The following is a 72,089-nucleotide window of genomic DNA, read 5'->3' on the forward strand; positions in this document are numbered from 1 at the left end:
TTGGATTATCTAGGTTACCTAGCGGGCACTTTGACAGTCTAGGTTACCTAGCGGGCACGTGGACTATCTAGGTTAACTAACGGGCACTAGGATTATCTAGGTTAACTAGCGGGCACTTGGACTATCTAGGTTACCTAGCAGGTACTTGGATTATGAAGGATCCCTAGCGGGCACATGGACTATCTAGGTTAACTAGCGGGCACTTGGACTATGTAGGTTAATTAGCGGACACTTGCACGATGTAGGTTAACTAGCGGGCACATGGATTATGTAGGTTTACTAGCGGGCACTTGGACTATGTAGGTTACCGAATGGGCATTTGGACTATGTAGGTAACCTAGCGGGCACTTGGATAGTCTAGGTTACCTAGCGGGCACTTGGACTTCTAGGTTAACGAACGGGCACTTGTACTATGTATGTTGCATAGCGGGCAATTGGACTATCTAGGTTAGGTAACGGGCACTTGGACTATCTAGGTTTCTTAGCGGGCACTTCGACGATCTAGGTTAACTAGAGGGCACTTGGATTATCTAGGTTAACTAGCATGCACTTGGAATATCTAGGTTTCTTAGCGGGTACTTGGACTATGTAGGGTAACTAGCGGACCCTTGGACTATGTAGATTAATAGCGGCACGTGGACTATCTAGGTTAAGTAGCGGGCGCTTGGACTATGTAGGTACCCTAGCGGGCATTTGGACTATATAGTTTACCTAGCGGGCACTTGGACTATGTAGGTTACCTAGCGGTCACTTGGACTATCTAGGTTACCAAGCGGGCCCTTGGACTATGTAGGTTTCCTAGCTGGCACTTGGACTATGAATGTTCCCTAGCGGGCAATTGGATAATCTAAGTTTCCTAGCGGGCAATTGGACTATCTAGGTTAACGAACGGGCACTTGGACTATGTAGGTAACCTAACGGGCACTTGGACTGTCTAGGTTACCTAGCAGGCACTTTGACTATCTAGGTTAACTAGCAGACCTTGGACTATGTAGGTTAACTAGCGGGCTCTTGGACTATCTAGGTTTCCTAGATGGCACTTGGACAATGTAGATACCCTAGTGCGCACTTGGACTATCCAGGTTACCTAGCGGGCACTTGGACTATGTACGTCCCCTAGTGGGCACTTGGACTATAAAGGTTAACTAACGGGAACTAGGACTATCTAGGTTAACTAGCGGGCACGTGGACTATGTAGTTTCCCTAGCGGGCATTTGGACTATTTAGGTTACCAAGCGGGCACTTGGACTATGTAGGTTACCTAGTGAGCACTTGGACTATCTACGTTACCTAGCAGGCACTTTGACTATCTAGGTTAACTAACGGGCACTTGGACTGTGTAGGTTCCCTAGCGGGCACTTGGATTATGTAGGTTCCCTATCGGGCACTTGGACTATGTAGGTTAACTAGCGGGCACTTGGACTGTCTAGGTTACCTAGCGGGCATTTGGATTATCTAGGTTAACGAACGGGCACTTGGATTATGTAGGTTACCTAGCCGCCACTTGGACTATCTATGTTAGCTAACAGGCACTTGGACTATCTAGGCTACCTAGCAGGCACTTGTACTATCTAGGACACCTAGCTGGCACTTGGACTATGTAGGTTACCTAGCGGTCACTTGGACTATCTAGGTTACCAAGCGGGCCCTTGGACTATGTAGGTTTCCTAGCTGGCACTTGGACTATGAATGTTCCCTAGCGGGCAATTTGATTATCTAGGTTACCTAGCGGGCACTTGGACTATCTAGGTTAACGAACGGGCACTTGGACTATGTAGGTAACCTAACGGGCACTTGGACTGTCTAGGTTACCTAGCAGGCACTTTGACTATCTAGGTTAACTAGCAGACCTTGCACTATGTAGGTTAACTAGCGGGCTCTTGGACTACTTTGGTTACCTAGCGGGCACTTGGACTATCTAGGTTAACTAGCGGGCCCTTGTACTATGTAGGTTGCTAAGTGGGCACTTGGACTATCTAGGTTAGGTAACGGGCACTTGGACTATCTAGGTTACCTAGCGGGAAATTGGACAATGTAAGTTACCTAGCGGGCACTTGGACTATCTAGGTTACCTAACGGGCACTTTGACTATCTAGGTTACATAGCGGGCACTTGGACTATGTAGGTTAACTAGCGAGCACTTGGACTCTAGGTTACCTAGCGGGCACTTGGACTATCTGTGTTACCTAGCGGGCCCTTGGACTATGTAGGTTTCTAGCGGGCACTTGGACTATCTAGGTTAACGAACGGGCACTTGGACTATGCAGGTAACCTAGCGGGCACTTGGACTGTCTAGGTTACATAGCGGGTACTTGGACTTCTAGGTTAATGGACGGGCACTTGGACTATGTATGTTGCCTAGCGGACACTTGGACTATCTAAGTTAGGTAACGGGCACTTGGACTATCTAGGTTTCCTTATCGGGAACTTGGACAATGTTTGTTACCTAACGGGCACATTGACTAACTAGGTTACCTAGCGGGCACTTGGACTATCTAGGTTAACTAGCGGGAACTTAGACTATCTAAGTTACCTAGCGGGCACTTGGACTATCTAGGTTACCTAGCGGTCCCGTGGACTATGTAGGTTACCTAGCAGACACTTGTACTATCTAGGTTAACGAAAGGGCACTTGGACTATGTAGGTAACCTAGCGGGCACTTGGACTGTCTATGTTACCTAGCAGGCACTTTGACTATCTAGGTTAACTAGCAGACCTTGGACTATGTAGGTTACCTAGCGGGCCCTTGGACCATGTAGGTTAACTAGCGGGCACTTGGACTATCTAGGTTTCCTAGCAGGCGCTTGGACTATGTACATCCTTTAGCGCACACTTGGACTATCTAGGTTACCTAGCGGGCACTTGAACTATGTACGTCCTCTAGTGGGCACGTGGACTATCTAGGTTAACTAACGGGCACTTGGACTATCTAGGTTACCTAGCAGGCACTTGGATTATGAAGGATCCCTAGCGGGCACTTGGACTATCTAGGTTAACTAGCGGGCACTTGGACTATATAGGTTAATTAGCGGACACTTGCACGATCTAGATTAACTAGCGGGCCCATGGATTATGTAGGTTTACTAGCGGGCACTTGGACTATGTAGCTTAACTACCGGGCACTTGCACTATCTAGGTTACCGAATGGGCATTTGGACAATGTACGTAACCTAGCGGGCACTTGGATAGTCTAGGTTACCTAGCGGGCACTTGGATTTCTAGGTTAACGAACGGGCACTTGTACTATGTATGTTGCATAGCGGGCAATTGGACTATCTAGGTTAGGTAACGGGCACTTGGACTATCTAGGTTTCTTAGCGGGCACTTCGACGATCTAGGTTAACTAGAGGGCACTTGGATTATCTAGGTTAACTAGCATGCACTTGGAATATCTAGGTTTCTTAGCGGGTACTTGGACTATGTAGGGTAACTAGCGGACCCTTGGACTATGTAGATTAATAGCGGCACTTGGACTGTCTAGGTTAAGTAGCGGGCGCTTGGACTATGTAGGTTCCCTAGCGGGCATTTGGACTATATAGTTTACCTCGCGGGCACTTGGACTATGTAGGTTAACTAGCGGTCACTTGGACTATCTAGGTTACCAAGCGGGCCCTTGGACTATGTAGGTTTCCTAGCTGGCACTTGGACTATGAATGTTCCCTAGCGGGCAATTGGATTATCTAGGTTACCTAGCGGGCACTTGGACTATCTAGGTAATCGAACGGGCACTTGGACTATGTAGGTAACCTAACGGGCACTTGGACTGTCTAGGTTACCTAGCAGGCACTTTGACTATCTAGGTTAACTAGCAGACCTTGGACTATGTAGGTTAACTAGCGGGCTCTTGGACTATCTAGGTTTCCTAGATGGCACTTGGACTATGTAGATACCCTAGTGCGCACTTGGACTATCCAGGTTACCTAGCGGGCACTTGGACTATGTACGTCCCCTAGTGGGCACTTGGACTATAAAGGTTAACTAACGGGAACTAGGACTATCTAGGTTAACTAGCGGGCACTTGGACTATCTAGGTTACCTAGCGGGCACTTGGATTATGAAGGATCCCTAGCGGGCACTTGGACTATCTAGGTTACCTAGCGGGCACTTGGACTATGTAGGTTAACTAGCGGACACTTGCACGATGTAGGTTAACTAGCGGGCCCTTGCACTATGTAGGTTAACTAACGGGCCCATGGATTATGTAGGTTTACTAGCAGGCACTTGGACTATCTAGGTTAACTAGCGGGCACGTGGACTATGTAGTTTCCCTAGCGGGCATTTGGACTATTTAGGTTACCAAGCGGGCACTTGGACTATGTAGGTTACCTAGCGAGCACTTGGACTATCTAGGTTACCTAGCAGGCACTTTGACTATCTAGGTTAACTAAGGGGCACTTGGACTGTGTAGGTTGCCTAGCGGGCACTTGGACTATCTAGGTTACCTAGCAGGCACTTTGACTATCTAGGTTAACTAAGGGGCACTTGGACTGTGTAGGTTGCCTAGCGGGCACTTGGACTATGTAGGCTCCCTAGCGGGCACTTGGATTATGTAGGTTCCCTATCGGGCACTTGGACTATGTAGGTTAACTAGCCGCCACTTGGACTATGTATGTTAGCTAACAGGCACTTGGACTATCTAGGTTCCCTAGCGGGCACTTGTACTATCTAGGATACCTAGTTGGCACTTGGACTATGTAGGTCAACTAGCGGGCCCTTGGACTACCTAGGTTAGGTAACGGGCACTTAGATAATGTAGGTTAACTAGCGGGCACTTGGAATATGTAGGTTAACTAGCGGACACTTGCACTATGTAGGTTAACTAGTGGGCCCATGGACTATGTAGGTTTACTAGCGGACCCTTGGACTATCTAGGTTCGCTAAAGGGCACTTGGACTATCTAGGTGACCGAACGGGCACTTGGATTATCTAGGTTACCTAGCGGGCCCTTGGACTATGTAGGCTAACTAGGGGGCCCTTGGACGATCTAGGTTACCTGGCGGGTACTTGAACTATCTAGGTTAACTAGAGGACACTTGCACTATCTAGGTTACCTAGCGGGCACTTGGACTATGTATGTTCCCAAGTGGGCACTTGGTCTATCTATGTTAACCAGCGGGCACTTGGAATATGTAGGTTAACTAGAGGACACTTGCACAATGTAGGTTACCTAGCAGGCACTTGGACTATCCAGGTTAACTAGCGGGCACGTGGACTATGTAGGTTAACTAGAGGACACTTGGACTATCTAGGTTAACCAGCAGGCCCTTGGACTATCTAGGTTACCTAGCGGGCACTTTGACTATATAGGTTACCTAGCGGGCACTTGGACTATGTAGGTTAACTATCGGGCACTTGGACTATGTAGGTTAACTAGCGTGCACTTGGACTATGTAGGTTCCTTAGCGGGCACTTGGACTATGTAGGTGAACTAGCGTGCCCTTGGACTATCTAGGTTACGTAGCGGGCACTTGGTATGTAGGTTAACTAGCGGGCACTTGGACTATCTAGGTTAACTAGCGGGCTCTTGGACTATATAGTTTACCTAGCGGGCACTTGGACTATGTAGGTTACCTAGTGGGCACTTAGACTATCTAGGTTAACGAAAGGGCACTTGGACTTCTAGTTTAACGAATGGGCACTTGGTCTATGTAGGTTGCCTACCGGGCACTTGGACTATGTAGGTTAGGTAATGGGCACTTGGACTATCTAGGTTACCTAGCGGAAACTTGGACAATGTAAGTTACCTAGCGGGCACTTGGACTATCTAGGTTACCTAACGGGCACTTTGACTATCTAGGTTACATAGCGGGCACTTGGACTATGTAGGTTAACTAGCGAGCACTTGGACTCTAGGTTACCTAGCGGGCACTTGGATTATCTAGGTTACCTAGCGGGCACTTTGACAGTCTAGGTTACCTAGCGGGCACGTGGACTATCTAGGTTAACTAACGGGCACTAGGATTATCTAGGTTAACTAGCGGGCACATGGACTATCTAGGTTACCTAGCAGGCACTTGGATTATGAAGGATCCCTAGCGGGCACATGGACTATCTAGGTTAACTAGCGGGCACTTGGACTATGTAGGTTAATTAGCGGACACTTGCACGATGTAGGTTAACTAGCGGGCCCATGGATTATGTAGGTTTACTAGCGGGCACTTGGACTATGTAGGTTACCGAATGGGCATTTGGACTATGTAGGTAACCTAGCGGGCACTTGGATAGTCTAGGTTACCTAGCGGGCACTTGGACTTCTAGGTTAACGAACGGGCACTTGTACTATGTATGTTGCATAGCGGGCAATTGGACTATCTAGGTTAGGTAACGGGCACTTGGACTATCTAGGTTTCTTAGCGGGCACTTCGACGATCTAGGTTAACTAGAGGGCACTTGGATCATCTAGGTTAACTAGCATGCACTTGGAATATCTAGGTTTCTTAGCGGGTACTTGGACTATGTAGGGTAACTAGCGGACCCTTGGACTATGTAGATTAATAGCGGCACGTGGACTATCTAGGTTAAGTAGCGGGCGCTTGGACTATGTAGGTACCCTAGCGGGCATTTGGACTATATAGTTTACCTAGCGGGCACTTGGACTATGTAGGTTACCTAGCGGTCACTTGGACTATCTAGGTTACCAAGCGGGCCCTTGGACTATGTAGGTTTCCTAGCTGGCACTTGGACTATGAATGTTCCCTAGCGGGCAATTGGATAATCTAAGTTTCCTAGCGGGCAATTGGACTATCTAGGTTAACGAACGGGCACTTGGACTATGTAGGTAACCTAACGGGCACTTGGACTGTCTAGGTTACCTAGCAGGCACTTTGACTATCTAGGTTAACTAGCAGACCTTGGACTATGTAGGTTAACTAGCGGGCTCTTGGACTATCTAGGTTTCCTAGATGGCACTTGGACAATGTAGATACCCTAGTGCGCACTTGGACTATCCAGGTTACCTAGCGGGCACTTGGACTATGTACGTCCCCTAGTGGGCACTTGGACTATAAAGGTTAACTAACGGGAACTAGGACTATCTAGGTTAACTAGCGGGCACTTGGACTATCTAGGTTACCTAGCGGGCACTTGCACGATGTAGGTTAACTAGCGGGCCCTAGCACAATGTAGGTTAACTAACGGGCCCATGGATTATGTAGGTTTACTAGCAGGCACTTGGAATATCTAGGTTAACTAGCGGGCACGTGGACTATGTAGTTTCCCTAGCGGGCATTTGGACTATTTAGGTTACCAAGCGGGCACTTGGACTATGTAGGTTACCTAGTGAGCACTTGGACTATCTACGTTACCTAGCAGGCACTTTGACTATCTAGGTTAACTAACGGGCACTTGGACTGTGTAGGTTCCCTAGCGGGCACTTGGATTATGTAGGTTCCCTATCGGGCACTTGGACTATGTAGGTTAACTAGCGGGCACTTGGACTGTCTAGGTTACCTAGCGGGCATTTGGATTATCTAGGTTAACGAACGGGCACTTGGATTATGTAGGTTACCTAGCCGCCACTTGGACTATCTATGTTAGCTAACAGGCACTTGGACTATCTAGGCTACCTAGCAGGCACTTGTACTATCTAGGACACCTAGCTGGCACTTGGACTATGTAGGTTACCTAGCGGTCACTTGGACTATCTAGGTTACCAAGCGGGCCCTTGGACTATGTAGGTTTCCTAGCTGGCACTTGGACTATGAATGTTCCCTAGCGGGCAATTGGATTATCTAGGTTACCTAGCGGGCACTTGGACTATCTAGGTTAACGAACGGGCACTTGGACTATGTAGGTAACCTAACGGGCACTTGGACTGTCTAGGTTACCTAGCAGGCACTTTGACTATCTAGGTTAACTAGCAGACCTTGGACTATGTAGGTTAACTAGCGGGCTCTTGGACTATCTAGGTTTCCTAGATGGCACTTGGACTATGTAGATACCCTAGTGCGCACTTGGACTATCCAGGTTACCTAGCGGGCACTTGGACTATGTACGTCCCCTAGTGGGCACTTGGACTATAAAGGTTAACTAACGGGAACTAGGACTATCTAGGTTAACTAGCGGGCACTTGGACTATCTAGGTTACCTAGCGGGCACTTGGATTATGAAGGATCCCTAGCGGGCACTTGGACTATCTAGGTTTTCTAGCGGGCACTTGGACTATGTAGGTTAACTAGCGGACACTTGCACGATGTAGGTTAACTAGCGGGCCCTTGCACTATGTAGGTTAACTAACGGGCCCATGGATTATGTAGGTTTACTAGCAGGCACTTGGACTATCTAGGTTAACTAGCGGGCACGTGGACTATGTAGTTTCCCTAGCGGGCATTTGGACTATTTAGGTTACCAAGCGGGCACTTGGACTATGTAGGTTACCTAGCGAGCACTTGGACTATCTAGGTTACCTAGCAGGCACTTTGACTATCTAGGTTAACTACGGGGCACTTGGACTGTGTAGGTTGCCTAGCAGGCACTTGGACTATCTAGGTTACCTAGCAGGCACTTTGACTATCTAGGTTAACTAAGGGGCACTTGGACTGTGTAGGTTGCCTAGCGGGCACTTGGACTATGTAGGCTCCCTAGCGGGCACTTGGATTATGTAGGTTCCCTATCGGGCACTTGGACTATGTAGGTTAACTAGCCGCCACTTGGACTATGTATGTTAGCTAACAGGCACTTGGACTATCTAGGTTCCCTAGCGGGCACTTGTACTATCTAGGATACCTAGTTGGCACTTGGACCATGTAGGTCAACTAGCGGGCCCTTGGACTACCTAGGTTAGGTAACGGGCACTTAGATAATGTAGGTTAACTAGCGGGCACTTGGAATATGTAGGTTAACTAGCGGACACTTGCACTATGTAGGTTAACTAGTGGGCCCATGGACTATGTAGGTTTACTAGCGGACCCTTGGACTATCTAGGTTCGCTAAAGGGCACTTGGACTATCTAGGTGACCGAACGGGCACTTGGATTATCTAGGTTACCTAGCGGGCCCTTGGACTATGTAGGCTAACTAGGGGGCCCTTGGACGATCTAGGTTACCTAGCGGGCCCTTGGACTATGTAGGCTAACTAGGGGGCCCTTGGACGATCTAGGTTACCTAGCGGGTACTTGAACTATCTAGGTTAACTAGCGGACACTTGCACTATCTAGGTTTCCTAGCGGGCACTTGGACTATGTACGTTCCCTAGAGGGCACTTGGTCTATCTATGTTAACTAGCGGGCACTTGGAATATGTAGGTTAACTAGAGGACACTTGCACAATGTAGGTTACCTAGCAGGCACTTGGACTATCTAGGTTAACTAGCGGGCACTTGGACTATGTAGGTTAACTAGAGGACACTTGAACTATCTATGTTAACTAGCAGGCCCTTGGACTATCTAGGTTACCTAGCGGGCACTAGGACTATATAGGTTACCTAGCGGGCACTTGGACTATGTAGGTTAACTAGCGTGCACTTGGACTATGTAGGTTCCTTAGCGGGCACTTGGACTACGTAGGTGAACTAGCGTGCCTTTGGACTATCTAGGTTACGTAGCGGGCACTTGGTATGTAGGTTAACTAGCGGGCACTTGGACTATCTAGGTTAACTAGCGGGCCTTGGACTATCTAGGTTACCTAGCGGGCACTTGGACTATATAGGTTACCTAGCGGGCACTTGGACTATGTAGGTTACCTAGTGGGCACTTGAACTATCTAGGTTAACGAACGGGCACTTGGACTTCTAGGTTAACGAATGGGCACTTGGTCTATGTAGGTTGCCTACCGGGCACTTGGACTATGTAGGTTAGGTAATGGGTACTTGGACTATCTAGGTTACCTAGCGGGAACTTGGACAATGTAAGTTACCTAGCGTGCACTTGGACTATCTAGGTTACCTAACGGGCACTTTGACTATCTAGGTTACATAGCGGGCACTTGGACTATGTAGGTTAACTAGCGAGCACTTGGACTCTAGGTTACCTAGCGGGCACTTGGATTATCTTGGTTACCTAGCGGGCACTTCGACAGTCTAGGTTACCTAGCGGGCACGTGGACTATCTAGGTTAACTAACGGGCACTAGGATTATCTAGGTTAACTAGCGGACACTTGGGCTATCTAGGTTACCTAGCGGGCACTTGGACTATATAGGTTAATTAGCGGACACTTGCACGATCTAGGTTAACTAGCGGGCCCATGGATTATGTAGGTTTACTAGCGGGCACTTGGACTATGTAGGTTAACTACCGTGCACTTGCACTACATTGGTTACCGAATGGGCATTTGGACTATGTAGGTAACCTAGCGGGCACTTGGATAGTCTAGGTTACCTAGCGCGCACTTGGACTTCTAGGTTAACGAACGGGCACTTGTACTATGTATGTTGCATAGCGGGCAATTGGACTATCTAGGTTAGGTAACGGGCACTTGGACTATCTAGGTTTCTTAGCGGGCACTTCGACGATCTAGGTTAACTAGAGGGCACTTGGATTATCTAGGTTAACTAGCATGCACTTGGAATATCTAGGTTTCTTAGTGGGTACTTGGACTATGTAGGGTAACTAGCGGACCCTTGGACTATGTAGATTAATAGCGGTACTTGGACTATCTAGGTTAAGTAGCGGGCACTTGGACTATGTAGGTTCCCTAGCGGGCATTTGGACTATCTAGGTTACCAAGTGGGCCCTTGGACTATGTAGGTTTCCTAGCTGGCACTTGGACTATGAATGTTCCCTAGCGGGCAATTGGATAATCTAGGTTACCTAGCGGGCAATTGGACTATCTAGGTTAACGAACAGGCACTTGGACTATGTAGGTAACCTAACGGGCACTTGGACTGTCTAGGTTACCTAGCAGGCACTTTGACTATCTAGGTTAACTAGCAGACCTTGGACTATGTAGGTTAACTAGCGGGCTCTTGGACTATCTAGGTTTCCTAGATGGCACTTGGACTATGTAGATACCCTAGTGCGCACTTGGACTATCCAGGTTACCTAGCGGGCACTTGGACTATGTACGTCCCCTAGTGGGCACTTGGACTATAAAGGTTAACTAACGGGAACTAGCACTATCTAGGTTAACTAGCGGGCACTTGGACTATCTAGGTTACCTAGCGGGCACTTGCACGATGTAGGTTAACTAGCGGGCCCTTGCACTATGTAGGTTAACTAACGGGCCCATGGATTATGTAGGTTTACTAGCAGGCACTTGGACTATCTAGTTTAACTAGCGGGCACGTGGACTATGTAGTTTCCCTAGCGGGCATTTGGACTATTTAGGTTACCAAGCGGGCACTTGGACTATGTAGGTTACCTAGTGAGCACTTGGACTATCTAGGTTACCTAGCAGGCACTTTGACTATCTAGGTTAACTAACGGGCACTTGGACTGTGTAGGTTCCCTAGCGGGCACTTGGATTATTTAGGTTCCCTATCGGGCACTTGGACTATGTAGGTTAACTAGCGGGCACTTGGACTGTCTAGGTTACCTAGCGGGCATTTGGATTATCTAGGTTAACGAACGGGCACTTGGATTATGTAGGTTACCTAGCCGCCACTTGGACTATCTATGTTAGCTAACAGGCACTTGGACTATCTAGGCTACCTAGCAGGCACTTGTACTATCTAGGACACCTAGCTGGCACTTGGACTATGTAGGTTACCTAGCGGTCACTTGGACTATCTAGGTTACCAAGCGGGCCCTTGGACTATGTAGGTTTCCTAGCTGGCACTTGGACTATGAATGTTCCCTAGCGGGCAATTGGATTATCTAGGTTACCTAGCGGGCACTTGGACTATCTAGGTTAACGAACGGGCACTTGGACTATGTAGGTAACCTAACGGGCACTTGGACTGTCTAGGTTACCTAGCAGGCACTTTGACTATCTAGGACACCTAGCTGGCACTTGGACTATGTAGGTTCCCTAGCGGGCAATTGGATTATCTAGGTTACCTAGCGGGCACTTGGACTATCTAGGTTAACGAACGGGCACTTGGACTATGTAGGTAACCTAACGGGCACTTGGACTGTCTAGGTTACCTAGCAGGCACTTTGACTATCTAGGTTAACTAGCAGACCTTGGACTATGTAGGTTAACTAGCGGGCTCTTGGACTACTTTGGTTACCTAGCGGGCACTTGGACTATCTAGGTTAACTAGCGGGCACTTGGACTATCTAGGTCAACTAGCGGGCCCTTGTACTATGTAGGTTGCTAAGTGGGCACTTGGACTATCTAGGTTAGGTAACGGGCACTTGGACTATCTAGGTTACCTAGCGGGAAATTGGACAATGTAAGTTACCTAGTCGGCACTTGGACTATCTAGGTTACCTAACGGGCACTTTGACTATCTAGGTTACATAGCGGGCACTTGGACTATGTAGGTTAACTAGCGAGCACTTGGACTCTAGGTTACCTAGCGGGCACTTGGACTATCTGTGTTACCTAGCGGGCCTTTGGACTATGTGGGTTTCTAGCGGGCACTTGGACTATCTAGGTTAACGAAGGGCACTTGGACTATGCAGGTAACCTAGCGGGCACTTGGACTGTCCAGGTTACATAGCGGGCACTTGGACTTCTAGGTTAACGGACGGGCACTTGGACTATGTATGTTGCCTAGCGGACACTTGGACTATCTAAGTTAGGTAACGGGCACTTGGACTATCTAGGTTTCCTTATCGGGAACTTGGACAATGTTTGTTACCTAACGGGCACATTGACTAACTAGGTTACCTAGCGGGCACTTGGACTATCTAGGTTAACTAGCGGGAACTTAGACTATCTAAGTTACCTAGCGGGCACTTGGACTATCTAGGTTATCTAGCGGTCCCGTGGACTATGTAGGTTACCTAGCGGACACTTGTACTATCTAGGTTAACGAAAGGGCACTTGGACTATGTAGGTAACCTAGCGGGCACTTGGACTGTCTATGTTACCTAGCAGGCACTTTGACTATCTAGGTTAACTAGCAGACCTTGGACTATGTAGGTTACCTAGCGGGCCCTTGGACCATGTAGGTTAACTAGCGGGCACTTGGACTATCTAGGTTTCCTAGCAGGCGCTTGGACTATGTACATCCTTTAGCGCACACTTGGACTATCTAGGTTACCTAGCGGGCACTTGAACTATGTACGTCCTCTAGTGGGCACGTGGACTATCTAGGTTAACTAACGGGCACTTGGACTATCTAGGTTACCTAGCAGGCTCTTGGATTATGAAGGATCCCTAGCGGGCACTTGGACTATCTAGGTTAACTAGCGGGCACTTGGACTATATAGGTTAATTAGCGGACACTTGCACGATCTAGATTAACTAGCGGGCCCATGGATTATGTAGGTTTACTAGCGGGCACTTGGACTATGTAGCTTAACTACCGGGCACTTGCACTATCTAGGTTACCGAATGGGCATTTGGACAATGTAGGTAACCTAGCGGGCACTTTGATAGTCTAGGCTACCTAGCGGGCACTTGGACTTCTAGGTTAACGAACGGGCACTTGTACTATGTATGTTGCATAGTGGGCAATTGGACTATCTAGGTTAGGTAACGGGCACTTGGACTATCTAGGTTTCTTAGCGGGCACTTCGACGATCTAGGTTAACTAGAGGGCACTTGGATTATCTAGGTTAACTAGCATGCACTTGGAATATCTAGGTTTCTTAGCGGGTACTTGGACTATGTAGGGTAACTAGCGGACCCTTGAACTATGTAGATTAATAGCGGCACTTGGACTGTCTAGGTTAAGTAGCGGGCGCTTGGACTATGTAGGTTCCCTAGCGGGCATTTGGACTATATAGTTTACCTAGCGGGCACTTGGACTATGTAGGTTAACTAGCGGTCACTTGGACTATCTAGGTTACCAAGCGGGCCCTTGGACTATGTAGGTTTCCTAGCTGGCACTTGGACTATGAATGTTCCCTAGCGGGCAATTGGATTATCTAGGTTACCTAGCGGGCACTTGGACTATCTAGGTTAACGAACGGGCACTTGGACTATGTAGGTAACCTAACGGGCACTTGGACTGTCTAGGTTACCTAGCAGGCACTTTGACTATCTAGGTTAACTAGCAGACCTTGGACTATGTAGGTTAACTAGCGGGCTCTTGGACTATCTAGGTTTCCTAGATGGCACTTGGACTATGTAGATACCCTAGTGCGCACTTGGACTATCCAGGTTACCTAGCGGGCACTTGGACTATGTACGTCCCCTAGTGGGCACTTGGACTATAAAGGTTAACTAACGGGAACTAGGACTATCTAGGTTAACTAGCGGGCACTTGGACTATCTAGGTTACCTAGCGGGCACTTGGACTATGTAGGTTAACTAGCGGACACTTGCACGATGTAGGTTAACTAGCGGGCCCTTGCACTATGTAGGTTAACTAACGGGCCCATGGATTATGTAGGTTTACTAGCAGGCACTTGGACTATCTAGGTTAACTAGCGGGCACGTGGACTATGTAGTTTCCCTAGCGGGCATTTGGACTATTTAGGTTACCAAGCGGGCACTTGGACTATGTAGGTTACCTAGCGAGCACTTGGACTATCTAGGTTACCTAGCAGGCACTTTGACTATCTAGGTTAACTAAGGGGCACTTGGACTGTGTAGGTTGCCTAGCGGGCACTTGGACTATCTAGGTTACCTAGCAGGCACTTTGACTATCTAGGTTAACTAAGGGGCACTTGGACTGTGTAGGTTGCCTAGCGGGCACTTGGACTATGTAGGCTCCCTAGCGGGCACTTGGATTATGTAGGTTCCCTATCGGGCACTTGGACTATGTAGGTTAACTAGCCGCCACTTGGACTATGTATGTTAGCTAACAGGCATTTGGACTATCTAGGTTCCCTAGCGGGCACTTGTATTATCTAGGATACCTAGTTGGCACTTGGACTATGTAGGTCAACTAGCGGGCCCTTGGAATACCTAGGTTAGCTAACGGGCACTTAGATAATGTAGGTTAACTAGCGGGCACTTGGAATATGTAGGTTAACTAGCGGACACTTGCACTATGTAGGTTAACTAGTGGGCCCATGGACTATGTAGGTTTACTAGCGGACCCTTGGACTATCTAGGTTCGCTAAAGGGCACTTGGACTATCTAGGTGACCGAACGGGCACTTGGATTATCTAGGTTACCTAGCGGGCCCATGGACTATGTAGGCTAACTAGGGGGCCCTTGGACGATCTAGGTTACCTAGCGGGTACTTGAACTATCTAGGTTAACTAGCGGACACTTGCACTATCTAGGTTACCTAGCGGGCACTTGGACTATGTACGTTCCCTAGCGGGCACTTGGTCTATCTATGTTAACTAGCGGGCACTTGGAATATGTAGGTTAACTAGAGGACACTTGCACAATGTAGGTTACCTAGCAGGCCTTTGGACTATCTAGGTTAACTAAGGGGCACTTGGACTGTGTAGGTTGCCTAGCGGGCACTTGGACTATGTAGGCTCCCTAGCGGGCACTTGGATTATGTAGGTTCCCTATCGGGCACTTGGACTATGTAGGTTAACTAGCGGGCACTTGGACTGTCTAGGTTACCTAGCGGGCATTTGGATTATCTAGGTTAAAGAACGGGCACTTGGACTATGTAGGTTACCTAGCCGCCACTTGGACTATCTATGTTAGCTAACAGACACTTGGACTATCTAGGTTCCCTAGCGGGCACTTGTACTATCTAGGATTCCTAGCTGGCACTTGGACTATGTAGGTCAACTAGCGGGCCCTTGGACTACCTAGTTTAGCTAACGGGCACTTAGATTATGTAGGTTAACTAGCGGGCACTTGGAATATGTAGGTTAACTAGCGGACACTTGCACTATGTAGGTTAACTAGTGGGCCCATGGACTATGTAGGTTTACAAGCGGACCCTTGGACTATCTAGGTTCCCTAAAGGGCACTTGGACTATCTAGGTGACCGAACGGGCACTTGGATTATCTAGGTTACCTAGCGGGCCCTTGGACTATGTAGGCTAACAAGGGGGCCCTTGGACGATCTAGGTTACCTAGCGGGTACTTGAACTATCTAGGTTAACTAGAGGACACTTGCACTATCTAGGATACCTAGCGGGCACTTGGACTATGTACGTTCCCAAGCGGGCACTTGGTCTATCTATGTTAACTAGCGGGCACTTGGACTATGTAGGTTAACTAGAGGACACTTGGACTATCTAGGTTAACCAGCAGGCCCTTGGACTATCTAGGTTACCTAGCGGGCACTTGGACTATATAGGTTACCTAGCGGGCACTTGGACTATGTAGGTTAACTAGCGGGCACTTGGACTATGTAGGTTAACTAGCGTGCACTTGGACTATGTAGGTTCCTTAGCGGGCACTTGGACTATGTAGGTGAACTAGCGTGCCCTTGGACTATCTAGGTTACGTAGCGGGCACTTGGTATGTAGGTTAACTAGCGGGCACTTGGACTATCTAGGTTAACTAGAGGGCTCTTGGACTATATAGTTTACCTTGCGGGCATTTGGACTATGTAGGTTACCTAGTGGGCACTTAGACTATCTAGGTTAACGAAAGGGCACTTGGATTTCTAGGTTAACGAATGGGCACTTGGTCTATGTAGGTTGCCTACCGGGCACTTGGACTATGTAGGTTAGGTAATGGGCACTTGGACTATCTAGGTTACCTAGCGGAAACTTGGACAATGTAAGTTACCTAGCGGGCACTTGGACTATCTAGGTTACCTAACGGGCACTTTGACTATCTAGGTTACATAGCGGGCACTTGGACTATGTAGGTTAACTAGCGAGCACTTGGACTCTAGGTTACCTAGCGGGCACTTGGATTATCTAGGTTACCTAGCGGGCACTTCGACAGTCTAGGTTACCCAGCGGGCACGTGGACTATCTAGGTTAACTAACGGGCACTAGGATTATCTAGGTTAACTAGCGAGCACTTGGACTATCTAGGTTACCTAGCAGGCACTTGGATTATGAAGGATCCCTAGCGGGCACATGGACTATCTAGGTTAACTCGCGGGCACATGGACTATGTAGGTTAATTAGCGGACACTTGCATGATCTAGGTTAACTAGCGGGCCCATGGATTATGTAGGTTTACTAGCGGGCACTTGGACTATGTAGCTTAACTACCGGGCACTTGCACTATCTAGGTTACCGAATGGGCATTTGGACTATGTAGGTAACCTAGCGGGCACTTGGATAGTCTAGGTTACCTAGCGGGCACTTGGACTTCTAGGTTAACGAACGGGCACTTGTACTATGTATGTTGCATAGCGGGCAATTGGACTATCTAGGTTAGGTAACGGGCACTTGGACTATCTAGGTTTCTTAGCGGGCACTTCGACGATCTAGGTTAACTAGAGGGCACTTGGATTATCTAGGTTAACTAGCATGCACTTGGAATATCTAGGTTTCTTAGCGGGTACTTGGACTATGTAGGGTAACTAGCGGACCCTTGGATTATGTAGATTAATAGCGGCACGTGGTCTATCTAGGTTAAGTAGCGGGCGCTTGGACTATGTAGGTACCCTAGCGGGCATTTGGACTATATAGTTTACCTAGCGGGCACTTGGACTATGTAGGTTACCTAGCGGTCACTTGGACTATCTAGGTTACCAAGCGGGCCCTTGGACTATGTAGGTTTCCTAGCTGGCACTTGGACTATGAATGTTCCCTAGCGGGCAATTGGATAATCTACGTTACCTAGCGGGCAATTGGACTATCTAGGTTAACGAACGGGCACTTGGACTATGTAGGTAACCTAACGGGCACTTGGACTGTCTAGGTTACCTAGCAGGCACTTTGACTATCTAGGTTAACTAGCAGACCTTGGACTATGTAGGTTAACTAGCGGGCTCTTGGACTATCTAGGTTTCCTAGATGGCACTTGGACTATGTAGATACCCTAGTGCGCACTTGGACTATCCAGGTTACCTAGCGGGCACTTGGACTATGTACGTCCCCTAGTGGACACTTGGACTATAAAGGTTAACTAACGGGAACTAGGACTATCTAGGTTAACTAGCGGGCACTTGGATTATCTAGGTTACCTAGCGGGCACTTGGATTATGAAGGATCCCTAGCGGGCACTTGGACTATCTAGGTTACCTAGCGGGCACTTGGACTATGTAGGTTAACTAGCGGACACTTGCACGATCTAGGTTAACTAGCGGGCCCTTGCACTATGTAGGTTAACTAACGGGCCCATGGATTATGTAGGTTTACTAGCAGGCACTTGGACTATCTAGGTTAACTAGCGGGCACGTGGACTATGTAGTTTCCCTAGCGGGCATTTGGACTATTTAGGTTACCAAGCGGGCACTTGGACTATGTAGGTTACCTAGCGAGCACTTGGACTATCTAGGTTACCTAGCAGGCACTTTGACTATCTAGGTTAACTAACGGGCACTTGGACTGTGTAGGTTGCCTAGCGGGCACTTGGACTATGTAGGTTCCCTAGCGGGCACTTGGATTATGTAGGTTCACTATCGGGCACTTGGACTATGTAGGTTATCTAGCGGGCACTTGGACTGTCTAGGTTACCTAGCGGGCATTTGGATTATCTAGGTTAACGAACGGGCACTTGGACTATGTAGGTTACCTAGCCGCCACTTGGACTATCTATGTTAGCTAACAGGCACTTGGACTATCTAGGCTACCTAGCAGGCACTTGTACTATCTAGGACACCTAGCTGGCACTTGGACTATGTAGGTTACCTAGCGGTCACTTGGACTATCTAGGTTACCAAGCGGGCCCTTGGACTATGTAGGTTTCCTAGCTGGCACTTGGACTATGAATGTTCCCTAGCGGGCAATTGGATTATCTAGGTTACCTAGCGGGCACTTGGACTATCTAGGTTAACGAACGGGCACTTGGACTGTCTAGGTTACCTAGCAGGCACTTTGACGATCTAGGTTAACTAGCAGACCTTGGACTATGTAGGTTAACTAGCGGGCTCTTGGACTACTTTGGTTACCTAGCGGGCACTTGGACTATCTAGGTTAACTAGCGGGCACTTGGACTATCTAGGTCAACTAGCGGGCCCTTGTACTATGTAGGTTGCTAAGTGGGCACTTGGACTATCTAGGTTAGGTAACGGGCACTTGGACTATCTAGGATACCTAGCGGGAAATTGGACAATGTAAGTTACCTAGCGGGCACTTGGACTATCTAGGTTACATAGCGGGCACTTGGACTATGTAGGTTAACTAGTGAGCACTTGGACTCTAGGTTTCCTAGCAGGCACTTGGACTATCTGTGTTACCTAGCGGGCCCTTGGACTATGTAGGTTTCTAGCGGGCACTTGGACTATCTAGGTTAACGAACGGGCACTTGGACTATGTATGTTGCCTAGCGGGCACTTGGACTATCTAAGTTAGGTAACGGGCACTTGGACTATCTAGGTTTCCTTATCGGGAACTTGGACAATGTTTGTTACCTAACGGGCACATTGACTAACTAGGTTACCTAGCGGGCACTTGGACTATCTAGGTTAACTAGCGGGAACTTAGACTATCTAAGTTACCTAGCGGGCACTTGGACTATCTAGGTTACATAGCGGTCCCGTGGACTATGTAGGTTACCTAGCGGACACTTGTACTATCTAGGTTAACGAAAGGGCACTTGGACTATGTAGGTAACCTAGCGGGCACTTGGACTGTCTATGTTACCTAGCGGGCACTTTGACTATCTAGGTTAACTAGCAGACCTTGGACTATGTAGGTTAACTAGCGGGCCCTTGGACCATGTAGGTTAACCAGCGGGCACTTGGACTATCTAGGTTTCCTAGCAGGCGCTTGCACTATGTACATACTTTAGCCCACACTTGTACTATCTAGGTTACCTAGCGGGCACTTGAACTATGTACGTCCTCTAGTGGGCACGTGGACTATCTAGGTTAACTAACGGGCACTTGGACTATCTAGGTTACCTAGCAGGCACTTGGATTATGAAGGATCCCTAGCGGGCACTTGGACTATCTAGGTTAACTAGCGGACACTTGGACTGTGTAGGTTAATTAGCGGACACTTGCACGATCTAGGTTAACTAGCGGGCCCATGGATTATGTAGGTTTACTAGCGGGCACTTGGACGATGTAGGTTAACTACCGGGCACTTGCACTATCTAGGTTACCGAATGGGCATTTGGACTATGTAGGTAACCTAGCGGGCACTTGGATAGTCTAGGTTACCTAGCGGGCACTTGGACTTCTAGGTTAACGAACGGGCTCTTGTACTATGTATGTTGCATAGCGGGCAATTGGACTATCTAGGTTAGGTAACGGGCACTTGGACTATCTAGGTTTCTTAGCGGGCACTTCGACGATCTAGGTTAACTAGAGGGCACTTGAATAATCTAGGTTAACTAGCATGCACTTGGAATATCTGGTTTCTTAGCGGGTACTTGGAATATGTAGGGTAACTAGCAGACCCTTGGACTATGTAGATTAATAGCGGCACTTGGACTATCTAGGTTAAGTAGCGGGCGCTTGGACTATGTAGGTTCCCTAGCGGGCATTTGGACTATATAGTTTACCTAGCGGGCACTTGGAATATGTAGGTTACCTAGCGGTCACTTGGACTATCTAGGTTACCAAGCGGGCCCTTGGACTATGTAGGTTTCCTAGCTGGCACTTGGACTATGAATGTTCCCTAGCGGGCAATTGGATTATCTAGGTTACTTAGCGGGCACTTGGACTATAGAGGTTAACAAACGGGCACTTGGACTATGTAGGTAACCTAACGGGCACTTGGACTGTCTAGGTTACCTAGCAGGCACTTTGACTATCTAGGTTAACTAGCAGACCTTGGACTATGTAGGTTAACTAGCGGGCTCTTGGACTATCTAGGTTTCCTAGATGGCACTTGGACTATGTAGATACCCTAGTGCGCACTTGGACTATCCAGGTTACCTAGCGGGCACTTGGACTATGTACGTCCCCTAGTGGGCACTTGGACTATAAAGGTTAACTAACGGGAACTAGGACTATCTAGGTTAACTAGCGGGCACTTGGACTATATAGGTTACCTAGAGGGCACTTGGATTATAAAGGATCCCTAGCGGGCACTTGGACTATCTAGGTTACCTAGCGGGCACTTGGACTATTTAGGTTAACTAGCGGACACTTGCACGATCTAGGTTAACTAGCGGGCCCTTGCACTATGTAGGTTAACTAACGGGCCCATGGATTATGTAGGTTTACTAGCAGGCACTTGGACTATCTAAGTTAACTAGCGGGCACGTGGACTATGTAGTTTCCCTAGCGGGCATTTGGACTATTTAGGTTACCAAGCGGGCACTTGGACTATGTAGGTTACCTAGCGAGCACTTGGACTATCTAGGTTACCTAGCAGGCACTTTGACTATCTAGGTTAACTAAGGGGCACTTGGACTATCTAGGTGACCGAACAGGCACTTGGATTATCTAGGTTACCTAGCGGGCCCTTGGACTATGTAGGCTAACTAGGGGGCCCTTGGACGATCTAGGTTACCTAGCGGGTACTTGAACTATCTAGGTTAACTAGAGGACACTTGCACTATCTAGGTTACCTAGCGGGCACTTGGACTATGTACGTTCCCAAGCGGGCACTTGGTCTATCTATGTTAACTAGCGGGCACTTGGAATATGTAGGTTAACTAGAGGACACTTGCACAATGTAGGTTACCTAGCAGGCATTTGGACTATCTAGGTTAACTAGCGGGCACGTGGACTATGTAGGTTAACTAGAGGACACTTGGACTATCTAGGTTAACCAGTAGGCCCTTGGACTATCTAGGTTACCTAGCGGGCACTTGGACTATATAGGTTACCTAGCGGGCACTTGGACTATGTAGGTTAACTAGCGGGCACTTGGACTATGTAGGTTAACTAGCGTGCACTTGGACTATGTAGGATCCTTAGCGGGCACTTGGACTATGTAGGTGAACTAGCGTGACCTTGGACTATCTAGGTTACGTAGCGGGCACTTGGTATGTAGGTTAACTAGCGGGCACTTGGACTATCTAGGTTAACTCTCGGGCTCTTGGACTATATAGTTTACCTAGCGGGCATTTGGACTATGTAGGTTACCTAGTGGGCACTTAGACTATCTAGGTTAACGAAAGGGCACTTGGAATTCTAGGTTAACGAATGGGCACTTGGTCTATGTAGGTTGCCTACCGGGCACTTGGACTATGTAGGTTAGGTAATGGGCACTTGGACTATCTAGGTTACCTAGCGGAAACTTGGACAATGTAAGTTACCTAGCGGGCACTTGGACTATCTAGGTTACCTAACGGGCACTTTGACTATCTAGGTTACATAGCGGGCACTTGGACTATGTAGGTTAACTAGCGAGCACTTGGACTCTAGGTTACCTAGCGGGCACTTGGATTATCTAGGTTACCTAGCGGGCACTTCGACAGTCTAGGTTACCTTGCGGGCACGTGGACTATCTAGGTTAACTAACGGGCACTAGGATTATCTAGGTTAACTAGCGGGAACTTGGACTATCTAGGTTACCTAGCAGGCACTTGGATTATGAAGGATCCCTAGCGGGCACATGGACTATCTAGGTTAACTAGCGGGCACTTGGACTATGTAGGTTAATTAGCGGACACTTGCACGATGTAGGTTAACTAGCGGGCCCATGGATTATGTAGGTTTACTAGCGGGCACTTGGACTATGTAGGTTAACTACCGGGCACTTGCATTATCTAGGTTACCGAATGGGCATTTGGACTATGTAGGTAACCTAGCGGGCACTTGGATAGTCTAGGTTACCTAGCGGGCACTTGGACTTCTAGGTTAACGAACGGGCACTTGTACTATGTATGTTGCATAGCGGGCAATTGGACTATCTAGGTTAGGTAACGGGCACTTGGACTATCTAGGTTACCAAGCGGGCCCTTGGACTATGTAGGTTTCCTAGCTGGCACTTGGACTATGAATGTTCCCTAGCGGGCAATTGGATAATCTAGGTTACCTAGCGGGCAATTGGACTATCTAGGTTAACGAACGGGCACTTGGACTATGTAGGTCACCTAACGGGCACTTGGACTGTCTAGGTTACCTAGCAGGCACTTTGACTATCTAGGTTAACTAGCAGACCTTGGACTATGTAGGTTAACTAGCGGGCTCTTGGACTATCTAGGTTACCTAGCGGGCACTTGCACGATGTAGGTTAACTAGCGGGCCCTTGCACTATGTAGGTTAACTAACGGGCCCATGGATTATGTAGGTTTACTAGCAGGCACTTGGACTATCTAGGTTAACTAGCGGGCACGTGGACTATGTAGTTTCCCTAGCGGGCATTTGGACTATTTAGGTTACCAAGCGGGCACTTGGACTATGTAGGTTACCTAGTGAGCACTTGGACTATCTAGGTTACCTAGCAGGCACTTTGATTATCTAGGTTAACTAACGGGCACTTGGACTGTGTAGGTTCCCTAGCGGGCACTTGGATTATGTAGGTTCCCTATCGGGCACTTGGACTATGTATGTTAACTAGCGGGCACTTGGACTGTCTAGGTTACCTAGCGGGCATTTGGATTATCTAGGTTAACGAACGGGCACTTTGATTATGTAGGTTACCTAGCCGCCACTTGGACTATCTATGTTAGCTAACAGGCACTTGGACTATCTAGGCTACCTAGCAGGCACTTGTACTATCTAGGACACCTAGCTGGCACTTGGACTATGTAGGTTACCTAGCGGTCACTTGGACTATCTAGGTTACCAAGCGGGCCCTTGGACTATGTAGGTTTCCTAGCTGGCACTTGGACTATGAATGTTCCCTAGTGGGCAATTGGATTATCTAGGTTACCTAGCGGGCACTTGGACTATCTAGGTTAACGAACGGGCACTTGGACTATGTAGGTAACCTAACGGGCACTTGGACTGTCTAGGTTACCTAGCAGGCACTTTGACTATCTAGGTTAACTAGCAGACCTTGGACTATGTAGGTTAACTAGCGGGCTCTTGGACTACTTTGGTTACCTAGCGGGCACTTGGACTATCTAGGTTAACGAACGGGCACTTGGACTATGTAGGTAACCTAACGGGCACTTGGACTGTCTAGGTTACCTAACGGGCACTTTGACTATCTAGGTTACATAGCGGGCACTTGGACTATGTAGGTTAACTAGCGAGCACTTGGACTCTAGGTTACCTAGCGGGCACTTGGACTATCTGTGTTACCTAGCGGGCCCTTGGACTATGTAGGTTTCTAGCGGGCACTTGGACTATCTAGGTTAACGAACGGGCACTTGGACTATGCAGGTAACCTAGCGGGCACTTGGACTGTCTAGGTTACATAGCGGGCACTTGGACTTCTAGGTTAACGGACGGGCACTTGGACTATGTATGTTGCCTAGCGGACACTTGGACTATCTAAGTTAGGTAACGGGCACTTGGACTATCTAGGTTTCCTTATCGGGAACTTGGACAATGTTTGTTACCTAACGGGCACATTGACTAACTAGGTTACCTAGCGGGCACTTGGACTATCTAGGTTAACTAGCGGGAACTTAGACTATCTAAGTTACCTAGCGGGCACTTGGACTATCTAGGTTACCTAGCGGTCCCGTGGACTATGTAGGTTACCTAGCGGACACTTGTACTATCTAGGTTAACGAAAGGGCACTTGGACTATGTAGGTAACCTAGCGGGCACTTGGACTGTCTATGTTACCTAGCAGGCACTTTGACTATCTAGGTTAACTAGCAGACCTTGGACTATGTAGGTTACCTAGCGGGCCGTTGGACCATGTAGGTTAACTAGCGGGCACTTGGACTATCTAGGTTTCCTAGCAGGCGCTTGGACTATGTACATACTTTAGCGCACACTTGGACTATCTAGGTTACCTAGCGGGCACTTGAACTATGTACGTCCTCTAGTGGGCACGTGGACTATCTAGGTTAACTAACGGGCACTTGGACTATCTAGGTTACCTAGCAGGCACTTGGATTATGAAGGATCCCTAGCAGGCACTTGGACTATCTAGGTTAACTAGCGGGCACTTGGACTATATAGGTTAATTAGCGGACACTTGCACGATCTAGATTAACTAGCGGGCCCATGGATTATGTAGGTTTACTAGCGGGCACTTGGACTATGTAGCTTAACTAGCGGGCACTTGGATAGTCTAGGTTACCTAGCGGGCACTTGGACTTCTAGGTTAACGAACGGGCACTTGTACTATGTATGTTGCATAGCGGGCAATTGGACTATCTAGGTTAGGTAACGGGCACTTGGACTATCTAGGTTTCTTAGCGGGCACTTCGACGATCTAGGTTAACTAGAGGGCACTTGGATTATCTAGGTTAACTAGCATGTACTTGCAATATCTAGGTTTCTTAGCGGGTACTTGGACTATGTAGGGTAACGAGCGGACCCTTGAACTATGTAGATTAATAGCGGCACTTGGACTATCTAGGTTAAGTAGCGGGCGCTTGGACTATGTAGGTTCCCTAGCGGGCATTTGGACTATATAGTTTACCTAGCGGGCACTTGGACTATGTAGGTTACCTACCGGTCACTTGGACTATCTAGGTTACCAAGCGGGCCCTTGGACTATGTAGGTTTCCTAGCTGGCACTTGGACTATGAATGTTCCCTAGCGGGCAATTGGATTATCTAGGTTACCTAGCGGGCACTTGGACTATCTAGGTTAACGAACGGGCACTTGGACTATGTAGGTAACCTAACGGGCACTTGGACTGTCTAGGTTACCTAGCAGGCACTTTGACTATCTAGGTTAACTAGCAGACCTTGGACTATGTAGGTTAACTAGCGGGCTCTTGGACTATCTAGGTTTCCTAGATGGCACTTGGACTATGTAGATACCCTAGTGCGCACTTGGACTATCCAGGTTACCTAGCGGGTACTTGGACTATGTACGTCCCCTAGTGGGCACTTGGACTATAAAGGTTAACTAACGGGAACTAGGACTATCTAGGTTAACTAGCGGGCACTTGGACTATCTAGGTTACCTAGCGGGCACTTGGATTATGAAGGATCCCTAGCGGGCCCTTGGACTATGTAGGTTTCCTAGCTGGCACTTGGACTATGAATGTTCCCTAGCGGGCAATTGGATTATCTAGGTTACCTAGCGGGCACTTGGACTATCTAGGTTAACGAACGGGCACTTGGACTATGTAGGTAACCTAACGGGCACTTGGACTGTCTAGGTTACCTAGCAGGCACTTTGACTATCTAGGTTAACTAGCAGACCTTGGACTATGTAGGTTAACTAGCGGGCTCTTGGACTATCTAGGTTTCCTAGATGGCACTTGGACTATGTAGATACCCTAGTGCGCACTTGGACTATCCAGGTTACCTAGCGGGCACTTGGACTATGTACGTCCCCTAGTGGGCACTTGGACTATAAAGGTTAACTAACGGGAACTAGGACTATCTAGGTTAACTAGCGGGCACTTGGACTATCTAGGTTACCTAGCGGGCACTTGGACTATGTAGGTTGACTAGCGGACACTTGCACGATGTAGGTTAACTAGCGGGCCCTTGCACTATGTAGGTTAACTAACGGGCCCATGGATTATGTAGGTTTACTAGCAGGCACTTGGACTATCTAGGTTAACTAGCGGGCACGTGGACTATGTAGTTTCCCTAGCGGGCTTTTGGACTATTTATGTTACCAAGCGGGCACTTGGACTATGTAGGTTACCTAGCGAGCACTTGGACTATCTAGGTTACCTAGCAGGCACTTTGACTATCTAGGTTAACTAAGGGGCACTTGGACTGTGTAGGTTGCCTAGCGGGCACTTGGACTATCTAGGTTACCTAGCAGGCACTTTGACTATCTAGGTTAACTAAGGGGCACTTGGACTGTGTAGGTTGCCTAGCGGGCACTTGGACTATGTAGGCTCCCTAGCGGGCACTTGGATTATGTAGGTTCCCTATCGGGCACTTGGACTATGTAGGTTAACTAGCGGGCACTTGGACTGTCTAGGTTACCTAGCGGGCATTTGGATTATCTAGGTTAACGAACGGGCACTTGGACTATGTAGGTTACCTAGCCGCCACTTGGACTATCTATGTTAGCTAACAGGCACTTGGACTATCTAGGTTCCCTAGCGGGCACTTGTACTATCTAGGATACCTAGCTGGCACTTGGACTATGTAGGTCAACTAGCGGGCCCTTGGACTACCTAGTTTAGCTAACGGGCACTTAGATTATGTAGGTTAACTAGCGGGCACTTGGTATATGTAGGTTAACTAGCGGACACTTGCACTATGTAGGTTAACTAGTGGGCCCATGGACTATGTAGGTTTACAAGCGGACCCTTGGACTATCTAGGTTCCCTAAAGGGCACTTGGACTATCTAGGTGACCGAACGGGCACTTGGATTATCTAGGTTACCTAGCCGGCCCTTGGACTATGTAGGCTAACAAGGGGGCCCTTGGACGATCTAGGTTACCTAGCGGGTACATGAACTATCTAGGTTAACTAGAGGACACTTGCACTATCTAGGTTACCTAGCGGGCACTTGGACTATGTACGTTCCCAAGCGGGCACTTGGTCTATCTATGTTAACTAGCGGGCACTTGGACTATGTAGGTTAACTAGAGGACACTTGGACTATCTAGGTTAACCAGCAGGCCCTTGGACTATCTAGGTTACCTAGCGGGCACTTGGACTATATAGGTTACCTAGCGGGCACTTGGACTATGTAGGTTAACTAGCGGGCACTTGGACTATGTAGGTTAACTAGCGTGCACTTGGACTATGTAGGTTCCTTAGCGGGCACTTGGACTATGTAGGTGAACTAGCGTGCCCTTGGACTATCTAGGTTACGTAGCGGGCACTTGGTATGTAGGTTAACTAGCGGGCACTTGGACTATCTAGGTTAACTAGAGGGCTCTTGGACTATATAGTTTACCTAGCGGGCATTTGGACTATGTAGGTTACCTAGTGGGCACTTAGACTATCTAGGTTAACGAAAGGGCACTTGGATTTCTAGGTTAACGAATGGGCACTTGGTCTATGTAGGTTGCCTACCGGGCACTTGGACTATGTAGGTTAGGTAATGGGCACTTGGACTATCTAGGTTACCTAGCGGAAACTTGGACAATGTAAGTTACCTAGCGGGCACTTGGACTATCTAGGTTACCTAACGGGCACTTTGACTATCTAGGTTACATAGCGGGCACTTGGACTATGTAGGTTAACTAGCGAGCACTTGGACTCTAGGTTACCTAGCGGGCACTTGGATTATCTAGGTTACCTAGCGGGCACTTCGACAGTCTAGGTTACCTAGCGGGCACGTGGACTATCTAGGTTAACTAACGGGCACTAGGATTATCTAGGTTAACTAGCGGGCACTTGGACTATCTAGGTTACCTAGCAGGCACTTGGATTATGAAGGATCCCTAGCGGGCACATGGACTATCTAGGTTAACTCGCGGGCACATGGACTATGTAGGTTAATTAGCGGACACTTGCACGATCTAGGTTAACTAGCGGGCCCATGGATTATGTAGGTTTACTAGCGGGCACTTGGACTATGTAGCTTAACTACCGGGCACTTGCACTATCTAGGTTACCGAATGGGCATTTGGACTATGTAGGTAACCTAGCGGGCACTTGGATAGTCTAGGTTACCTAGCGGGCACTTGGACTTCTAGGTTAACGAACGGGCACTTGTACTATGTATGTTGCATAGCGGGCAATTGGACTATCTAGGTTAGGTAACGGGCACTTGGACTATCTAGGTTTCTTAGCGGGCACTTCGACGATCTAGGTTAACTAGAGGGCACTTGGATTATCTAGGTTAACTAGCATGCACTTGGAATATCTAGGTTTCTTAGCGGGTACTTGGACTATGTAGGGTAACTAGCGGACCCTTGGATTATGTAGATTAATAGCGGCACGTGGTCTATCTAGGTTAAGTAGCGGGCGCTTGGACTATGTAGGTACCCTAGCGGGCATTTGGACTATATAGTTTACCTAGCGGGCACTTGGACTATGTAGGTTACCTAGCGGTCACTTGGACTATCTAGGTTACCAAGCGGGCCCTTGGACTATGTAGGTTTCCTAGCTGGCACTTGGACTATGAATGTTCCCTAGCGGGCAATTGGATAATCTACGTTACCTAGCGGGCAATTGGACTATCTAGGTTAACGAACGGGCACTTGGACTATGTAGGTAACCTAACGGGCACTTGGACTGTCTAGGTTACCTAGCAGGCACTTTGACTATCTAGGTTAACTAGCAGACCTTGGACTATGTAGGTTAACTAGCGGGCTCTTGGACTATCTAGGTTTCCTAGATGGCACTTGGACTATGTAGATACCCTAGTGCGCACTTGGACTATCCAGGTTACCTAGCGGGCACTTGGACTATGTACGTCCCCTAGTGGGCACTTGGACTATAAAGGTTAACTAACGGGAACTAGGACTATCTAGGTTAACTAGCGGGCACTTGGATTATCTAGGTTACCTAGCGGGCACTTGGATTATGAAGGATCCCTAGCGGGCACTTGGACTATCTAGGTTACCTAGCGGGCACTTCGACTATGTAGGTTAACTAGCGGACACTTGCACGATCTAGGTTAACTAGCGGGCCCTTGCACTATGTAGGTTAACTAACGGTCCCATGGATTATGTAGGTTTACTAGCAGGCACTTGGACTATCTAGGTTAACTAGCGGGCACGTGGACTATGTAGTTTCCCTAGCGGGCATTTGGACTATTTAGGTTACCAAGCGGGCACTTGGACTATGTAGGTTACCTAGCGAGCACTTGGACTATCTAGGTTACCTAGCAGGCACTTTGACTATCTAGGTTAACTAACGGGCACTTGGACTGTGTAGGTTGCCTAGCGGGCACTTGGACTATGTAGGTTCCCTAGCGGGCACTTGGATTATGTAGGTTCACTATCGGGCACTTGGACTATGTAGGTTATCTAGCGGGCACTTGGACTGTCTAGGTTACCTAGCGGGCATTTGGATTATCTAGGTTAACGAACGGGCACTTGGACTATGTAGGTTACCTAGCCGCCACTTGGACTATCTATGTTAGCTAACAGGCACTTGGACTATCTAGGCTAACTAGCAGGCACTTGTACTATCTAGGACACCTAGCTGGCACTTCGACTATGTAGGTTACCTAGCGGTCACTTGGACTATCTAGGTTACCAAGCGGGCCCTTGGACTATGTAGGTTTCCTAGCTGGCACTTGGACTATGAATGTTCCCTAGCGGGCAATTGGATTATCTAGGTTACCTAGCGGGCACTTGGACTATCTAGGTTAACGAACAGGCACTTGGACTATGTAGGTAACCTAACGGGCACTTGGACTGTCTAGGTTACCTAGCAGGCACTTTGACGATCTAGGTTAACTAGCAGACCTTGGACTATGTAGGTTAACTAGCGGGCTCTTGGACTACTTTGGTTACCTAGCGGGCACTTGGACTATCTAGGTTAACTAGCGGGCACTTGGACTATCTAGGTCAACTAGCGGGCCCTTGTACTATGTAGGTTGCTAAGTGGGCACTTGGACTATCTAGGTTAGGTAACGGGCACTTGGACTATCTAGGTTACCTAGCGGGAAATTGGACAATGTAAGTTACCTAGCGGGCACTTGGACTATCTAGGTTACATAGCGGGCACTTGGACTATGTAGGTTAACTAGTGAGCACTTGGACTCTAGGTTTCCTAGCAGGCACTTGGACTATCTGTGTTACCTAGCGGGCCCTTGGACTATGTAGGTTTCTAGCGGGCACTTGGACTATCTAGGTTAACGAACGGGCACTTGGACTATGTATGTTGCCTAGCGGGCACTTGGACTATCTAAGTTAGGTAACGGGCACTTGGACTATCTAGGTTTCCTTATCGGGAACTTGGACAATGTTTGTTACCTAACGGGCACATTGACTAACTAGGTTACCTAGCGGGCACTTGGACTATCTAGGTTAACTAGCGGGAACTTAGACTATCTAAGTTACCTAGCGGGCACTTGGACTATCTAGGTTACATAGCGGTCCCGTGGACTATGTAGGTTACCTAGCGGACACTTGTACTATCTAGGTTAACGAAAGGGCACTTGGACTATGTAGGTAACCTAGCGGGCACTTGGACTGTCTATGTTACCTAGCGGGCACTTTGACTATCTAGGTTAACTAGCAGACCTTGGACTATGTAGGTTAACTAGCGGGCCCTTGGACCATGTAGGTTAACCAGCGGGCACTTGGACTATCTAGGTTTCCTAGCAGGCGCTTGCACTATGTACATACTTTAGCCCACACTTGTACTATCTAGGTTACCTAGCGGGCACTTGAACTATGTACGTCCTCTAGTGGGCACGTGGACTATCTAGGTTAACTAACGGGCACTTGAACTATCTAGGTTACCTAGCAGGCACTTGGATTATGAAGGATCCCTAGCGGGCACTTGGACTATCTAGGTTAACTAGCGGACACTTGGACTGTGTAGGTTAATTAGCGGACACTTGCACGATCTAGGTTAACTAGCGGGCCCATGGATTATGTAGGTTTACTAGCGGGCACTTGGACTATGTAGGTTAACTACCGGGCACTTGCACTATCTAGGTTACCGAATGGGCATTTGGACTATGTAGGTAACCTAGCGGGCACTTGGATAGTCTAGGTTACCTAGCGGGCACTTGGACTTCTAGGTTAACGAACGGGCTCTTGTACTATGTATGTTGCATAGCGGGCAATTGGACTATCTAGGTTAGGTAACGGGCACTTGGACTATCTAGGTTTCTTAGCGGGCACTTCGACGATCTAGGTTAACTAGAGGGCACTTGAATAATCTAGGTTAACTAGCATGCACTTGGAATATCTGGTTTCTTAGCGGGTACTTGGAATATGTATGGTAACTAGCAGACCCTTGGACTATGTAGATTAATAGCGGCACTTGGACTATCTAGGTTAAGTAGCGGGCGCTTGGACTATGTAGGTTCCCTAGCGGGCATTTGGACTATATAGTTTACCTAGCGGGCACTTGGAATATGTAGGTTACCTAGCGGCCACTTGGACTATCTAGGTTACCAAGCGGGCCCTTGGACTATGTAGGTTTCCTAGCTGGCACTTGGACTATGAATGTTCCCTAGCGGGCAATTGGATTATCTAGGTTACTTAGCGGGCACTTGGACTATAGAGGTTAACGAACGGGCACTTGGACTATGTAGGTAACCTAATGGGCACTTGGACTGTCTAGGTTACCTAGCAGGCACTTTGACTATCTAGGTTAACTAGCAGACCTTGGACTATGTAGGTTAACTAGCGGGCTCTTGGACTATCTAGGTTTCCTAGATGGCACTTGGACTATGTAGATACCCTGGTGCGCACTTGGACTATCCAGGTTACCTAGCGGGCACTTGGACTATGTACGTCCCCTAGTGGGCACTTGGACTATAAAGGTTAACTAACGGGAACTAGGACTATCTAGGTTAACTAGCGGGCACTTGGACTATCTAGGTTACCTAGAGGGCACTTGGATTATAAAGGATCCCTAGCGGGCACTTGGACTATCTAGGTTACCTAGCGGGTACTTGAACTATCTAGGTTAACTAGCGGACACTTGCACTATCTAGGTTACCTAGCGGGCCCTTGCACTATGTAGGTTAACTAACGGGTCCATGGATTATGTAGGTTTCCTAGCAGGCACTTGGACTATCTAAGTTAACTAGCGGGCACGTGGACTATGTAGTTTCCCTAGCGGGCATTTGGACTATTTAGGTTACCAAGCGGGCACTTGGACTATGTAGGTTACCGAGCGAGCACTTGGACTATCTAGGTTACCTAGCAGGCACTTTGACTATCTAGGTTAACTAAGGGGCACTTGGACTGTGTAGGTTGCCTAGCGGGCACTTGGACTATGTAGGCTCCCTAGCGGGCACTTGGATTATGTAGGTTCCCTATCGGGCACTTGGACTATGTAGGTTAACTAGCGGGCACTTGGACTGTCTAGGTTACCTAGCGGGCATTTGGATTATCTAGGTTAACGAACGGGCACTTGGACTATGTAGGTTACCTAGCCGCCACTTGGACTATCTATGTTAACTAACAGGCACTTGGACTATCTAGGTTCCCTAGGGGGCACTTGTACTATCTAGGATACCTAGCTGGCACTTGGACTATGTAGGTCAACTAGCGGGCCCTTGGACTACCTAGGTCAGCTAACGGGCACTTAGATTATGTAGGTTAACTAGCGGGCACTTGGAATATGTAGGTTAACTAGCGGACACTTGCATTATGTAGGTTAACTAGTGGGCCCATGGACTATGTAGGTTTACTAGCGGACCCTTGGACTATCTAGGTTCCCTAAAGGTCACTTGGACTATCTAGGTGACCGAACGGGCACTTGGATTATCTAGGTTACCTAGCGGGCCCTTGGACTATGTAGGCTAACTAGGGGGCCCTTGGACGATCTAGGTTACCTAGCGGGTACTTGAACTATCTAGGTTAACTAGCGGACACTTGCACTATCTAGGTTACCTAGCGGGCACTTGGACTATGAACGTTCCCTAGCGGGCACTTGGTCTATCTATGTTAACTAGCGGGCACTTGGAATATGTAGGTTAACTAGAGGACACTTGCACTATGTAGGTTACCTAGCAGGCACTTGGACTATCTAGGTTAACTAGCGGGCACTTGGACTATCTAGGTTAACTAGCAGGCTCTTGGACTATCTAGGTTACCTAGCGGGCACTTGGACTATATAGGTTACCTAGCGGGCACTTGGACTATGTAGGTTACCTAGCGTGCACTTGGACTATGTAGGTTCCTTAGCGGGCACTTGGACTATGTAGGTGAACTTGCGTACCTTTGGACTATCTAGGTTACGTAGCGGGCACTTGGTATGTAGGTTAACTAGCGGGCACTTGGACTATCTAGGTTAACTAGCGGGCGCTTGGACTATGTACATACTTTAGCCCACACTTGTACTATCTAGGTTACCTAGCGGGCACTTGAACTATGTACGTCCTCTAGTGGGCACGTGGACTATCTAGGTTAACTAACGGGCACTTGGACTATCTAGGTTACCTAGCAGGCACTTGGATTATGAAGGATCCCTAGCGGGCACTTGGACTATCTAGGTTAACTAGCGGGCACTTGGACTATGTAGGCTAATTAGCGGACACTTGCACGATCTAGGTTAACTAGCGGGCCCATGGATTATGTAGGTTTACTAGCGGGCACTTGGACTATGTAGGTTAACTACCGGGCACTTGCACTATCTAGGTTACCGAATGGGCATTTGGACTATGTAGGTAACCTAGCGGGCACTTGGATAGTCTAGGTTACCTAGCGGGCACTTGGACTTCTAGGTTAACGAACGGGCACTTGTACTATGTATGTTGCATAGCGGGCAATTGGACTATCTAGGTTAGGTAACGGGCACTTGGACTATCTAGGTTTCTTAGCGGGCACTTCGACGATCTAGGTTAACTAGAGGGCACTTGAATAATCTAGGTTAACTAGCATGCACTTGGAATATCTAGGTTTCTTAGCGGGTACTTGGACTATGTAGGGTAACTAGCAGACCCTTGGACTATGTAGATTAATAGCGGCACTTGGACTATCTAGGTTAAGTATCGGGCGCTTGGACTACGTAGGTTCCCTAGCGGGCATTTGGACTATATAGTTTACCTAGCGGGCATTTGGACTATGTAGGTTACCTAGCGGCCACTTGGACTATCTAGGTTACCAAGCGGGCCCTTGGACTATGTAGGTTTCCTAGCTGGCACTTGGACTATGAATGTTCCCTAGCGGGCAATTGGATTATCTAGGTTACTTAGCGGGCACTTGGACTATAGAGGTTAACGAACGGGCACTTGGACTATGTAGGTAACCTAACGGGCACTTGGACTGTCTAGGTTACCTAGCAGGCACTTTGACTATCTAGGTTAACTAGCAGACCTTGGACTATGTAGGTTAACTAGCGGGCTCTTGGACTATCTAGGTTTCCTAGATGGCACTTGGACTATGTAGATACCCTAGTGCGCACTTGGACTATCCAGGTTACCTAGCGGGCACTTGGACTATGTACGTCCCCTAGTGGGCACTTGGACTATAAAGGTTAACTAACGGGAACTAGGACTATCTAGGTTACCTAGCGGGCACTTGGACTATCTAGGTTACCTAGAGGGCACTTGGATTATAAAGGATCCCTAGCGGGCACTTGGACTATCTAGGTTACCTAGCGGGCACTTGGACTATTTAGGTTAACTAGCGGACACTTGCACGATCTAGGTTAACTAGCGGGCCCTTGCACTATGTAGGTTAACTAACGGGCCCATGGATTATGTAGGTTTACTAGCAGGCACTTGGACTATCTAAGTTAACTAGCGGGCACGTGGACTATGTAGTTTCCCTAGCGGGCATTTGGACTATTTAGGTTACCAAGCGGGCACTTGGACTATGTAGGTTACCTAGCGAGCACTTGGACTATCTAGGTTACCTAGCAGGCACTTTGACTATCTAGGTTAACTAAGGGGCACTTGGACTGTGTAGGTTGCCTAGCGGGCACTTGGACTATGTAGGCTCCCTAGCGGGCACTTGGATTATGTAGGTTCCCTATCGGGCACTTGGACTATGTAGCTTAACTAGCGGGCACTTGGACTGTCTAGGTTACCTAGCGGGCATTTGGATTATCTAGGTTAACGAACGGGCACTTGGACTATGTAGGTTACCTAGCCGCCACTTGGACTATCTATGTTAACTAACAGGCACTTGGACTATCTAGGTTCCCTAGGGGGCACTTGTACTATCTAGGATACCTAGCTGGCACTTGGACTATGTAGGTCAACTAGCGGGCCCTTGGACTACCTAGGTCAGCTAACGGGCACTTAGATTATGTAGGTTAACTAGCGGGCACTTGGAATATGTAGGCTAACTAGCGGACACTTGCATTATGTAGGTTAACTAGTGGGCCCATGGACTATGTAGGTTTACTAGCGGACCCTTGGACTATCTAGGTTCCCTAAAGGTCACTTGGACTATCTAGGTGACCGAACGGGCACTTGGATTATCTAGGTTACCTAGCGGGCCCTTGGACTATGTAGGCTAACTAGGGGGCCCTTGGACGATCTAGGTTACCTAGCGGGTACTTGAACTATCTAGGTTAACTAGCGGACACTTGCACTATCTAGGTTACCTAGCGGGCACTTGGACTATGAACGTTCCCTAGCGGGCACTTGGTCTATCTATGTTAACTAGCGGGCACTTGGAATATGTAGGTTAACTAGAGGACACTTGCACTATGTAGGTTACCTAGCAGGCACTTGGACTATCTAGGTTAACTAGCGGGCACTTGGACTATCTAGGTTAACTAGCAGGCTCTTGGACTATCTAGGTTACCTAGCGGGCACTTGGACTATATAGGTTACCTAGCGGGCACTTGGACTATGTAGGTTACCTAGCGTGCACTTGGACTATGTAGGTTCCTTAGCGGGCACTTGGACTATGTAGGTGAACTAGCGTACCTTTGGACTATCTAGGTTACGTAGCGGGCACTTGGTATGTAGGTTAACTAGCGGGCACTTGGACTATCTAGGTTAACTAGCGGGCGCTTGGACTATGTACATACTTTAGCCCACACTTGTACTATCTAGGTTACCTAGCGGGCACTTGAACTATGTACGTCCTCTAGTGGGCACGTGGACTATCTAGGTTAACTAACGGGCACTTGGACTATCTAGGTTACCTAGCAGGCACTTGGATTATGAAGGATCCCTAGCGGGCACTTGGACTATCTAGGTTAACTAGCGGGCACTTGGACTATGTAGGCTAATTAGCGGACACTTGCACGATCTAGGTTAACTAGCGGGCCCATGGATTATGTAGGTTTACTAGCGGGCACTTGGACTATGTAGGTTAACTACCGGGCACTTGCACTATCTAGGTTACCGAATGGGCTTTTGGACTATGTAGGTAACCTAGCGGGCACTTGGATAGTCTAGGTTACCTAGCGGGCACTTGGACTTCTAGGTTAACGAACGGGCACTTGTACTATGTATGTTGCATAGCGGGCAATTGGACTATCTAGGTTAGGTAACGGGCACTTGGACTATCTAGGTTTCTTAGCGGGCACTTCGACGATCTAGGTTAACTAGAGGGCACTTGAATAATCTAGGTTAACTAGCATGCACTTGGAATATCTAGGTTTCTTAGCGGGTACTTGGACTATGTAGGGTAACTAGCAGACCCTTGGACTATGTAGATTAATAGCGGCACGTGGACTATCTAGGTTAAGTATCGGGCGCTTGGACTACGTAGGTTCCCTAGCGGGCATTTGGACTATATAGTTTACCTAGCGGGCACTTGGACTATGTAGGTTACCTAGCGGTCACTTGGACTATCTAGGTTACCAAGCGGGCCCTTGGACTATGTAGGTTTCCTAGCTGGCACTTGGACTATGAATGTTCCCTAGCGGGCAATTGGATTATCTAGGTTACTTAGCCGGCACTTGGACTATAGAGGTTAACGAACGGGCACTTGGACTATGTAGGTAACCTAACGGGCACTTGGACTGTCTAGGTTACCTAGCAGGCACTTTGACTATCTAGGTTAACTAGCAGACCTTGGACTATGTAGGTTAACTAGCGGGCTCTTGGACTATCTAGGTTTCCTAGATGGCACTTGGACTATGTAGATACCCTAGTGCGCACTTGGACTATCCAGGTTACCTAGCGGGCACTTGGACTATGTACGTCCCCTAGTGGGCACTTGGAATATAAAGGTTAACTAACGGGAACTAGGACTATCTAGGTTAACTAGCGGGCACTTGGATTATAAAGGATCCCTAGCGGGCACTTGGACTATCTAGGTTACCTAGCGGGCACTTGGACTATGTAGGTTAACTAGCGGACACTTGCACGATCTAGGTTAACTAGCGGGCCCTTGCACTATGTAGGTTAACTAACGGGCCCATGGATTATGTAGGTTTACTAGCAGGCACTTGGACTATCTAGGTTAACTAGCGGGCACGTGGACTATGTAGTTTCCCTAGCGGGCATTTGGACTATTTAGGTTACCAAGCGGGCACTTGGACTATGTAGGTTACCTAGCGAGCACTTGGACTATCTAGGTTACCTAGCAGGCACTTTGACTATCTAGGTTAACTAAGGGGCACTTGGACTGTGTAGGTTGCCTAGCGGGCACTTGGACTATGTAGGCTCCCTAGCGGGCACTTGGATTATGTAGGTTCCCTATCGGGTACTTGGACTATGTAGGTTAACTAGCGGGCACTTGGACTGTCTAGGTTACCTAGCGGGCATTTGGATTATCTAGGTTAACGAACGGGCACTTGGACTATGTAGGTTACCTAGCCGCCACTTGGACTATCTATGTTAACTAACAGGCACTTGGACTATCTAGGTTCCCTAGGGGGCACTTGTACTATCTAGGATACCTAGCTGGCACTTGGACTATGTAGGTCAACTAGCGGGCCCTTGGACTACCTAGGTCAGCTAACGGGCACTTAGATTATGTAGGTTAACTAGCGGGCACTTGGAATATGTAGGCTAACTAGCGGACACTTGCATTATGTAGGTTAACTAGTGGGCCCATGGACTATGTAGGTTTACTAGCGGACCCTTGGACTATCTAGGTTCCCTAAAGGTCACTTGGACTATCTAGGTGACCGAACGGGCACTTGGATTATCTAGGTTACCTAGCGGGCCCTTGGACTATGTAGGCTAACTAGGGGGCCCTTGGACGATCTAGGTTACCTAGCGGGTACTTGAACTATCTAGGTTAACTAGCGGACACTTGCACTATCTAGGTTACCTAGCGGGCACTTGGACTATGAACGTTCCCTAGCGGGCACTTGGTCTATCTATGTTAACTAGCGGGCACTTGGAATATGTAGGTTAACTAGAGGACACTTGCACTATGTAGGTTACCTAGCAGGCACTTGGACTATCTAGGTTAACTAGCGGGCACTTGGACTATCTAGGTTAACTAGCAGGCTCTTGGACTATCTAGGTTACCTAGCGGGCACTTGGACTATATAGGTTACCTAGCGGGCACTTGGACTATGTAGGTTACCTAGCGTGCACTTGGACTATGTAGGTTCCTTAGCGGGCACTTGGACTATGTAGGTGAACTAGCGTACCTTTGGACTATCTAGGTTACGTAGCGGGCACTTGGTATGTAGGTTAACTAGCGGGCACTTGGACTATCTAGGTTAACTAGCGGGCGCTTGGACTATGTACATACTTTAGCCCACACTTGTACTATCTAGGTTACCTAGCGGGCACTTGAACTATGTACGTCCTCTAGTGGGCACGTGGACTATCTAGGTTAACTAACGGGCACTTGGACTATCTAGGTTACCTAGCAGGCACTTGGATTATGAAGGATCCCTAGCGGGCACTTGGACTATCTAGGTTAACTAGCGGGCACTTGGACTATGTAGGCTAATTAGCGGACACTTGCACGATCTAGGTTAACTAGCGGGCCCATGGATTATGTAGGTTTACTAGCGGGCACTTGGACTATGTAGGTTAACTACCGGGCACTTGCACTATCTAGGTTACCGAATGGGCTTTTGGACTATGTAGGTAACCTAGCGGGCACTTGGATAGTCTAGGTTACCTAGCGGGCACTTGGACTTCTAGGTTAACGAACGGGCACTTGTACTATGTATGTTGCATAGCGGGCAATTGGACTATCTAGGTTAGGTAACGGGCACTTGGACTATCTAGGTTTCTTAGCGGGCACTTCGACGATCTAGGTTAACTAGAGGGCACTTGAATAATCTAGGTTAACTAGCATGCACTTGGAATATCTAGGTTTCTTAGCGGGTACTTGGACTATGTAGGGTAACTAGCAGACCCTTGGACTATGTAGATTAATAGCGGCACGTGGACTATCTAGGTTAAGTATCGGGCGCTTGGACTACGTAGGTTCCCTAGCGGGCATTTGGACTATATAGTTTACCTAGCGGGCACTTGGACTATGTAGGTTACCTAGCGGTCACTTGGACTATCTAGGTTACCAAGCGGGCCCTTGGACTATGTAGGTTTCCTAGCTGGCACTTGGACTATGAATGTTCCCTAGCGGGCAATTGGATTATCTAGGTTACTTAGCCGGCACTTGGACTATAGAGGTTAACGAACGGGCACTTGGACTATGTAGGTAACCTAACGGGCACTTGGACTGTCTAGGTTACCTAGCAGGCACTTTGACTATCTAGGTTAACTAGCAGACCTTGGACTATGTAGGTTAACTAGCGGGCTCTTGGACTATCTAGGTTTCCTAGATGGCACTTGGACTATGTAGATACCCTAGTGCGCACTTGGACTATCCAGGTTACCTAGCGGGCACTTGGACTATGTACGTCCCCTAGTGGGCACTTGGAATATAAAGGTTAACTAACGGGAACTAGGACTATCTAGGTTAACTAGCGGGCACTTGGATTATAAAGGATCCCTAGCGGGCACTTGGACTATCTAGGTTACCTAGCGGGCACTTGGACTATGTAGGTTAACTAGCGGACACTTGCACGATCTAGGTTAACTAGCGGGCCCTTGCACTATGTAGGTTAACTAACGGGCCCATGGATTATGTAGGTTTACTAGCAGGCACTTGGACTATCTAGGTTAACTAGCGGGCACGTGGACTATGTAGTTTCCCTAGCGGGCATTTGGACTATTTAGGTTACCAAGCGGGCACTTGGACTATGTAGGTTACCGAGCGAGCACTTGGACTATCTAGGTTACCTAGCAGGCACTTTGACTATCTAGGTTAACTAAGGGGCACTTGGACTGTGTAGGTTGCCTAGCGGGCACTTGGACTATGTAGGTTAACTACCGTGCACTGGCACTATCTAGGTTACCGAATGGGCATTTGGACTATGTAGGTAACCTAGCGGGCACTTGGATAGTCTAGGTTACCTAGCGCGCACTTGGACTTCTAGGTTAACGAACGGGCACTTGTACTATGTATGTTGCATAGCGGGCAATTGGACTATCTAGGTTAGGTAACGGGCACTTGGACTATCTAGGTTTCTTAGCGGGCACTTCGACGATCTAGGTTAACTAGAGGGCACTTGGATTATCTAGGTTAACTAGCATGCACTTGGAATATCTAGGTTTCTTAGTGGGTACTTGGACTATGTAGGGTAACTAGCGGACCCTTGGACTATGTAGATTAATAGCGGCACTTGGACTATCTAGGTTAAGTAGCGGGCACTTGGACTATGTAGGTTCCCTAGCGGGCATTTGGACTATCTAGGTTACCAAGTGGGCCCTTGGACTATGTAGGTTTCCTAGCTGGCACTTGGACTATGAATGTTCCCTAGCGGGCAATTGGATAATCTAGGTTACCTAGCGGGCAATTGTACAATCTAGGTTAACGAACGGGCACTTGGACTATGTAGGTAACCTAACGGGCACTTGGATTGTCTAGGTTACCTAGCAGGCACTTTGACTATCTAGGTTAACTAGCAGACCTTGGACTATGTAGGTTAACTAGCGGGCTCTTGGACTATCTAGGTTTCCTAGATGGCACTTGGACTATGTAGATACCCTAGTGCGCACTTGGACTATCCAGGTTACCTAGCGGGCACTTGGACTATGTACGTCCCCTAGTGGGCACTTGGACTATAAAGGTTAACTAACGGGAACTAGGACTATCTAGGTTAACTAGCGGGCACTTGGACTATCTAGGTTACCTAGCGGGCACTTGGATTATGAAGGATCCCTAGCGGGCACTTGGACTATCTAGGTTACCTAGCGGGCACTTGGACTATGTAGGTTAACTAGCGGACACTTGCACGATCTAGGTTAACTAGCGGGCCCTTGCACTATGTAGGTTAACTAACGGGCCCATGGATTATGTAGGTTTACTAGCAGGCACTTGGACTATCTAGGTTAACTAGCGGGCACGTGGACTATGTAGTTTCCCTAGCGGGCATTTGGACTATTTAGGTTACCAAGCGGGCACTTGGACTATCTAGGTTACCTAGCGAGCACTTGGACTATCTAGGTTACCTAGCAGGCACTTTGACTATCTAGGTTAACTAACGGGCACTTGGACTGTGTAGGTTGCCTAGCGGGCACTTGGACTATGTAGGTTCCCTAGCGGGCACTTGGATTATGTAGGTTCCCTATCGGGCACTTGGACTATGTAGGTTAACTAGCGGGCACTTGGACTGTCTAGGTTACCTAGCGGGCATTTGGATTATCTAGGTTAACGAACGGGCACTTGGACTATGTAGGTTACCTAGCCACCACTTGGACTATCTATGTTAGCTAACAGGCACTTGGACTATCTAGGCTACCTAGCAGGCACTTGTACTATCTAGGACACCTAGCTGGCACTTGGACTATGTAGGTTACCTAGCGGTCACTTGGACTATCTAGGTTACCATGCGGGCCCTTGGACTATGTAGGTTTCCTAGCTGGCACTTGGACTATGAATGTTCCCTAGCGGGCAATTGGATTATCTAGGTTACCTAGCGGGCACTTGGACTATCTAGGTTAACGAACAGGCACTTGGACTATGTAGGTAACCTAACGGGCACTTGGACTGTCTAGGTTACCTAGCAGGCACTTTGACGATCTAGGTTAACTAGCAGACCTTGGACTATGTAGGTTAACTAGCGGGCTCTTGGACTACTTTGGTTACCTAGCGGGCACTTGGACTATCTAGGTTAACTAGCGGGCACTTGGACTATCTAAGTCAACTAGCGGGCCCTTGTACTATGTAGGTTGCTAAGTGGGCACTTGGACTATCTAGGTTAGGTAACGGGCACTTGGACTATCTAGGTTACCTAGCGGGAAATTGGACAATGTAAGTTACCTAGCGGGCACTTGGACTATCTAGGTTACCTAACGGGCACTTTGACTATCTAGGTTACATAGCGGGCACTTGGACTATGTAGGTTAACTAGTGAGCACTTGGACTCTAGGTTTCCTAGCAGGCACTTGGACTATCTGTGTTACCTAGCGGGCCCTTGGACTATGTAGGTTTCTAGCGGGCACTTGGACTATCTAGGTTAACGAACGGGCACTTGGACTATGTATGTTGCCTAGCGGGCACTTGGACTATCTAAGTTAGGTAACGGGCACTTGGACTATCTAGGTTTCCTTATCGGGAACTTGGACAATGTTTGTTACCTAACGGGCACATTGATTAACTAGGTTACCTAGCGGGCACTTGGACTATCTAGGTTAACTAGCGGGAACTTAGACTATCTAAGTTACCTAGCGGGCACTTGGACTATCTAGGTTACATAGCGGTCCCGTGGACTATGTAGGTTACCTAGTGGACACTTGTACTATCTAGGTTAACGAAAGGGCACTTGGACTATGTAGGTAACCTAGCCGGCACTTGGACTGTCTATGTTACCTAGCAGGCACTTTGACTATCTAGGTTAACTAGCAGACCTTGGACTATGTAGGTTAACTAGCGGGCCCTTGGACCATGTAGGTTAACTAGCGGGCACTTGGACTATCTAGGTTTCCTAGCAGGCGCTTGGACTATGTACATACTTTAGCCCACACTTGTACTATCTAGGTTACCTAGCGGGCACTTGAACTATGTACGTCCTCTAGTGGGCACGTGGACTATCTAGGTTAACTAACGGGCACTTGGACTATCTAGGTTACCTAGCAGGCACTTGGATTATGAAGGATCCCTAGCGGGCACTTGGACTATCTAGGTTAACTAGCGGGCACTTGGACTGTGTAGGTTAATTAGCGGACACTTGCACGATCTAGGTTAACTAGCGGGCCCATGGATTATGTAGGTTTACTAGCGGGCACTTGGACTATGTAGGTTAACTACAGGGCACTTGCACTATCTAGGTTACCGAATGGGCATTTGGACTATGTAGGTAACCTAGCGGGCACTTGGATAGTCTAGGTTACCTAGCGGGCACTTGGACTTCTAGGTTAATGAACGGGCTCTTGTACTATGTATGTTGCATAGCGGGCAATTGGACTATCTAGGTTAGGTAACGGGCACTTGGACTATCTAGGTTTCTTAGCGGGCACTTCGACGATCTAGGTTAACTAGAGGGCACTTGAATAATCTAGGTTAACTAGCATGCACTTGGAATATCTAGGTTTCTTAGCGGGTACTTGGACTATGTAGGGTAACTAGCAGACCCTTGGACTATGTAGATTAATAGCGGCACTTGGACTATCTAGGTTATGTAGCGGGCGCTTGGACTATGTAGGTTCCCTAGCGGGCATTTGGACTATATAATTTACCTAGCGGGCACTTGGACTATGTAGGTTACCTAGCGGTCACTTGGACTATCTAGGTTACCAAGCGGGCCCTTGGACTATGTAGGTTTCCTAGCTGGCACTTGGACTATGAATGTTCCCTAGCGGGCAATTGGATTATCTAGGTTACTTAGCGGGCACTTGGACTATAGAGGTTAACGAACGGGCACTTGGACTATGTAGGTAACCTAACGGGCACTTGGACTGTCTAGGTTACCTAGCAGGCACTTTGACTATCTAGGTTAACTAGCAGACCTTGGACTATGTAGGTTAACTAGTGGGCTCTTGGACTATCAGGGTTTCCTAGATGGCACTTGGACTATGTAGATACCCTAGTGCGCACTTGGACTATCCAGGTTACCTAGCGGGCACTTGGACTATGTACGTCCCCTAGTGGGCACTTGGAATATAAAGGTTAACTAATGGGAACTAGGACTATCTAGGTTAACTAGCGGGCACTTGGATTATAAAGGATCCCTGGCGGGCACTTGGACTATCTAGGTTACCTAGCGGGCACTTGGACTATGTAGGTTAACTAACGGTCCCATGGATTATGTAGGTTTACTAGCAGGCACTTGGACTATCTAGGTTAACTAGCGGGCACGTGGACTATGTAGTTTCCCTAGCGGGCATTTGGACTATTTAGGTTACCAAGCGGGCACTTGGACTATGTAGGTTACCGAGCGAGCACTTGGACTATCTAGGTTACCTAGCAGGCACTTTGACTATCTAGGTTAACTAAGGGGCACTTGGACTGTGTAGGTTGCCTAGCGGGCACTTGGACTATGTAGGCTCCCTAGCGGGCACTTGGATTATGTAGGTTCCCTATCGGGCACTTGGACTATGTAGGTTAACTAGCGGGCACTTGGACTGTCAAGGTTACCTAGCGGGCATTTGGATTATCTAGGTTAACGAACGGGCACTTGGACTATGTAGGTTACCTAGCCGCCACTTGGACTATCTATGTTAACTAACAGGCACTTGTACTATCTAGGATACCTAGCTGGCACTTGGACTATGTAGGTCAACTAGCGGGCCCTTGGACTACCTAGGTCAGCTAACGGGCACTTAGATTATGTAGGTTAACTAGCGGGCACTTGGAATATGTAGGGTAACTAGCGGACACTTGCACTATGTAGGTTAACTAGTGGGCCCATGGACTATGTAGGTTTACTAGCGGACCCTTGGACTATCTAGGTTCCCTAAAGGTACTTGGGCTATCTAGGTGACCGAACGGGCACTTGGATTATCTAGGTTACCTAGCGGGCCCTTGGACTATGTAGGCTAACTATGGGGCCCTTGCACGATCTAGGTTACCTAGCGGGTACTTGAACTATCTAGGTTAACTAGCGGACACTTGCACTATCTAGGTTACCTAGCGGGCACTTGGACTATGTACGTTCCCTAGCGGGCACTTGGTCTATCTATGTTAACTAGCGGGCACTTGGAATATGTAGGTTAACTAGAGGACACTGGCACTATGTAGGTTACCTAGCAGGCACTTGGACTATCTAGGTTAACTAGCGGGCACTTGGACTATGTAGGTTAACTAGAGGACACTTGGACTATCTAGGTAAACTAGCAGGCTCTTGAACTATCTAGGTTACCTAGCGGGCACTTGGACTATATAGGTTACCTAGCGGGCACTTGGACTATGTAGGTTAACTAGCGTGCACTTGGATTATGTAAGTTTCTTAGCGGGCACTTGGACTATGTAGGTGAACTAGCGTACCTTTGGACTATCTAGGTTACGTAGCGGGCACTTGGTATGTAGGTTAACTAGCGGGCACTTGGACTATCTAGGTTAACTAGCGGGCCTTGGACTATCTAGGTTACCTAGCGGGCACTTGGACTATATAGGTTACCTAGCGGGCACTTGGACTATGTAGGTTACCTAGCGGGCTCTTGGACTACTTTGGTTACCTAGCGGGCACTTGGACTATCTAGGTTAACTAGCGGGCACTTGGACTATCTAAGTCAACTAGCGGGCCCTTGTACTATGTAGGTTGCTAAGTGGGCACTTGGACTATCTAGGTTAGGTAACGGGCACTTGGACTATCTAGGTTACCTAGCGGGAAATTGGACAATGTAAGTTACCTAGCGGGCACTTGGACTATCTAGGTTACCTAACGGGCACTTTGACTATCTAGGTTACATAGCGGGCACTTGGACTATGTAGGTTAACTAGTGAGCACTTGGACTCTAGGTTTCCTAGCAGGCACTTGGACTATCTGTGTTACCTAGCGGGCCCTTGGACTATGTAGGTTTCTAGCGGGCACTTGGACTATCTAGGTTAACGAACGGGCACTTGGACTATGTATGTTGCCTAGCGGGCACTTGGACTATCTAAGTTAGGTAACGGGCACTTGGACTATCTAGGTTTCCTTATCGGGAACTTGGACAATGTTTGTTACCTAACGGGCACATTGATTAACTAGGTTACCTAGCGGGCACTTGGACTATCTAGGTTAACTAGCGGGAACTTAGACTATCTAAGTTACCTAGCGGGCACTTGGACTATCTAGGTTACATAGCGGTCCCGTGGACTATGTAGGTTACCTAGTGGACACTTGTACTATCTAGGTTAACGAAAGGGCACTTGGACTATGTAGGTAACCTAGCCGGCACTTGGACTGTCTATGTTACCTAGCGGGCACTTTGACTATCTAGGTTAACTAGCAGACCTTGGACTATGTAGGTTAACTAGCGGGCCCTTGGACCATGTAGGTTAACTAGCGGGCACTTGGACTATCTAGGTTTCCTAGCAGGCGCTTGGACTATGTACATACTTTAGCCCACACTTGTACTATCTAGGTTACCTAGCGGGCACTTGAACTATGTACGTCCTCTAGTGGGCACGTGGACTATCTAGGTTAACTAACGGGCACTTGGACTATCTAGGTTACCTAGCAGGCACTTGGATTATGAAGGATCCCTAGCGGGCACTTGGACTATCTAGGTTAACTAGCGGGCACTTGGACTGTGTAGGTTAATTAGCGGACACTTGCACGATCTAGGTTAACTAGCGGGCCCATGGATTATGTAGGTTTACTAGCGGGCACTTGGACTATGTAGGTTAACTACAGGGCACTTGCACTATCTAGGTTACCGAATGGGCATTTGGACTATGTAGGTAACCTAGCGGGCACTTGGATAGTCTAGGTTACCTAGCGGGCACTTGGACTTCTAGGTTAATGAACGGGCTCTTGTACTATGTATGTTGCATAGCGGGCAATTGGACTATCTAGGTTAGGTAACGGGCACTTGGACTATCTAGGTTTCTTAGCGGGCACTTCGACGATCTAGGTTAACTAGAGGGCACTTGAATAATCTAGGTTAACTAGCATGCACTTGGAATATCTAGGTTTCTTAGCGGGTACTTGGACTATGTAGGGTAACTAGCAGACCCTTGGACTATGTAGATTAATAGCGGCACTTGGACTATCTAGGTTATGTAGCGGGCGCTTGGACTATGTAGGTTCCCTAGCGGGCATTTGGACTATATAATTTACCTAGCGGGCACTTGGACTATGTAGGTTACCTAGCGGTCACTTGGACTATCTAGGTTACCAAGCGGGCCCTTGGACTATGTAGGTTTCCTAGCTGGCACTTGGACTATGAATGTTCCCTAGCGGGCAATTGGATTATCTAGGTTACTTAGCGGGCACTTGGACTATAGAGGTTAACGAACGGGCACTTGGACTATGTAGGTAACCTAACGGGCACTTGGACTGTCTAGGTTACCTAGCAGGCACTTTGACTATCTAGGTTAACTAGCAGACCTTGGACTATGTAGGTTAACTAGTGGGCTCTTGGACTATCAGGGTTTCCTAGATGGCACTTGGACTATGTAGATACCCTAGTGCGCACTTGGACTATCCAGGTTACCTAGCGGGCACTTGGACTATGTACGTCCCCTAGTGGGCACTTGGAATATAAAGGTTAACTAATGGGAACTAGGACTATCTAGGTTAACTAGCGGGCACTTGGATTATAAAGGATCCCTGGCGGGCACTTGGACTATCTAGGTTACCTAGCGGGCACTTGGACTATGTAGGTTAACTAACGGTCCCATGGATTATGTAGGTTTACTAGCAGGCACTTGGACTATCTAGGTTAACTAGCGGGCACGTGGACTATGTAGTTTCCCTAGCGGGCATTTGGACTATTTAGGTTACCAAGCGGGCACTTGGACTATGTAGGTTACCGAGCGAGCACTTGGACTATCTAGGTTACCTAGCAGGCACTTTGACTATCTAGGTTAACTAAGGGGCACTTGGACTGTGTAGGTTGCCTAGCGGGCACTTGGACTATGTAGGCTCCCTAGCGGGCACTTGGATTATGTAGGTTCCCTATCGGGCACTTGGACTATGTAGGTTAACTAGCGGGCACTTGGACTGTCAAGGTTACCTAGCGGGCATTTGGATTATCTAGGTTAACGAACGGGCACTTGGACTATGTAGGTTACCTAGCCGCCACTTGGACTATCTATGTTAACTAACAGGCACTTGTACTATCTAGGATACCTAGCTGGCACTTGGACTATGTAGGTCAACTAGCGGGCCCTTGGACTACCTAGGTCAGCTAACGGGCACTTAGATTATGTAGGTTAACTAGCGGGCACTTGGAATATGTAGGGTAACTAGCGGACACTTGCACTATGTAGGTTAACTAGTGGGCCCATGGACTATGTAGGTTTACTAGCGGACCCTTGGACTATCTAGGTTCCCTAAAGGTACTTGGGCTATCTAGGTGACCGAACGGGCACTTGGATTATCTAGGTTACCTAGCGGGCCCTTGGACTATGTAGGCTAACTATGGGGCCCTTGCACGATCTAGGTTACCTAGCGGGTACTTGAACTATCTAGGTTAACTAGCGGACACTTGCACTATCTAGGTTACCTAGCGGGCACTTGGACTATGTACGTTCCCTAGCGGGCACTTGGTCTATCTATGTTAACTAGCGGGCACTTGGAATATGTAGGTTAACTAGAGGACACTGGCACTATGTAGGTTACCTAGCAGGCACTTGGACTATCTAGGTTAACTAGCGGGCACTTGGACTATGTAGGTTAACTAGAGGACACTTGGACTATCTAGGTAAACTAGCAGGCTCTTGAACTATCTAGGTTACCTAGCGGGCACTTGGACTATATAGGTTACCTAGCGGGCACTTGGACTATGTAGGTTAACTAGCGTGCACTTGGATTATGTAAGTTTCTTAGCGGGCACTTGGACTATGTAGGTGAACTAGCGTACCTTTGGACTATCTAGGTTACGTAGCGGGCACTTGGTATGTAGGTTAACTAGCGGGCACTTGGACTATCTAGGTTAACTAGCGGGCCTTGGACTATCTAGGTTACCTAGCGGGCACTTGGACTATATAGGTTACCTAGCGGGCACTTGGACTATGTAGGTTACCTAGTGGGCACTTGAACTATCTAGGTTAACGAACGGGCACTTGGACTTCTAGGTTAACGAATGGGCACTTGGTCTATGTCGGTTGCCTACCGGGCACTTCGACTATGTAGGTTAGGTAATGGGCACTTGGACTATCTAGGTTACCTAGCGGGAACTTGGACAATGTAAGTTACCTAGCGGGCACTTGGACTATCTAGGTTACCTAACGGGCACTTTGACTATCTAGGTTACATAGCGGGCACTTGGACTATGTAGGTTAACTAGCGAGCACTTGGACTCTAGGTTACCTAGCGGGCACTTGGATTATCTTGGTTACCTAGCGGGCACTTCGACAGTCTAGGTTGCCTAGAGGGCACGTGGACTATCTAGGTTAACTAACGGGCACTAGGATCATCTAGGTAAACTAGCGGGCACTTGGACTATCTAGGTTACCTAGAAGGCACTTGGATTATGAAGGATCCCTAGCTGGCACTTGGACTATCTAGGTTACCTATCGGGCACTTGGACTATGTAGGTTAACTAGCGGACATTTGCACGATCTAGGTTAAGTAGCGGGCCCTTGCACTATGTAGGTTAACTAACGGGCCCATGGATTATGTAGGTTTACTAGCAGGCACTTGGACTATGTAGGTTAACTAGCGGCCATTTGGACTGTCTAGGTTACCTGCGGGCATTTGGATTGTCTAGGTTAACGAAGGGGCACTTGGACTATGTAGGTTACGTAGCCGCCACTTGGACTATCTATGTTAGCTAACAGGCACTTGGACTATCTAGGTTACCTAGCGGGCACTTGTACTATCTAGGATACCTAGCTGGCACTTGGACTATGTAGGTTACCTAGCGGTCACTTGGACTATCTAGGTTACCAAGCGGGCCATTGGACTATGTAGGTTTCCTAGCTGGCACTTGGACTATGTACATACCCTAGTGCGCACATGGACTATCCAGGTTACCTAGCGGGCACTTGGACTATGTACGTCCCCTAGTGGGCACTTGGACTATAAAGGTTAACTAACGGGAACTAGGACTATCTAGGTTAACTAGTGGGCACTTGGACTATCTAGGTTACCTAGCGGGCACTTGGATTATGAAGGATCCCTAGCGGGCACTTGGACCATCTAGGTTACCTAGCGGGCACTTGGACTATGTAGGTTAACTAGCGGACACTTGCACGATCTAGGTTAACTATCGGGCCCTTGCACTATGTAGGTTAACTAACGGGCCCATGTATTATGTAGGTTTACTAGCAGCCACTTGGACTATCTAGGTTAACTAGCGGGCACGTGAACTATGTAGTTTCCCTAGCGGGCATTTGGACTATTTAGGTTACCAAGCGGGCACTTGGACTATGTAGGTTACCTAGCGAGCACTTGGACTATCTAGGTTACCTAGCAGGCACTTTGACTATCTAGGTTAACTAACGGGCACTTGGACTGTGTAGGTTGCCTAGCGGGCAATTGGACTATGTAGGTTCCCAAGCGTGCACTTGGATTATGTAGGTTCCCTATCGGGCACTTGGACTATGTAGGTTAACTAGCGGGCACTTGGACTGTCTAGGTTACCTAGCGGGCATTTGGATTATCTAGGTTAACGAACGGGCACTTGGACTATGTAGGTTAACTAGCGGGCACTTGGACTGTCTAGGTTACCTAGCGGGCATTTGGATTATCTAGGTTAACGAATGGGCACTTGGACTATGTAGGTTACCTAGCCGCCACTTGGACTATCTATGTTAGCTAACAGGCACTTGGACTATCTAGGTTCCCTAGCGGGCACTTGTACTATCTAGGATACCTAGCTGGCACGTGGACTATGTAGGTCAACTAGCGGGCCCTTGGACTACCTAGGTTAGCTAACGGGCACTTCGATTATGTAGGTTAACTAGCGGGCACTTGGAATATGTAGGTTAACTAGCGGACACTTGCACTATGTAGGTTAACTAGTGGGCCCATGGACTATGTAGGTTTACTAGCGGACCCTTGGACTATCTAGGTTCCCTAAAGGGCACTTGGACTATCTAGGTGACCGAACGGGCACTTGGACTATCTAGGTTACCTAGCGGGCCCTTGGACTATGTAGGCTAACTAGGGGGCCCTTGGACGATCTAGGTTACCTAGCGGGTACTTGAACTATCTAGGTTAATTAGCGGACACTTGCAATATCTAGGTTTCCTAGCGGGAACTTGGACTATGTACGTTCCCTAGTGGGCACTTGGACTATCTATGTTAACTAGCGGGCACTTGGAATATGTAGGTTAACTTGAGGACACTTGCACTATGTAGGTTACCTAGCGGGCACTTGGACTATGTAGGTTACCTAGTGGGCACTTGGACTATCTAGGTTAACGAACGGGCACTTGGAATATGCAGGTAACCTAGCGGGCACTTGGACTATCTAGGTTAACGAACGGGCACTTGGAGTATGTAGGTTGCTTACCGGGCACTTGGACTATCTAGGTTAAGTAACGGGCACTTGGACTATATAGGTTACCTAGCGGGAACTTGGACAATGTAAGTTACCTAGCGGGCACTTGGGCTATGTAGGTTAACTAGCGAGCCCTTGGACTCTAGGTTACCTAGCGGGCACTTGGACTATCTAGATTACCTAGCGGGCACTTGGACAGTCTAGGTTACCTAGCGGGCACTTGGACTATATAGGTTAACGAACGGGCACTTGGACTATGTAGGTTCCCTAGCGGGCACTTGGACTATGTAGGATCCCTATCGGACATTTGGACTATTTAGGTTACCTAGCGGGCACTTGGACTATCTAGGTTAACTAGTGGGCACTTGGACTATCTAGGTCAACTAGCGGGCCCTTGGACTATGTAGGTTAACTAGCGGGCACTTGGACGATCTAGGTTAACTAGAGGACACTTGGACTATCTAGGTTAACAAGCGGGCACTTGGATGATCAATGTTAACTAGCGGGCACTTGGACAATCCAGGTTAGATAACGGGCACTTGGACTAAGTACGTCCCCTAGTGGGCACATGGACTATCTAGATTAACTAACGGGCACTAGGACTATCTAGGTTAACTAGCGGGCACTTGGACTATCTAGGTTACCTAGCTGGCACTTGGACTATGAATGTTCCCTAGCGGGCAATTGGATTATCTAGGTTACCTAGCGGTCACTTGGAATATGTAGGTCAACTAGCGGGCCCTTACACTATGTAGGTTACCTAGCGGGCACTTGAACTATGTAGGTTAACTCGCGGACACTGGCACGATCTAGGTTAACTAGCGGGCTCTTGCACTATGTAGGTTTACTAGCGGGCCAATTTACTATGTAGGTTAACTAGCGGGCACTTGGACTATGTACGTTCCCTAGCGGGCACTTGGACTATCTATGTTAACTATCGGGCACTTGGAATATGTAGGTTAACTAGCGGACACTTGCACTATGTAGGTTACCTTGCAGGCACTTGGACTATCTAGGTTAACTAGTGGGCACTTGGACTATCTAGGTTAACTAGCGTACACTTGGACTATGTAGGGTCCTTAGCGGGCACTTGTACTATGTAGGTGAACTAGCGTGCCCTTGGACTATCTAGGTTACCTAGCTGGCACTTGGACTATATAGGTTACCTAACGGGCACTTGGACTATGTAGGTTACCTAGTGGGCACTTTTACTATCTAGGTTAACGAACGGGCACTTGGACTTCTAGGTTAACGAACGGGCACTTGGTCTATGTACGTTGCCTACCGGGCACTTGGACTATGTAGGTTAGGTAATGGGCACTTGGACTATCTAGGTTACATAGCGGGAACTTGGACAATGTAAGTTACCTAGCGGGCACTTGGACTATCTAGGTTACCTAACGGGCACTTTGACTATCTAGGTTACATAGCGGGCACTTGGACTATGTAGGTTAACTAGCGAGCACTTGGACTCTAGGTTACCTAGCGGGCACTTGGATTATCTAGGTTACCTAGCGGGCACTTCGACAGTCTAGGTTACCTAGCGGGTGCTTGGACTATATAGGTTAACGAACGGGCACTTGGACTATGTAGGTTACCCTGCGGGCACTTGGACTATGTAGGATCCCTATCGGACATTTGGACTACTTAGGTTACCTAGCGGGCACTTGGACTATCTAGGTTAACTAGCGGGCACTTGGACTATCTAGGTTAGCTAGCGGGCACTTGGACTTTCTAGGTCAACTAGCAGGTCCTTGTACTATGTAGGTTAACTAGCAAGCACTTGGACTATCTAGGTTAACTAGTGGACCTTGGACTACGTAGGTCAACTAGCGAACCCTTGGACTATGTAGGTTAACTAGCGGCACTTGGACGATCTAGGTTAACTAGAGAACACTTGGACTATCTAGGTTAACAAGCGGGCACTTGGATGATCAATGTTAACTAGCGGGCACTTGGACAATCCAGGTTAGATAACGGGCACTTGGACTAAGTACGTCCCCTAGTGGGCACATGGACTATCTAGATTAACTAACGGGCACTAGGACTATCTAGGTTAACTAGCGGGCACTTGGACTATCTAGGTTACCTAGCTGGCACTTGGACTATGAATGTTCCCTAGCGGGCAATTGGATTATCTAGGTTACCTAGCGGTCACTTGGAATATGTAGGTCAACTAGCGGGCCCTTACACTATGTAGGTTACCTAGCGGGCACTTGAACTATGTAGGTTAACTCGCGGACACTTGCACGATCTAGGTTAACTAGCGGGCTCTTGCACTATGTAGGTTTACTAGCGGGCCCATTTACTATGTAGGTTAACTAGCGGGCACTTGGACTATGTACGTTCCCTAGCGGGCACTTGGACTATCTATGTTAACTATCGGGCACTTGCAATATGTAGGTTAACTAGCGGACACTTGCACTATGTAGGTTACCTTGCAGGCACTTGGACTATCTAGGTTAACTAGTGGGCACTTGGACTATCTAGGTTAACTAGCGTACACTTGGACTATGTAGGGTCCTTAGCGGGCACTTGTACTATGTAGGTGAACTAGCGTGCCCTTGGACTATCTAGGTTACGTAGCGGGCACTTGGTATGTAGGTTAACTAGCGGGCACTTGGACTATGTAGTTTAACTAGCGGGCCCTTGGACTATCTAGGTTACCTAGCTGGCACTTGGACTATATAGGTTACCTAACGGGCACTTGGACTATGTAGGTTACCTAGTGGGCACTTTTACTATCTAGGTTAACGAACGGGCACTTGGACTTCTAGGTTAACGAACGGGCACTTGGTCTATGTACGTTGCCTACCGGGCACTTGGACTATGTAGGTTAGGTAATGGGCACTTGGACTATCTAGGTTACCTAGCGGGAACTTGGACAATGTAAGTTACCTAGCGGGCCCTTGGACTATCTAGGTTACCTAACGGGCACTTTGACTATCTAGGTTACATAGCGGGCACTTGGACTATGTAGGTTAACTAGCGAGCACTTGGACTCTAGGTTACCTAGCGGGCACTTGGATTATCTAGGTTACCTAGCGGGCACTTCGACAGTCTAGGTTACCTAGCGGGTGCTTGGACTATATAGGTTAACGAACGGGCACTTGGACTATGTAGGTTACCCTGCGGGCACTTGGACTATGTAGGATCCCTATCGGACATTTGGACTACTTAGGTTACCTAGCGGGCACTTGGACTATCTAGGTTAACTAGCGGGCACTTGGACTATCTAGGTTACCTAGCGGGCACTTCGACTTTCTAGGTCAACTAGCAGGTCCTTGTACTATGTAGGTTAACTAGCAAGCACTTGGACTATCTAGGTTAACTAGTGGACCTTGGACTACGTAGGTCAACTAGCAGGCCCTTGGACTATGTACGTTAACTAGCGGGCACTTGGACGATCTAGGTTAACTAGAGGGCACATGGCCTATATAGGTTAACGAGCATGCACTTGGACTATCTAGGTTAACTAGCGGGCACTTGGATGATCAATGTTAACTAGCAGGCACTTGGACTATCTAGGTTAGCTAACGGGCACTTGGACTATGTAGGTTACCTAGCGAGCACTTGGACTATCTAGGTTACCTAGCAGGCACTTTGACTATCTAGGTTAACTAACGGGCACTTGGACTGTGTAGGTTGCCTAGCGGGCAATTGGACTATGTAGGTTCCCAAGCGTGCACTTGGATTATGTAGGTTCCCTATCGGGCACTTGGACTATGTAGGTTAACTAGCGGGCACTTGGACTGTCTAGGTTACCTAGCGGGCATTTGGATTATCTAGGTTAACGAACGGGCACTTGGACTATGTAGGTTAACTAGCGGGCACTTGGACTGTCTAGGTTACCTAGCGGGCATTTGGATTATCTAGGTTAACGAATGGGCACTTGGACTATGTAGGTTACCTAGCCGCCACTTGGACTATCTATGTTAGCTAACAGGCACTTGGACTATCTAGGTTCCCTAGCGGGCACTTGTACTATCTAGGATACCTAGCTGGCACGTGGACTATGTAGGTCAACTAGCGGGCCCTTGGACTACCTAGGTTAGCTAACGGGCACTTCGATTATGTAGGTTAACTAGCGGGCACTTGGAATATGTAGGTTAACTAGCGGACACTTGCACTATGTAGGTTAACTAGTGGGCCCATGGACTATGTAGGTTTACTAGCGGACCCTTGGACTATCTAGGTTCCCTAAAGGGCACTTGGACTATCTAGGTGACCGAACGGGCACTTGGACTATCTTGGTTACCTAGCGGGCCCTTGGACTATGTAGGCTAACTAGGGGGCCCTTGGACGATCTAGGTTACCTAGCGGGTACTTGAACTATCTAGGTTAATTAGCGGACACTTGCAATATCTAGGTTTCCTAGCGGGAACTTGGACTATGTACGTTCCCTAGCGGGCACTTGGACTATCTATGTTAACTAGCGGGCACTTGGAATATGTAGGTTAACTAGAGGACACTTGCACTATGTAGGTTACCTAGCGGGCACTTGGACTATGTAGGTTACCTAGTGGGCACTTGGACTATCTAGGTTAACGAACGGGCACTTGGAATATGCAGGTAACCTAGCGGGCACTTGGACTGTCTAGGTTACCTAGCGGGCACTTGGACTATCTAGGTTAACGAACGGGCACTTGGAGTATGTAGGGTGCTTACCGGGCACTTGGACTATCTAGGTTAAGTAACGGGCACTTGGACTATCTAGGTTACCTAGCGGGAACTTGGACAATGTAAGTTACCTAGCGGGCACTTGGGCTATGTAGGTTAACAAGCGAGCCCTTGGACTCTAGGTTACCTAGCGGGCACTTGGACTATCTAGATTACCTAGCGGGCACTTGGACAGTCTAGGTTACCTAGCGGGCACTTGGACTATATAGGTTAACGAACGGGCATTTGGACCATGTAGGTTACCTAGCGGGCACTTGGACTATGTAGGATCCCTATCGGACATTTGGACTATTTAGGTTACCTAGCGGGCACTTGGACTATCTAGGTTAACTAGTGGGCACTTGGACTATCTAGGTCAACTAGCGGGCCCTTGTACTATGTAGGTTAACTAGCGAGCACTTGGACTATCTAGGTTAACTACCGGACCTTGGACTACGTAGGTCAACTAGCGAACCCTTGGACTATGTAGGTTAACTAGCGGGCACTTGGACGATCTAGGTTAACTAGAGGACACTTGGACTATCTAGGTTAACAAGCGGGCACTTGGATGATCAATGTTAACTAGCGGGCACTTGGACAATCCAGGTTAGATAACGGGCACTTGGACTAAGTACGTCCCCTAGTGGGCACATGGACTATCTAGATTAACTAACGGGCACTAGGACTATCTAGGTTAACTAGCGGGCACTTAGACTATAAAGGTTACCTAGCTGGCACTTGGACTATGAATGTTCCCTAGCGGGCAATTGGATTATCTAGGTTACCTAGCGGTCACTTGGAATATGTAGGTCAACTAGCGGGCCCTTACACTATGTAGGTTACCTAGCGGGCACTTGAACTATGTAGGTTAACTCGCGGACACTTGCACGATCTAGGTTAACTAGCGGGCTCTTGCACTATGTAGGTTTACTAGCGGGCCCATTTACTATGTAGGTTAACTAGCGGGCACTTGGACTATGTACGTTCCCTAGCGGGCACTTGGACTATCTATGTTAACTATCGGGCACTTGGAATATGTAGGTTAACTAGCGGACACTTGCACTATGTAGGTTACCTTGCAGGCACTTGGACTATCTAGGTTAACTAGTGGGCACTTGGACTATCTAGGTTAACTAGCGTACACTTGGACTATGTAGGGTCCTTAGCGGGCACTTGTACTATGTAGGTGAACTAGCGTGCCCTTGGACTATCTAGGTTACCTAGCTGGCACTTGGACTATATAGGTTACCTAACGGGCACTTGGACTATGTAGGTTACCTAGTGGGCACTTTTACTATCTAGGTTAACGAACGGGCACTTGGACTTCTAGGTTAACGAACGGGCACTTGGTCTATGTACGTTGCCTACCGGGCACTTGGACTATGTAGGTTAGGTAATGGGCACTTGGACTATCTAGGTTACATAGCGGGAACTTGGACAATGTAAGTTACCTAGCGGGCACTTGGACTATCTAGGTTACCTAACGGGCACTTTGACTATCTAGGTTACATAGCGGGCACTTGGACTATGTAGGTTAACTAGCGAGCACTTGGACTCTAGGTTACCTAGCGGGCACTTGGATTATCTAGGTTACCTAGCGGGCACTTCGACAGTCTAGGTTACCCAGCGGGTGCTTGGACTATATAGGTTAACGAATGGGCACTTGGACTATGTAGGTTACCCTGCGGGCACTTGGACTATGTAGGATCCCTATCGAACATTTGGACTACTTAGGTTACCTAGCGGGCACTTGGACTATCTAGGTTAGCTAGCGGGCACTTGGACTTTCTAGGTCAACTAGCAGGTCCTTGTACTATGTAGGTTAACTAGCAAGCACTTGGACTATCTAGGTTAACTAGTGGACCTTGGACTACATAGGTCAACTAGCGGGCCCTTGGACTATGTAGGTTAACTAGCATGCACTTGGACTAACTAGGTTAACTAGCGGGCACTTGGATGATCAATGTTAACTAGCGGGCACTTGGACGATCTAGGTTAGCTAACGGGCACTTGGACTATGTAGGTTACCTAGCGAGCACTTGGACTATCTAGGTTACCTAGCAGGCACTTTGACTATCTAGGTTAACTAACGGGCACTTGGACTGTGTAGGTTGCCTAGCGGGCAATTGGACTATGTAGGTTCCCAAGCGTGCACTTGGATTATGTAGGTTCCCTATCGGGCACTTGGACTATGTAGGTTAACTAGCGGGCACTTGGACTGTCTAGGTTACCTAGCAGGCATTTGGATTATCTAGGTTAACGAACGGGCACTTGGACTATGTAGGTTAACTAGCGGGCACTTGGACTGTCTAGGTTACCTAGCGGGCATTTGGATTATCTAGGTTAACGAATGGGCACTTGGACTATGTAGGTTACCTAGCCGCCACTTGGACTATCTATGTTAGCTAACAGGCACTTGGACTATCTAGGTTCCCTAGCGGGCACTTGTACTATCTAGGATACCTAGCTGGCACGTGGACTATGTAGGTCAACTAGCGGGCCCTTGGACTACCTAGGTTAGCTAACGGGCACTTCGATTATGTAGGTTAACTAGCGGGCACTTGGAATATGTAGGTTAACTAGCGGACACTTGCACTATGTAGGTTAACTAGTGGGCCCATGGACTATGTAGGTTTACTAGCGGACCCTTGGACTATCTAGGTTCCCTAAAGGGCACTTGGACTATCTAGGTGACCGAACGGGCACTTGGACTATCTAGGTTACCTAGCGGGCCCTTGGACTATGTAGGCTAACTAGGGGGCCCTTGGACGATCTAGGTTACCTAGCGGGTACTTGAACTATCTAGGTTAATTAGCGGACACTTGCAATATCTAGGTTTCCTAGCGGGAACTTGGACTATGTACGTTCCCTAGCGGGCACTTGGACTATCTATGTTAACTAGCGGGCACTTGGAATATGTAGGTTAACTAGAGGACACTTGCACTATGTAGGTTACCTAGCGGGCACTTGGACTATGTAGGTTACCTAGTGGGCACTTGGACTATCTAGGTTAACGAACGGGCACTTGGAATATGCAGGTAACCTAGCGGGCACTTGGACTGTCTAGGTTACCTAGCGGGCACTTGGACTATCTAGGTTAACGAACGGGCACTTGGAGTATGTAGGTTGCTTACCGGGCACTTGGACTATCTAGGTTAAGTAACGGGCACTTGGACTATCTAGGTTACCTAGCGGGAACTTGGACAATGTAAGTTACCTAGCGGGCACTTGGGCTATGTAGGTTAACAAGCGAGCCCTTGGACTCTAGGTTACCTAGCGGGCACTTGGACTATCTAGATTACCTAGCGGGCACTTGGACAGTCTAGGTTACCTAGCGGGCACTTGGACTATATAGGTTAACGAACGGGCATTTGGACCATGTAGGTTACCTAGCGGGCACTTGGACTATGTAGGATCCCTATCGGACATTTGGACTATTTAGGTTACCTAGCGGGCACTTGGACTATCTAGGTTAACTAGTGGGCACTTGGACTATCTAGGTCAACTAGCGGGCCCTTGTACTATGTAGGTTAACTAGCGAGCACTTGGACTATCTAGGTTAACTAGCGGACCTTGGACTACGTAGGTCAACTAGCAAACCCTTGGACTATGTAGGTTAACTAGCGGGCACTTGGACGATCTAGGTTAACTAGAGGACACTTGGACTATCTAGGTTAACAAGCGGGCACTTGGATGATCAATGTTAACTAGCGGGCACTTGGACAATCCAGGTTAGATAACGGGCACTTGGACTAAGTACGTCCCCTAGTGGGCACATGGACTATCTAGATTAACTAACGGGCACTAGGACTATCTAGGTTAACTAGCGGGCACTTGGACTATCTAGGTTACCTAGCTGGCACTTGGATTATGAATGTTCCCTAGCGGGCAATTGGATTATCTAGGTTACCTAGCGGTCACTTGGACTATGTAGGTCAACTAGCGGGCCCTTACACTATGTAGGTTACCTAGCGGGCACTTGAACTATGTAGGTTAACTCGCGGACACTTGCACGATCTAGGTTAACTAGCGGGCTCTTGCACTATGTAGGTTTACTAGCGGGCCCATTTACTATGTAGGTTAACTAGCGGGCACTTGGACTATGTACGTTCCCTAGCGGGCACTTGGACTATCTATGTTAACTATCGGGCACTTGGAATATGTAGGTTAACTAGCGGACACTTGCACTATGTAGGTTACCTTGCAGGCACTTGGACTATCTAGGTTAACTAGCGTACACTTGGACTATGTAGGGTCCTTAGCGGGCACTTGTACTATGTAGGTGAACTAGCGTGCCCTTGGACTATCTAGGTTACGTAGCGGGCACTTGGTATGTAGGTTAACTAGCGGGCACTTGGACTATGTAGGTTAACTAGCGGGCCCTTGGACTATCTAGGTTACCTAGCTGGCACTTGGAATATATAGGTTACCTAACGAGCACTTGGACTATGTAGGTTACCTAGTGGGCACTTTTACTATCTAGGTTAACGAACGGGCACTTGGACTTCTAGGTTAACGAACGGGCACTTGGTCTATGTACGTTGCCTACCGGGCACTTGGACTATGTAGGTTAGGTAATGGGCACTTGGACTATCTAGGTTACCTAGCGGGAACTTGGACAATGTAAGTTACCTAGCGGGCACTTGGACTATCTAGGTTACCTAACGGGCACTTTGACTATCTAGGTTACATAGCGGGCACTTGGACTATGTAGGTTAACTAGCGAGCACTTGGACTCTAGGTTACCTAGCGGGCACTTGGATTATCTAGGTTACCTAGCGGGCACTTCGACAGTCTAGGTTACCTAGCGGGTGCTTGGACTATATAGGTTAACGAACGGGCACTTGGACTATGTAGGTTACCTAGCGGGCACTTGGACTATGTAGGATCCCTATCGGACATTTCGACTACTTAGGTTACCTAGCGGGCACTTGGACTATCTAGGTTAGCTAGCGGGCACGTGGACTTTCTAGGTCAACTAGCAGGTCCTTGTACTATGTAGGTTAACTAGCGAGCACTTGGACTATCTAGGTTAACTAGTGGACCTTGGACTACGTAGGTCAACTAGCGGGCCCTTGGACTATGTAGGTTAACTAGCGGGCACTTGGACGATCTAGGTTAACTAGAGGGCACATGGCCTATATAGGTTAACTAGCATGCACTTGGACTATCTAGGTTAACTAGCGGGCACTTGGATGATCAATGTTAACTAGCGGGCACTTGGACTATCTAGGTTAGCTAAAGGGCACTTGGACTAAGTACGTCCCCTAGTGGGCACATGGACTATCTAGATTAACTAACGGGCACTAGGACTATCTAGGTTAACTAGCCGGCACTTGGACTATCTAGGTTACCTAGCTGGCACTTGGACTATGAATATTCCCTAGCGGGCAATTGGATTATCTAGGTTACCTAGCGGGCACTTGGACTATGTAGGTCAAGTAGCGGGCCCTTGGACTATCTAGGTTAGCGAACTGGCACTTGGACTATGTAGGTTATCTAGCGGACACTTGCACGATCTAGGTTAACTAGCGGGCCCATTGACTATGTAGGTTAACAAGCGGGCACTTAGACGATCTAGGTTAACTAGCGGGCACTTGGACGATCTAGGTTAACTAGCGGGCACTTGGATTATCTAGGTTACCTAGCGGGCACTTGGACTATGTAGATTCCCTAGCGGGCATTTGGACTATATAGATAACCTAGCGGGCACTTAGACTCTGTAGGTTACCTAGCGGGCACTTGGACTATCTAGGTTACCTAGCTGGCACTTGAACTATCTACGTTACCTAGCGGGTTCTTGGAGTATGTAGGTTACTTAGCCGGCTGTTGGACTATTTAGGTTACCAAGCGGGCACTTGGACTATCTAGGTTAACTAACGGGCACTTGGAATATGTAGGTTACCTAGCGGGCACTTGGAATATGTAGGTTACCTAGCGGGCACTTGGACTATGTAGGTTCCCTATCAGGCACTTGGAGAATGTAGGTTAACTAGGGGGCACTAGGACTATGTAGGTTACCTAGCGGGCCCTTGGACTATCTAGGTTACCTAGCGGGCATTTAGAGTATTTAGGCTCCCTAGCGGGCATTTGGACTATATTGATTATCTAGCGGGCATTTAGACTTTGTAGGTTACCTAGCGGGCACATGGACTATCTAGGTTACCTAGCTGGCACTTGAACTATCTACGTTACCTAGCGGGTTCTTGGAATATGTAGGTTACCTAGCGGGCTGTTGGACTATCTAGGTTACCTAAAGGGCACTTGGACTATCTAGGTTAACTAACGGGCACTTGGACTATGTAGGTTCCCTAGCGGGCCCTTGGACTATGTAAGTTCTCTAGCGGGTATTTGGACTATGTGGGTTCCCTAGCGGGCATTTGGACTATCTAGGTTACCTAACGGGCACTTGAATTGTATAGGTTCCCTAGCGGGCACTTGGACTATGTAAGTTCCCTAAGGACACTTGAACTATGTAAGTTAACTAACAGGTACTTGGACTATGTAGGTAAACTAGCGGGCCCTTGGACTATCTAGGTTACCTAGCAGGCTGTTGGACTATCTAGGTTACCTAGCGGGCACTTGGACTATCTAGGTTAACAAATGGGCACTTGGACTATGTAGGTTCCCTAGCAGGCCCTTGGACTATGTAAGTTCCCTAGCGGGCACTTGGACTATGTGGGTTCCCTTGCGGGCATTTGGACTATCTAGGTTACCTAACGGGCACTTCGACTATGTAGGTTCCCAAGCGGGAACTTGGACTATGTATGTTCCCTATGGACACCTGAACTATGTAAGTTAACTACCAGGCACTTGTACTATGTAGGTTAACTAGCGGGCCCTTGGACTATCTAGGTTACCTAGCGGGCACTTGGACAATGTAGGTTAACTACCGGGCACTTGCACTATCTAGGTTACCTGCGGGCACTTGGACTATGTACGTTCCCTAGCGGGCTCTTGGACTATCTATGTTAACTAGCGGGCACTTGGACTATGTAGGTTAACTAGGGGACACTTGCACTATATATGTTACCTCGCGGCACTTGGACTATCTAGGTTAACTAGCGTGCACTTGGACAACATAGGTTACCTAGCGGGCACTTGGACTATCTAGGTTAACGAACGGGCACTTGGACTATGTAGGTTACCTACCGGGCACTTGTCCTATGTAGGATCCCTATCGGACATTTGGACTACTTAGGTTACCTAGCGGGCACTTGGACTATCAAGGTTAACTAGCGGGCACTTGGACTATCTAGGTCAACAAGCGGGCCCTTGTACTATGTAGGTTAACTAGCGAGCACTTGGACTATCTAGGATAACTAGGGGAACTTGGACTACGTAGGAAAACTGGCGGGCCCTTGGACTATGTAGGTTAACTGGCGGGCACTTGGACCATCTAGGTTAACTAGAGGGCACTTGGACTATCTAGGTTAACTAGCGTGCACTTGGACTATCTAGGATAAATAGCGGGCACTTGGATGATCAATGTTAACTAGCGGGCACTTGGACTATCTATGTTAGCTAACGGGCACTTGGACTAAGTACGTCCCCTAGTGGGCACTTGGACTATCTAGGTTGACTAACGGGCACTAGGACTATCTAGGTTAACTAGCGGGCACTTGGACTATCTAGGTTACCTAGCTGGCACTTGGACTATGAATGTTCCCTAGCGGGCAATTGGATTATCTAGGTTACCTAGCGGGCACTTGGATTATGTAGGTCAACTAGTGGGCCCTTGGACTATCTAGGTTAGCTAACTGGCACTTGGACTATGTAGGTTAACTAGTGGACACTTGCACGATTTAGGTTAACTAGCGGGCTCTTGCACTATGTAGGTTAACTAGCGGGCACTTGGACGATCTAGGTTACCTAGCGGGCACTTGGATTATGTAGGTTCCCTAGAGGGAATTTGGACTATATAGATAAGCTAGCGGGCACTTAGACTCTGTTGGTTACCTAGCGGGCACTTGGACTATCTAGTTTACCTAGATGGTACTTGAACTATCTACGTTACCTAGCGGGTTCTTGGAGTATGTAGGTTACCTAGCGGGCTGTTGGACTATCTAGGTTACCAAGCGGGCACTTGGACTATCTAGGTTAACTAACGGGCACTTGGACTATGTAGGTTCCCTATCGGGCACTTGGAGAATGTAGGTTAACTAGGGGGCACTAGGACTATGTAGGTTACCTAGCGGGCCCTTTGACTATCTAGGTTACCTAACGGGCATTTGGACTATGTAGGCTCCCTAGCGGGCATTTGGAGTATATAGATTACCTAGCGGGCACTTAGACTTTGTAGGTTACCTAGCGGGCATTTGGACTATCTAAGTTACCTAACGGGCACTAGGACTATGTAGGTTCCCTAGCGGGCACTTGGATTATGTAGGTTCCCTATCGGGCACTTGGGCTATGTAGGTTAACTAGCGGGCATTTGTACTATGTAGCTTCCCTATCGGGCACTTAGAGGATGTAGGTTAACTAGGGGGCACTAGGACAATGTAGGTTACCTACTGGGCCCTTGGATTATCTAGGTAACCTAGGGGGAACCTGGACTATGTAGGTTATCTAGTGGGCACTTGGACTATCTAGGTTACCTAGCAGGCACTTGGACTATGTAGGTTAACTAGTGGGCACTTGGACTATCTAGGTTACCTAGCGGGCACTTGGAATATGTACGTTCCCTAGCGGGCACGTGGACTATCTACGTTATCTAGCGGGCACATGGACTATGTACGTTACCTAGCGGGCACTTGGACTTTCTATGTTAACTAGCGGGCACTTGGACTATGTAGGTTCCCTATCAGGCACATGGACTAGATTGGTTCCCTAGCGGGCACTTGGTCTATCTAGGTTAACTAGCGGGCAATTGGACTATCTAGGTTAACGAACGGGCACTTGGACTATGTAGGTAACCTAGTGGTCACTTGAACTGTCTAGGTTACCTAGCGGGCACATGGACTATCTAGGTTAACTAGCGGTCCCTTGCACGATGTAGGTTAACTAGCGGTCCCTTGGAAGATGTAGGTTAACTAGCAGGCCCTTGGACTATGTAGGTTAACTAGCGGGCCCTTGGACTATGTAGGTTAACTAGCGTGCACTTGGACGATCTAGGTTAACTAGCGGGTACTTGGACTTTGTAGGTTAACCCAGGGGCCCTTGGACTATGTAGATTAACTAGCGGCACTTGGACTAACTACTTTAACTAGCGGGCCCTTGGACTATGTAAATTCCCTAGCGGGCTCTTGGACTATGTATGTTCCATAGCGGGCACTTGGACTATGTAAGTTCCAGAGCGGGCACTTGTACTATCTAGGTTCCCTAGCGGGCACTTGTACTATATAGGTTAACTAGCGGACACTTGGACGATCTAGGTTACCTAGCGGGTACTTGGACTATGTAGGTTAACTAGTGGGCCCTTGAACAGTGTAGATTAACTAGCGGCACTTGGACTATCTACGTTAACTAGCGCGCCGTAGAACTATGTAGATTCCGTAGTGGGCACTTGGACTACATAGGTTCCCTAGGGGGCACTTGGACTCTGTATGTTCCCTAGCGGGCACTTGGACTATGTATGTTCCCTACAGACACTTAAACTATGTAAGTTAACTACCGGGCACTTGGACTATGTAGGTTAACTAGCGGGCCCTTGGACTATCTAGGTTACCTAGCGGGCACTTGGACTATGTAGGTTAACCACCGGGCACTTGCACTATCTAGGTTAACGAACGTGCACTTGGACTATGTAGGTAACCTAGTGGACACTTGGACAATCTAGGTTACCTAGCGGGCAATTGGACTATCTAGGTTAACGAACGGGCACTTGGACTATCTAGGTTGCCTAGCGGGCACTTGGACTATGTAAGTTACCTAGTGGGCACTTGGACTATCTAGGTTACCTAGCGGGCACTTGGACTATGTAGGTTAACTAGCGGGCACTTGGACTATCTAGGTTACCGAACGGGCATTTGGAATATGTAGGTAACCTAGCGGGCACTTGGACAGTCTAAGTTACCTAGCGGGCTCTTGGACATCTAGGTTAACGAACGGGCACTTGGACTATGTATGTTTCATAGCGGGCAATTGGACTATCTAGGTTAGGTAACGGGTACTTGGACTATCTAGGTTACCTAGCGGGAACTTGAACTATGTAGTTTACCTAGCGGGCACTTGGACAATCTAGATTACCTAACAGACACTTGGACTATGTAGGTTAACTAGCGGACACTTGGACGATCTAGGTTAACTAGCGGGCACTTGGAATATCTAGGTTAACTAGCTTGCCCTTGGACTGTGTAGGTTAACTAGCGGGAACTTGGACTATCTAGGTTAACTAGCGGGTTATTGGACTATGTAGGTTAACTAGCGGGCAGTTGGACTATCTAGGTTAACTTGCTGACCTTGGACTATGTAGGTTACCTAGCGGGCACTTGGACTATCTAGGTTAACTAGCTGACCTTGGACTATGTAGGTTAACTAGCGGGCACTTGGACTATCTAGGTTAACTAGCGGGCACTTGCACAATGCATGTTCCCTAGTGGGCATTTTGATTATGTAGGTTCCTAGCGGGCACTTGGACTATATAAGTTCCCTATGGGCACTTGGACTATGTAGTTTCCCTATCAGGTACTTGGAATATGTAGGTTCCCTAACGGGCACTTGGACTATGTAGGTTCCTCAGCGGGCACGTGGACTATGTAGGTTCCCTATCAGGCATTGGACTATGTAGGTTAACTAGCAGGACCTTGGACTATCGAGGTTACCTAGCGGGCACTTGGACTATGTAGGTTAAGTAGCGGACACTTGGACTATCTAGGTTACCTAGCGGGCACTTGAACTATGTACATACCCTAGCGGGCACTTGACTATCTAGGTTACCTAGCGGGCACTTGGACTCTGTATGTTCCCTACGGACACTTGAACTATGTAAGTTAACTACCGGGCACTTGGACTATGTAGGTTAACTAGCGGGCCCTTGGACTATCTAGGTTACCTAGCGGGCACTTGGACTATGAAGGTTAACTACCGGGCACTTGCACTATCTAGGTTACCGAACGGGCATTTGGACAATGTAGGTAACCTAGCGGGCACTTGGATAATCTAGCTTACCTAGCGGGCACTTGCACTTTTAGGTTAACGAACGGGCACTTGTACTATGTATGTTGCATAGCGGGCAATTGGACTATCTAGGTTAGGTAACGGGCACTTGGACTATCTAGGTTTCTTAGCGGGTACTTGGACTATGTAGGGTAACTAGCGGACCCTTGGACTATGTAGATTAATAGCGGCACTTGGACTATCTAGGTTAAGTAGTGGGCACTTGGACTATAGGTTCCCTAGCGGGCATTTGGACTATATAGGTTACCTAGCGGGCACTTGGACTATGTAGGTTTCCCAGCGGGCACTTGGACTATCTAGGTTAACGAACGGGCACTTAGACTATGTAGGTAACCTAGCGGGCACTTGGACAGTCTAGGTTTCCTAGCTGGCACTTGGACTATGTAGGTCAACTAGCGGGCCCTTGGACTATCTAGGTTAGCTAACGGGCACTTAGATTATGTAGGTTACCTAGCTGGCACTTGGAGTATGTTGGCTAAGTAGGGGGCCCTTGGACGATCTAGGTTACCTAGCGGGTACTTGAACTATCTAGGTTAACTAGCGGGCACTTGCACTATCTAGGTTACCTAGTGGGCACTTGGACTATGTAAGTTCCCTTGCGAGCACTTGGACTGTCTATTTTAACTAGCAGGCACTTGGAATATGTAGGTTAACTAGCGGACACTTGCACTATGTAGGTTACCTAGCAGGCACTTGGACTATCTAGGTTAACTAGCGTGCACTTGGACTATCCAGGTTAACTAGCGTGCACTTGGACTATGTAGGTTCCTTAGCGGGCACTTGGACTATCTAGGTTACCTAGCGGGCACTTGGACTATGTAGGTTAACTAGCGTGCCCTTGGACTATCTAGGTTATGTAGCGGGCACTTGGTATATAGGTTAACTAGCAGGCACGTGGACTATGTAGGTTAACTAGAGGACACTTGGACTATCTAGGTTAACAAGTGGGCCCTTGGACTATGTAGGTTAATTAGCAGGCATTCGGACAATCTAGGTTAACTAGCGGGCCCTTGGACTATCTAGGTTAACTAGCGGACCTTGTACTATGTGGGTTAACTAGCCTGCCCTTGGACTATGTAGGTTAACTAGCAGGCAAAAGACGATGTAGGTTAACTAGCGGGCTCTTGCACTATGTAGGTTAACTAGCGGGCCCATTTACTATGTACGTTCCCTAGCGGGCACTTGGACTATCTATGTTAACTATCGTGCACTTGGAATATGTAGGTTAACTAGCGGACACTTGCACTATGTAGGTTACCTTACAGGCACTTGGACTATCTAGGTTAACTAGCGGGCACTTGGAATATCTAGGTTAACTAGGGTGCACTTGGACTATGTAGGGTCCTTAACGGGCACTTGTACTATGTAGGTGAACTAGCGTGCCCTTGGACTATCTAGGTTACGTAGCGGGCACTTGGTATGTAGGTTAACTAGCGGGCACTTGGACTATCTAGGTTAACTAGCGGGCCCTTGGACTATCTAGGTTACTTAGCTGGCACTTGATATAGGTTACCTAGCGGGCACTTGGACTATGTAGGTTACCTAGTGGGCACTTTTACTATCTAGGTTAACGAACGGGCACTTGGACTTCTAGGTTAACGAACGGGCACTTGGTCTATGTACGTTGCCTACCGGGCACTTGGACTATGTAGGTTAGGTAATGGGCACTTGGACTATCTAGCTTACCTAGCGGGAACATGGACAATGTAAGTTACCTAGCGGGCACTTGGACTATCTAGGTTACCTAACGGGCACTTTGACTATTTAGGTTACATAGCGTGCACTTGGACTATGTAGGTTAACTAGCGAGCACTTGGACTCTAGGTTACCTAGCGGGCACTTGGATTATCTAGGTTACCTAGCGGGCACTTCGACAGTCTAGGTTACCTAGCGGGCACTTGGACTATAAGGTTAACGAACGGGCACTTGGACTATGTAGGTTACCTAGCGGGCACTTGGACTATGTAGGATCGCTATCGGACATTTGAACTACTTAGGTTACCTAGCGGGCACTTGGATTATCTAGTTTAACTAGCGGGCACTTGGATTATCTAGGTCAACTAGCAGGTCCTTGTACTATGTAGGTTAACTTGCGAGCACTTGGATTATGTAGGTTAACTAGTGGACCTTGGACTACGTAGGTCAACTAGCGGGCCCTTGGACTATGTAGGTTAACTAGCGGGCACTTGGACGATCTAGGTTAACTAGAGGGCACATGGCCTATATAGGTTAACTAGCATGCACTTGGATGATCAATGTTAACTAGCGGGCACTTGGACTATCTAGGTTAGCTAACGGGCACATGGACTAAGTACGTCCCCTAGTGGGCACATGGACTATCTAGATTAACTAACGGGCACTAGGACTATCTAGGTTAACTAGCCGGCACTTGGACTATCTAGGTTACCTAGCTGGCACTTGGACTATGAATGTTCCCTAGCGGGCAATTGGATTATCTAGGTTACCTAGCGGGCACTTGAACTATGTAGGTCAACTAGTGGGCAATGGACTATCTAGGTTAGCGAACTGGCACTTGGAATATGTAGGTTAAGTAGCGGACACTTGCACGATCTAGGTTAACTAGCGGGCCCATTGACTATGTAGGTTAACAAGCGGGCACTTGGACGATCTAGGTTAACTAGCGGGCACTTGGACGATCTAGGTTAACTAGCGGGCACTTGGATTATCTAGGTTACCTAGCGGGCACTTGGACTATGTAGGTTCCCTAGCGGGCATTTGGACTGTATAGATAACCTAGCGGGCACTTAGACTCTGTAGGTTACCTAGCGGGCACTTGGACTATCTAGGTTACCTAGCTGGCACTTGAACTATCTACGTTACCTAGCGGGTTCTTGGAGTATGTAGGTTACTTAGCGGGCTGTTGGACTATTTAGGGTACCAAGCGGGTACTTGGACTATCAAGGTTAACTAACGGGCACTTGGACTATGTAGGTTCCCTAGCGGGCACTTGGATTATGTAGGTTCCCTATCGGGTACATGGACTATGTAGGATAACTAGCGGGCATTTGGACTATGTAGGTTACCTAGCGGGCACTTGGACTATGTAGGTTCCCTATCAGGCACTTGGAGAATGTAGGTTAACTAGGGGGCACTAGGACTATGTAGGTTACCTATCGGGCACTTGGATGATCTAGGTTACCTAGCGGGCATTTAGAGTATTTAGGCTCCCTAGCGGGCATTTGGACTATATTGATTATCTAGCGGGCACTTAGACTTTGTAGGTTACCTAGCGGGCAGATGGACTATCTAGGTTACCTAGCTGGCACTTGAACTATCTACGTTACCTAGCGGGTTCTTGGAATATGTAGGTTACCTAGCGGGCTGTTGGACTATCTAGGTTACCTAACGGGCACTTGGACTATCTGGGTTAATTAACGGGCACTTGGACTATGTAGGTTCCCTAGCGGGCCCTTGGACTATGTAAGTTCCCTAGCGGGTATTTGGACTATGTGGCTTCCCTAGCGGGCATTTGGACTATCTAGGTTACCTAACGGGCACTTGGATTATATAGGTTCCCTAGCGGGCACTTGGATTATGTAAGTTCCCTAAGGACACTTGAACTATGTAAGTTAACTACCAGGCACTTGGACTATGTATGTAAACTAGCGGGCCCTTGGACTATCTAGGTTACCTAGCAGGCTGTTGGACTATCTAGGTTACCTAGCGGGCACTTGGACTATCTAGGTTAACGAACGGGCACTTGGACTATGTAGGTTACCTACCGGGCACTTGGACTATGTAGGATCCCTATCGGACATTTGGACTACTTAGGTTACCTAGCGGGCACTTGGACTATCTAGGTTAACTAGCGGGCACATGGACTATCTAGGAAAACAAGCGGGCCCTTGTACTATGTAGGTTAACTAGCGAGCACTTGGACTAACTAGGATAACTAGCGGACCTTGGATTAGGTAGGTTAACTAGCGGGCCCTTGGACTATGTAGGTTAACTAGCGGGCACTTGGACCATCTAGATTAACTAGAGGGCAGTTGGACTATCTAGGTTAACTAGCGTGCACTTGGACTATCTAGGATAAATAGCGGGCACTTGGATGATCAATGTTAACTAGCGGGCACTTGGACTATCTATGTTAGCTAACGGGCACTTGGACTAAGTACGTCCCCTAGTGGGCACTAGGACTATCTAGGTTAACTAACGGGCACTAGGACTATCTAAGTTAACTAGCGGGCACTTGGACTATCTAGGTTACCTAGCTGGCACTTGGACTATGAATGTTCCCTAGTGGGCACTTGGATTATCTAGGTTACCTAGTGGGCACTTGGA

This window comes from Tenrec ecaudatus, unplaced genomic scaffold (genome assembly GCF_050624435.1).
Source record: "Tenrec ecaudatus isolate mTenEca1 unplaced genomic scaffold, mTenEca1.hap1 Scaffold_540, whole genome shotgun sequence".
Classification (NCBI taxonomy): Eukaryota; Metazoa; Chordata; class Mammalia; order Afrosoricida; family Tenrecidae; genus Tenrec; species Tenrec ecaudatus.